Source organism: Nicotiana tabacum, chromosome 5 (assembly GCF_000715075.1).
Source record: "Nicotiana tabacum cultivar K326 chromosome 5, ASM71507v2, whole genome shotgun sequence".
In the NCBI taxonomy this organism is placed as follows: domain Eukaryota; kingdom Viridiplantae; phylum Streptophyta; class Magnoliopsida; order Solanales; family Solanaceae; genus Nicotiana; species Nicotiana tabacum.
This window is the reverse complement of record NC_134084.1, coordinates 18,562,651-18,623,598: the sequence shown is the minus strand read 5'-3', so window position 1 is coordinate 18,623,598 and position 60,948 is coordinate 18,562,651. Positions and strand designations below refer to the sequence as shown.

Genomic DNA, 60,948 nt, shown 5'->3' with positions numbered 1-60,948 from the left:
TTGTGAAATTATTTATTTCGGTTTGCATGTTGACCGGTTTCTATAATAGGAAGGAATTTGGAAAAATAAAATTGAGGTATGAGAGAATTGATTACCCGTCTTTTAAAAAAAACTGGTGTCCAAAATAGGCCGAAACTCTGCCGAAATTTTGAAAAAAAAAGAGAAAAAGAATTTGGTTTCAAAAGTTTCATGTCTTTTCTCTATTTTATTATGTCAAATCTGACTGAACTACGCAAGTTTGATTCTCACCGGATGTGGGATACGTAGGCAACCCTCACCGGGTCCAACTCCATTTTTGCAAAAATAACCCAAAAAATGAAATGTTGTTATTCTGTCTTAAATAAAATTAAGTAATGTCGTTCTTGTCTAAATAGCCCAAAATATCCCCAAAAGGACGTCAAAAGGCTGTTTCTGGAAGAATAACCACTTACGGACCGTTCTCAAATTTTTGGCTACCTAGCAAGCACAACCCTAAAATCTTCCTTTTCAAAGTGCTGAAGGGCCGTATTTGCAAAAGTAGCCATGTTATTTAAGTGTTTGCAAAACTGACCTCTTTTGTAAAATTCACTTTAAACCAATCACCTTAATTTAAATGTGCAGAATGAGCACGAGTCAAAACTTGCCAATGAAGGTCATGACCAAGATTCCTTTGGAACTGTATATGTGGTTGGAAGATTTGGGTGAATCAGGACAAGATGTGGTCAACCTTTACTTGGGGGGTCTCACCGGGTTATTGAAGATCAGGCCTAGAGGAGACATAATAAAGGCACTGGTTACGTTTTGGGATCCAGCTCACAACGTGTTTCATTTCTCGGATTTTGAACTCACACCCACTTTGGAAGAGATAGCTGGGTATATTGGGATCATTGAAGCTCTGAGAGACAAGTATTTGGTCTCTCCAAGAGATGTCACTCCACACAAGTTTCTAGATTTGCTAAAGATAAAGCGGGGGGAGGGGGAGGGGGGGTCCAATACCCAGATTTGGCAGCTGGTTTTTCCACTCCACAGGTCATATACCAGCGATATGGACACATAGGGGGGTTCAACAATCCAGAAAGGAAAATTTGCAACAAAGAAAATCGACTAAAATGGGAAGAACACAAGTGTTTCGCTTTTACGGTGGTATTTTTGGGTCTTCTAGTGTTTCCCAGGAAAGATGGGAACATCAATGTGTGGATAGCTGGGGTCGTCAACACTTAGCTTACTCAGGCCAAAAGCACCCTCGCACCCATGATAGTGTCTGAAATATTCTGAGCTCTCACTACTTGTAAAGCAGGAGGAAACTTTTTTGAAGGGTGCAACTTGTTACTACAAATGTGGATGATTGAGCATCTATGTCATCGTCCTCAGTACATGAACTATGGGTCGACAGGAGAAAGCTACATAGGGGAGTTTTATACTATGGTCGACGGGTTCAACATGCCAGAAGGGGTTGCAGAATGGACATCTTGCCTCCGCTCTGTCACTGCAAATCAAATAGAATGGACGTTGGGTTGGCTTCCTATTGATGAAATCATATACATGCCAGCTATCGGTCCTCACTTCCTCCTGATGGGTCTTAGAAGTATCCAGCCTTATGCGCCATACCGGGTTTTGAGACAGCTAGGGAGATGTCAAATAATGCCCAAGGATGAAGACCTCAGCCTTCATGTGGTTAAGATCCGTTCTGATGGCTAGTTTCATGACATAGTGGTTCGTCAGATTTGGAGTGAGTGTCAATATCTGATAGCAAATACCCGAGTGCGTGATCTATCCAGAGGTGAAGTCTCACCCGGTTACCTCGCCTGGTACAAAAGGAAAGTTGAGTTTGGGAGGCCATCTAAAAGACCCTACCCTCCAAGAGTTTGTCGAAGCATCACAAGAACAATGGGAGTGATTGCCAAAAGAAACTGAATATCGGGCCACCATAAGCAGGTTAGATAGACAAATCAGAGGCCTTAAGTTTGATAGTGATGTGCAAGCCGTTGTAGATGAGGGTGAGAAGAAAAAATTAGCCCAAAAAAATGAAATCCTCTCGGCCCAGATCCAAAGGATGAAGATAGCTGCTGAGATTCCAGACAGAAGAAGAGCAGATGAAAAACTCATTCATGGCCTTAGGGAGAAAATATGTGATTACGGGGATGATCTAGAAAAATCTAAAGGCAATTTGGCAAGAGCTATGGCACAGTTGGCAAAGAACACCGAGGGGCAGGTAGAGTTTGTTCAACAACTAAAAAGGAAATATGATGGAGAAGTCACAAACTTGAAGAAAAAGCTAAGCACCCTCGAGAATGAGATGGACAAACAAGCCAAGAGCTTCAAAGCCGAGAGAGAACATTGTTACGCTTTGATGGCACAGCTAGAGGGAGACCTACAACATTTTCAAGAACAGAATCATACTTCCACTCAGGTCTTGGAGGCTAGATCTAAGTAGATTGGACGGTTGTTGCAAGAAAAGGGCATCATCAGGGAAAGGGTTAGAAGGATCGCCGACTATAATATGATGAAATGCAACGAGTGTAAGGACGTGACCACGTCCATGTTCTTCGCCACAGTGATGATCTTTGTCCGCTAGATAATGGAGGATATCTATAGCCTCCAGGATGACATGGCACGTAGGCCCACAACAAGACCAGATGGTGTTCCTAGGACAGGATTGGAGGCACTGATGTACTCCTGATTATGTTTTCTTTTTCGAGTCTTTTTTAAGTTTTTAATTCTCAAGTATGTAGGGTCGAGTCTTTGTAATAGAGAAAATTACAAATCTTATTTTAATGAAAAGTTTGAAAAACCAAAAATGTTTTATTTATGTTCCATTTATTCCTTGAACTATGTGATGATCTGATTCACGAGGCATCATGATACGTAGGCAATCCTCATCAGATCCGATCATGATTTTTATAAATAACTCAAATAAAAGAGAAAATGTGAAAAAGAGAAAACCAAAACCGAAAAGAAAAAAGAGAAAACAAGGAAAGAGAATAAGAACAAGAGAGAAAATGAGAGCGCAAAAGAGAGCAAGAGAAAAGATTGGGGAGATAAATTAAAGCCGGGATGAGACATGCAATCGTTGCAAAACATGTAGAAACACTTTTAACTGCATAGGTGCATCACACCCCCAACGTGCGATTTCCTATGTTTTAATTTCTTCAAACTAACCGGTTTGTTGTCTACTATTGAGTATAGGTTCTGTTTTTAAGGTGGTTGGTTTGTGGTAACCTGGCTTCACACTCGTACTTCACAAGATCAAAGGGTAGTGTAGAAATATCGTCAGAAGATCATCCATCAACGATTCCCATCTCAGAGGATAGCCCGCTATCGGTTATCCCAACTTTAGAGTCAGCGACAGCTGAAGAGAACAGGGCATTGTGCCTCCGCATGCTAGAAATGTGGGACGCCTAGTCCAATGGTAGAGAGCTGCCGAGTGCCATACCCGGTTTCCCCGAGTTACTTCCCAGAGCAAGTGGAAATTCCAATGTCCCTATAAATTACCCGAATACCCCACTTGGATACCCCACCATCTCAGCTCACTTCACCAGAACACCTTCTGAGGTTTACCCCAAGTAGTTTCGGGAGTAGCATCCAACATATTTACCGCACCACTAAACTCTGCTACGGTGCAATCCACTTTGCCCAGGCCAAGCTTTGATCCATCATCTTTCACCTTCCGAGTACCATCTTTTCTACCAGAGCCTGCAGTTCACCACCAGTTCTTACCCTCAACAACCCCGATACGAGTTTACCGTGGGACAGGAGAAGGCTACAAAGAATCCCGAGCAAGAGGAAATTACCCGAAAAATGAGGAGCACGGAACAGAGCCTTAAGAATATACAAGGTTTAAGCAGACAAAATAGCGTATCCTACGCTAATCTGTGTATGTTCCCACATGTGCATTTGCCACTGGGTTTCAAGACCCCAAAGTTCGAAAAGTATGATGGGCACGGGGATCCCATAGCCCATCTCAAGAAGTACTGCAATCAATTATGAGGGGCAGGCGGAAAAGAAGAGCTCCTAATGGCTTATTTTGGAGAGAGTCTAGTTGGCATTGCATCTGAGTGGTACATGGACCAGGACATATCTCGTTGGCATATTTGGGATGATCTGGCTAGAGATTTTGTCAGGCAGTTCAGTATAACATAGACATAGCTCCCGAGAGAAATTCTTTGTTGAATCTCAAAAAGAAGTCATCGGAAAGTTTCCGAGAATATGCTGTTAAATGGCGCGAACAAGCGGCCAGGGTCAAGCCTCCGATGGATGAAACATAAATGGTGAGTGTCTTTCTATAAGCCCAAGAGGCTGACTAATTTCAGAATATGATGTCTGCAATAGGGAAACCGTTTGCTGAGGCCATCAAGATTGGTGAGATGGTCGAGAATGGTCTGAAAACAGGGCACATACTAAGCCAATCTACCATAAGAGCTACATCCCAAGCAATTTGAGGTGGGTCCGGAGGTGTAGCAAACATAAAGAAGAAAGAAGAGGTGGCAATGGCAGCCTCAAGTCTGAGAAACCCCCGTCCACCTAGAGGTTACTTCCCTCCAAGTGCAACCCTCGTCCACCCAGAGGTTACTTCCCTCCAAGCGCCCCACAACATTATTATCCTCATCAGAATGTGGCCTATACTATGGCTCCTCAGCCGTACGTAGTAATGAATGCCCAGCCATACGCTTGGCCACAACAATAGTTCAACCAAAACCGAGCTCAACCTTCTAGAAATAACTCTCCTCACCAAGCTTAGTATAATCCCCGACCTCCACAAAACAATTTCCCCTACAATGCCCGTGCTCAAGAGCCACCTAGGAGAACAAACTTTACATCTATTGGTGAAACATACTCTAGCATGTTCCCTAAACTGGTCCAAATGGATTTACTACAACCCATACCCCCGAATAGACAAAACCCCGAGTCACCATCCTACCGGTCCGGTACCCGATGTGCCTATCATTCTGGGGTAGAAGGGCATGACACTAAAGACTTTTGGACTCTAAAAAGGGCTATAGAAAACCTCATAGAGCAAAAACAGATAGTGCTGAAGGATGAAGAAATTCCTAATGTGACCAACAACCCATTATCGGCTCACAACAACGGGCCTGTTATTGGGATGATTTGCAAAGATAAAGAGTTTGATCCTTCCTTGAAAGCCATCATTGCAATCGCTGATGTCGAGAAAAAGCCAAAGGCTGATGTAAAGCAAGAGAAAAGGTAGAATAAGAGTAAACCCACCCCTCAAAATACAGAAAAGACAGTGGAAACCAAAATTGAGGCAGTATCCCTAGAAGATGCCATTCTTTATGATCCCCGGGGTCACAAAAAAGAACAAATAACATGGAGTCCTCCATGAAGGTTCGAGCTGAACAAGGGATCTAAGATGTACGTGCCTAAATGGACCTATGTGGTACGGGGGCCAGTAATTTTACCAAGGCTGAATGAGCCCGTGGTTATTGGTTGCGCACCGCAGAGGCCCATGACAGACCCATTGTCGTCCCGTGGAATTATAACAAGGCAGTAGTAACCTACAAAGGAAAAGAGGTCATGGGAGAAGCAAATGAAACTAACCAAGCTGAGAAATACCTTAATGTGGGAGAATTGAACAATGCCAAGCAGAAACGCTTCCCGATCAAAAGGCCAGTTAGTGCCGAAGAAGCAGAAGAGTTCTTCCAAAAAATGAAAACTGCGGACTATGAGGTAATAGACCAACTTTGGAAGTTTCCTTCACAGGTTTCACTCTGTCTCTACTGGTGAGCTCAACCGAGCATCGGAAAGTGTTGATAAAAATCCTCAACGAAGCTTATGTTCCAATTGAAACCACTGTTGAACAACTGGAGAGGATGGCGAAAAGATTCTTCGCAATTAATCAGATGTCCTTTAGCAAGAATGATTTTCCCACGGAAGGGGCCTCCCATAACAAAGCCCTCCATCTGACAATTAAATGTGAGGAGTACTATGTGAAGAGAGTCATGCTGGATGGCGGATCCGGAGTTGATATCTGCCCTCTCTCAACTTTGCAAAGAATGAAGATTGGGACTGATAGAATCAGGCCTAACAATGTCTGTGTGCGTGCCTTTGATGGCATCAAGAGAGATACCATAGGTGAGATCGATTTGATTTTGACTATTGGTCCTATGGATTTCGAGGTGACCTTTCAGGTCCAAGACATGGACACTTCCTATAATTTCTTTTTGGGAAGACCTTGAATTCACGCGGCAGGGGTTGTACCTTCCACTCTCCACCATATGGTGAAATTTGAATATGAAGATCAGGAGATTGTAGTCCATGGAGAGGACGAGCAGTCAATTTACCGGGACCCTTCAGTCCCATGTCTCAAAGCTAAGGAAGGTAGTGAACATATAGTCTATCAAGCTTTCAAGGTTGTGGTTGCAGACCAATGCAAGGAGGGAAGCCCATGCCCTCAACCTTTTCTGTCGAATGCGTCCATCATGGTCGCTACTGAAATGATCAAGCATGGTTATAATCCTGGGAAGGGACTCAGGGCATCATTGCAAGTTATCACAGAACCGATCACTTTACCTACCAGCGAGAAGTTTTTCGGTATGGGTTTTCATACCACAAAAGCTGATGTGTCATGGGAAGATGAACGAAAGAGCAATTGTTGGGTTTTACCTCAGCCGGTTTCACATCTCTACAAAATATTCGTCGGGCCCAAGTACAACGAAGAAGAAGAAGATGAGGCCTTCACGGCCGAGGAAATTGAAGAAATATATGGGGCTGTAAGGCAGATGTTGTATGAAACCCATATAGTCCAGCCGGGAGAAGGCTTGAGCACCGCTGAGGTGCTGTTTATGGGGCCCAATGCCAAGTTGCAAAACTGGAAGGCTACTCCATTCCCAATCAGGCGGGAATCCTGGTAGTCCAGTCTTGCCACCTTTTCTACATCACGAGTTATTTCAGGGTGTAACTCGGATGTTTCTTTTAGTTTATTGTCTTTAAATTCCAATGTAAACCTTGTTAACTTCAAAATTCAATGAAATGAAATCAATATTTCACCGTTCATCTCTCTTTATTCTTTCTGATTTTTGTTACTTTTTCTTATTTCTTCTTTCAGTTCTAATAATGCGTCTTTAAATAACATGACATGCTTGCGGACTTCACGCCCAGATCCAAACACGCTGTCTAATTGTGAAATAATGAACCAAGAACTGGAATATGATGAAGAAGAGGCTTTTAGGAAAATAAACCGAGAATTGGAACAATTCGAGAATAAACCTAAGCCAAACTTAAATGAAACTGAGCCGGTTAATTTGGGTAGTTCTGAAGAAGTCCAAGAAACTATGATAAGCATTCACACGAATGAAAGAACCAGGGATGCATTGATCCAACTTTTGTTCGAATTCAAAGATGTGTTTGCTTGGTCCTACGATGACATACCAGGATTAAGTGTCGATTTGGTGGTCCATAAGTTGCCGACTTACCCCGATTATCCCCCTGTCTAGCAAAAGTAGAGGAAATTTAAAACTGATATCAATGACAAGATCAAAGAAGAGGTCACAAAAACAGTTGAAGGCGGGAGTGAATCTGAGTGGTCTGATACACCACATGGCTAGCTAATGTGGTTCCCGTGCCAAAGAAAGACGGAAAAACTCGAGTGTGTATTGACTATCGAGATCTGAACAAAGCAAGTCCCAAAGACAACTTCCCTTTGCCAAACATCCACATCCTTGTTGATAACTGTGCCAAACATGAGATACAATCTTTCGTAGATTGTTATGCAGGATATCATCAGGTGTTGATGGGGCACCTATTGCTACAGAGTCATGCCTTTTGGTTTGAAGAATGTAGGGGCAACTTATATGAGGGGATGACTACTATATTTCATGATATGATGCATCAAGAAATCGAGGTGTATGTGGATGACGTGATCATCAAATCCAGAACACAGGACGACCATGTTCAGGGCCTGAGAAAGTTCTTTGAGCGGCTGCATAAGTATGATTTGAAGCTAAATCTGGCTAAATGTGCATTTGGGGTTCCGTCTGGCAAACTTTTGGGATTTATAGTCAGTCGGAGGGGTATCGAGCTAGACCCAATAAAGATAAAGTCTATTTGGGATATACCTCCTCCGAGAACCAATAAAGAGATTATGAGTCTGCTGGGAAGGTTAAACTACATCAGCCGGTTCATTGCTCAGTTGACATCCACATGTGAGCCCATATTCAAGTTGTTTAAGAAAGATGCGACAATTAAATGGACAGATAATGTCAATAAGCCTTTGACAAAATCCAAGAATATTTGTCGAACCCGCCAGTCTTGGTCCCACCCGAACCAGGGAGGCCTTTGTTTTTGTATCTGACAGTCTTGGAGAATTCCTTCGGCTGTGTCATCGGGCAACACGATGTGACCGGGAGGAAAGGCAGGCAATCTACTATTTGAGTAAAAAGTTCACAAGTTATGAAGCCAAATACTTCTTGTTGGAAAGAACTGTTGCGCCTTAACTTGGGTCGCTCAGAAGCTTAGGCATTACCTGTTAGCCTATACCACTTACCTCATTACCAGGCAGGATCCGTTAAAGTACATATTCCAGAAGCTGATAGGGAGGTTAGCGAAATGGCAGATCTTGCTCACTGAATTTGACATAGAGGGTGTTTGACTAAGCTTATAATCTGGTCAAACTGGCTTATAAGCACTTTTTGACTTATCTACGCGTTTGGTAAAATTAAAAGTGCTTATAAGTAAAGTGCTTATAAGCCAAAAATAAGCCAAAACCCATAAGTTAGTCTCCCCCAACTTATTAAATTTCAGCTTATAAGCTCTTTAAGTTTGACCAAAATATTTACTATTTTATCCCTAAAATACTTCTTTTTAAAACAAAACTCTATGTATAGTACTCTATCCTAGTTCTTCATAAAACCTAAACATACGTTGCCTCTCCAGCCATGCCATTGCTTCTTTTGTTACGCGCTTCTTTTGTTCTTCTCTGTAACTATCAGATAAATTGCAGGTAATTTGTCCCTTTCATCCCGTCTGTTTTAAACTTTACTGAGTATTTGTTGTTTGTCAAATTTACGTTTCTCGAGCAGTGTTTATCTGCATGTATAACAGGCCATCCTTTCGCTTTTATGCATGAGTTTTTTTGTCTTCTTACTTTTGTGCACATAGAGATATTATGAAGCTCAAAATGAGAAATTTAGGAATTCTGGAAGAATCCAAGAAACATTTACCAGAAAGAGCAAAGCAAAAATAAGATGGAATTAAGCAAAGAAGGGTAGAACTTAGGTGGAAAGAAAGAAGAGGACCGGTGTTTCTCGATTGTACATTAGAGGAATAGCAAAGTGGAGTACACACGCTGGTTTAATAGAAACAGATTTTATAATTAAAATGGCCCAAGTTTGTTGCGGAAGCCAAATGTATATAGTGTGAATAAGTCACAACTACTATACCAAAAATTATGACAGCCACCAAATAATAAATAAGACAATAAAACAACAATAAAGGAAACACTAGAATTTACGAGGTTCGGCTAATTTTGCCTACTCCTCGGACACAACCAATATTTTATTCCACTCCAAAAATACAAGTGAAATAATACTAAAGAGAGAAGATACAAATGCCTTAAACAGATGAGAAGGAAAATGAGAGGTGTGTCTCAATCCTAAACATTAGGCCTTCTTTTATAGGGGAAAAATCCCCTCCAAACTTAACTCCCAACCAATGTGGGACTTTGGCATTTTGCCAAACTTCAACAAATCTCCACCTTGGCAAAATTCCACATTTTCAATTCTCTCTCAATAACAAATTTTGGTTGTGTCTTCATCTTCAATCTTCAGTGTTCAACAATGTTGATCAAATCCAAACAATGTTGAAACTTGACCGCAGTCACCACCTTTGTCAGCATATCAGCAGGATTCTCTGTAGTATGAATTTTTTTCACCGTGACTCCACCTTCTTCTATGATTTCTCGTACGAAATGATACCGAACATCAATGTGCTTCGTCCTTGCATGATAAACTTGGTTCTTCGCTAATTGAATAGCACTTTGACTATCACAAAAAATTGTGATACCTTTTTGTTCAACACCAAGCTCCTTTAGCAATCCTTGAAGCCAAATTGCCTCTTTCACAGCATCTGTAATAGCCATGTACTCTGCCTCTGTTGTAGACAAAGCAACTGTTGACTGCAAAGTAGACTTCCAACTAACTGGTGCCTTTGCAAAAGTAAACACATAACCAGTAGTTGATCTTCGTTTGTCCATATCACCCGCAAAATCTGAGTCACAATATCCAACTACAGACTGATTGTCTTCCTGCTCAAAAACTAACCCGACATCTACAGTATTATGAATATACCGTAGAATCCACTTCACAGCTTGCCAATGCTCCTTCCCTGGATTGTGCATATATCTGCTAATAACTCCAACAGCTTGTGAAATGTCAGGCCTTGTGCAAACCATTGCATACATCAAGCTACCAACAACATTTGCGTATGGTACCTTTGACATATACTCTCGTTCAGCTTCATCCATTGGCGACATAGTAGTACTTAGCTTAAAATGGGAAGCAAGTGGAGTACTAACTGGCTTAGTCTTGTCATCTATGCCAAAACGTTGAAGTACTCTCTTCAAATATTCCTTTTGAGATAAACAGAGTTTCTTTGAACGTCTATCTCTAATTATCTCCATGCCAAGAATTTTCTTTGCCTCACCCAAATCCTTCATCTCGAACTCCTTCTTCAGTTGAATCTTCAACTTATCAATTTCTTCCAAATTCTTGGAAGCTATCAACATATCATCAACATATAGGAGAAGATATACAAAGGAACCATCTTTAAGCTTGTGCAAATACACACAATGATCGTATTTGCTTCTCTTGTACCCTTGCTGCAACATAAACTCGTCAAATCGCTTGTACCATTGTCTAGAAGATTGTTTCAATCCGTACAACGATTTTTCAAGTTTGCACACCATATTTTCTTTTCCAGCAACTTTGAATCCTTCTGGCTGAGTCATGTAGATTTCCTCCTCCAAGTTTCCATGTAAAAACGCAGTTTTTACATCCATCTGAACTAGTTCCAAATCCAATTGTGCTACCAAAGCCAACATAATTCTAATGGAGGAATGTTTTACAACTGGAGAAAACACTTCATTGTAATCAATTCCCTCCTTTTGAGCATATCCTTTGGCCACCAATCTTGCTTTGTAGCGAACATCTAATTGGTTAGGAAATCCTTCTTTCTTTGCAAATACCCATTTGCACCCAATTGCTTTCTTTCCCTTCGGGAGATTGGCCAATCTCCATGTATGATTCTGATGAAGGGACTGTATTTCATCATTCATGGCAATCCTCCACTTATCTTCTTCTGAACTTTGGACAACGTCTTTATAAGTAGTAGGAACATCATCAGCTACAATTGAGGTTGCACAAGCAACCGTCTCTATGAGACGAACAGGTTTCGTTATTGTTCTTTTTGGCCTGCTGGTTGCTATTGATTCAAGTTGTTGTTGAGATTCCTGAGTTGGAATCTCCTCTACTGGCTCTCCTTCCAGAGGGTAATCTTCATTTGTTTCCTCCTCTGCTTCTTGTGTAGGAAAAATAAATTTTCCCTCAAACTCCACCTGCTTAGAAGCACCTTCATTTTGTTTGGTATCTTCTGTTACCTTATTTACCATAGAAAATTCATCAAAGGTAACATCTCTGCTGAATATTACTTTCTTTGTCATAGGACACCATAAGCGATATCCTTTGACTCCAGAAGTAATTCCCATAAAAATAGCCTTCTTTGCCCTTGGATCCAATTTTGACTCCGTCACATGATAATATGCAGTTGAGCCAAACACGTGCAAAGAGTTATAATCTACAGCAGGTTTTCCGTACCATTTTTCAAATGGTGTTTTGCCATCAATAGCAGCAGATGGTAGACGATTAATGAGGTGGCATGCATATGTAATTGCCTCAGCCCAAAATTCTTTGCCCAAGCCAGCATTGGACAACATACACCGTACCTTCTCCAGCAAGGTCCGGTTCATACGTTCTGCCACTCCATTCTGTTGTGGTGTATGTCTAACAGTGAAGTGTCGGATGATTCCATCATTTTCACAGACCTTATTGAAATGATCATTTTTGTATTCACCTCCATTGTCTGTGCGAATACACTTGATTCTCCTGCCTGTCTGATTCTCCACCATCGTCTTCCATTTGAGAAAAATTCCCAACACTTCATCTTTGCTCTTCATTGTATACACCCATACTCTTCGGGAAAAATCATCAACAAAGGTTACAAAATAGTGCTTCCCACCCAATGAAGGTGTTTTGGAAGGACCCCAAACATCAGAGTGTACATAATCCAAAATGCCTTTAGTATTATGGATCGCTGTACCAAATTTAACCCTTGTCTGTTTCCCTTTAACACAATGCTCACAAAACTCCAAGTTGCAAGCCTTTACTCCTTTTAACAATCCTTGATCTGATAGAGTTTTCAAGGATTTTCCTCCAGCATGTCCCAAGCGCATGTGCCATAGCTTGGTTGCTTCTGCCTCTTTGTCGTCACTGGATGTTACTGTCGCTGTCCCAATAACTGTACTGCCACGATAGCGATACATATTATTATTCTTCCGATTAGCCTTCATTACCACTAGTGCACCGGAGCATACTCTCATCACTCCATTTTCTGCAATGATTTTGAACCCTTTTGATTCTAGGGCTCCCACAGAGATGAGATTCTTCTTCAAATCCGGTACATATCGAACATCTATCAATGTTCTGATCATTCCATCATGGTTCCTTAATCTTATTGAACCAATGCCATATGAGGTAAGAGGGTTGTTATCCGCTGTGTGGATGACTCCATATTCTCCTTCTTGAAATTCCACGAACCAGTCCCTGTTGGGACACATATGATAGCTACAAGCCGAGTCCATCAACCATATGTCTGATGATGTTGATGACTCTGTTGTAACTAATGAGAAGTCTGAATCATCACAATCAGTTACATTTGAATCCATAATAGCCTTTCCATTGTTATGTTTGGCCTTATTCTTCAACTTCGGACAGTCTTTCTTCCAGTGCCCTTTTTCTCGACAAAAGGCACATTCATCTTTGCTGGGTCTGGATCTTGACTTGGATCTTCCCTTCTTTGTCCTCGTTTGATTTTGAGGACGACCCCTCACAAACAGTGCTTCTCCTTCTCCACCCTTCTGTTTTTCTCGCTTTCTTTGTTCATAGCTGTACAAAGCTGAACAAACTTCTCTGAGAGAAATTTCGTCATTTCCATGGAGTAGAGTAGTTTCAAGGTGCTCGTACTCATCAGGAAGTGACGCCAACAACATTAAGGCCAAGTCACCATCATCATAAGTTGTATCCATATTTTGCAAATCTGTGACCAACTTATTGAAACTGGTGATATGTTCATTCATCGTGGTACCAGAAACATAGGTGAAGTGAAACAGTCTCTTCTTCATGTACAATTTATTTTGACTGTTTTTCTTCAAAAATTTATCCTCCAGTGCTTTCCATAATTTATTTGCAGAAGTTTCCTTTGTGTATGGATATTTCTGCTCTCTAGCAAGGTAGGATCGAATGGTACCGCAAGCAACACGATTGATAATTCTCCAATCTTCTTCTCCAATAACATCTGGTTTCTTTTCTTCAATGGCCAGATCTAGCCCTTGTTGAAAAAAGGACATCTAGAACCTCGCCTTGCCACATCCCAAAATGTTCGGACCCGTCAAAAATTTCTACCGCAAATTTCGCATTTGACACAATTCTTGTCATAAGCGAAGATGCCAATGATGACGTATTGTTGACACTTGATGTAGATTCTTCTTGTTTATTGTCCCCCATATTTGACACAAATATTATTTAATAGCTGACGACACAAATCAAGATTATTTCCTTTCTGATGTAGAAGATCAGACTAAGTTGCAACTACAGAGCATACTCAGACAGAACCTTGACTCAGTTACCAAGATAAATCTTTTCTGATGTGGAAGATCAGACTATGCTGCAACCACAGAGCATACTTAGACAGTACCTTGGCTCTGATACCAATTGTTGCGGAAGCCAAATGTATATAGTGTGAATAAGTCACAACTACTATACCAAAAATTATGACAGCCACCAAATAATAAATAAGACAATAAAACAACAATAAAGGAAACACTAGAATTTACGAGGTTCGGCTAATTTTGCCTACTCCTCGGACACAACCAATATTTTATTTCACTCCAAAAATACAAGTGAAATAATACTAAAGAGAGAAGATACAAATGCCTTAAACAGATGAGAAGGCAAATGAGAGGTGTGTCTCAATCCTAAACATTAGGCCTTCTTTTATAGGGGAAAAATCCCCTCCAAACTTAACTCCCAACCAATGTGGGACTTTGGCATTTTGCCAAACTTCAACAAAGTTAATATACAATTCACTTTAAATCTAGTCTAGTATAACAAAGCATAGCTGTGTTCGTCCTTAGGTCGAATTCTAACTCCCGTTTCTATAATATAATTTGTTTATTTCTATCAAGATACGTTTTCATTCTCCTATGTGCTTCTAAACTAAGTTATGCATGGTATTGATGTAGGATATATAACTCAATATTCTATCTTTTTAATAGCATCAGTATCCTCCTAAAAAGAACTTGGCAATGGCTTGATTAGTAGTAGTAATTAATATCAGTCAAATCTATTTACTTTTTTTGTGGATAAGATTATTTTATTTATGGTAACTTAAGTTAATCACTAGTAGTACTGTTTATTCATTAATAATCCTTCAGTGGAGGGAAATAATGGATAAAATTGTAAATACAAGTGAGTTTCTTTCTTTCTTTGTTTGTTAGTCTGCTTTGCATAATGGATGAGTTATTAATTCTTTCAGTTGGGCCATGGTGTTTTGCTGATTTGCTTTCTCATAGCTTCTATTTGGGGTAGTTTAATTTGTAATTTCTGTATATAAAAGTTCCGATATGTTCCATATTCCTATTTAAACAAGCTTGTGTTGTTATATGTGTACGTTTATAGCTAAATCTTGTAATCTCTTCAGATTGTTGACATTCAATTATGGGAGAATGACATAATGCTAAGTGGGACGAATATGCGCATATTAAATTCATTGAATTTTGTGAGTAAGAAGTTAGAAAAGGAAATAGGCCAAATACTTACTTGTCTAAAGATGAATGGAAAAATATGGTAAATGAGTTCAATAATAAGACGGGACTAGAATATACTAGAAAACAAATAAAAAATCACTGGGATCACATGAAAGCAGAGTGGACTCTTTTTAAACAGTTGATGAGAGGTGAGACAGGTTTAGGATGGGACCTCACAAGTAAAACAATTATTCCAGACGATGATTGGTGGGAGCAAAAAATTAAGGTACGTTGTTCGCCCTTTTCTATTAATTATTTCATAACTCTATTAATTGTTAGTTTCATTTGTTTGCTTAGAGTAATTTTAAATTCATTTTTACAGAAGAATTCTAAATACAAAAAATTTAGGAACAAAGACCTTTCGCTGATATGGTTTCGTACGATGCTTTATTTACTGATATCATTGCCACTGGAGAGAGAGCACGTGTAGCAAATAAAGAACAAGAGTCGGAAGTTGGGTTAGATCAAGATGATGATGGAACAAATGATGTTTATGATAACGACATAGAACAATGGAATGATGAAAGAAGCGATGAAAGTCACGATTTGCAGAATATGGATTCAATTACGTTTCCTGAGCCATCGCTTAGAAAGCGAAAGTCAATAGATGGCAGTGGCAGTAGCAGTCAAGTGAAAAAGCGCAAGACAAAAAATAATTCATTATCTCTAAAAGAGGAGATACACTCCTTAGTTGAGTTCATATCTGGCAACAACTACACATCTAAATCTTTAGAGCCCACCATTGAGAAGTGTATGAACATTTTAGAAAATATTCATGGTATTTTTGGAGGGAATGATATTTTTAATTGTGATGTGAACTTGTTGACACAGAAAGAGATGCGACATGCATTTTTGAAGTTGTCTACTGATGAAGCTAGGAAATCTTGGTTGGAGTACAACCACCGACGATCCTTCGTGCCGAATAATCCATCTAATCCAATCTGAGAAGTTGTTGATGATATCTTACCCACATTACATTAGCATTAGACATTTTAATTTTTCTTAATATTTTGTTTCCTGTTTAGACATAATGGTGGTTTAATCATTTCTTGTTTAGACATTACGTATTTTATTTTAGTAGATGACTATACTATCAACTTTGAAGTTAGAATTTGTCATTTTTAATACGTAATAGTTTGCATGTCTGTTTTATTTCAGTTTAATGGAATGCTGGAATAATGACTTGTTAAATATAATGACGAAAATGAAGAAGAGGAAACTCAAGAAAATAAGGTACGGATGACACTATGTCGAATAACATGTAAGAGTATATTGATATATTATGAGAAATACATTGGCAAGGAACCATGTCGTACATCTAAACGCACTGGGAATATATTTATCCAAGAGATATTACATGGAAATGAGACTCAGTGTTATGAATTTAGATTGAGAAAGTCAGTGTTTCTTGATTTAAGCAAAGATCTAACTGATAAATATGGTCTTAAGCTCACGCGTGTGATGTCTGTCTATGAGGAGTTAGGGATGTTCTTGATGATTTGTGCACATGGTGCCGGAAATCGATTGGTACAAGAGATTTTTCAACATTCATGAGAAATAATTCATAGGATTTTCATAGTGTTCTAAAGGCCATTGGTAAGCTTGCAAGAGACATAATTCAACTACATCCAAGTTATAATAATGGTGCAGGAGATCACAAGTCATGTAATCAATGATATCTCCCTTTCTTTAAAGTAAGTGACATACTTAATAATTACATTATTATATTTTTACATTTTAACTAAAAAATTATCTAGTGTAAACTTATATTTAGTTTATGCATGTATATATTTTTAGGATTGTATTGGAGCACTTGATGGCACACATGTGAAGCAAGATTGCCTCAAGGTCAAGATTTATCATATATTGAGCGTAAAGGTTATCCTACTCAAAATATTCTTGTTGTTGTCAACTTTAATATATGTTTTACATTTGCATGGGCTGGAAGGGAAGGAGCAGCTCATGATAACCGTATATTTGGTGAGGCACTTCGTAAACCCGAACTAAATTTTCCACATCCTTCAGGGGACAAATATTATCTTGTTGATGCAGTATATTCACACATAAAGGGATATATGGCTCCATATAAAGGGGATAATGTGAGATACCACCTTGCAGAATTTCGTCGAGGTGCGACACGACAATTGCGAGCACCAAATGGACAAAAAGAAATGTTCAATTATTTGCATTCTTCTTGCAGAAACATTGTAGAGCGAACATTTGGGGTATGGAAAGCAAGGTGGTCTATTTTGCGAGATATGCCTTTTTATCATATTGACACTCAAAGAGATATCGTATTGGCTACAATGGCGATTCACAATTACATTAGAAAGAAATGTAAGGTGGACAATGCATTCCAAGAAGCTGAGAATGAGAGATATGTGCCACGTGTTGATCCTGATATTGGAAGATCCACAAGAGTCAACGTTACAGATGAAGAAAATATAGAAAATCAAGGAGATAATAATATTTGGATGGTAATTCGTGATCTGATTGCTCAAGATATTTATGATAGTTGAATGTTTATTCTTATTTATTACAAACAATGCATATTAAGTGCTTGTTTCTTCTTTACAAACACTGTGTGCATTATTTAAGGTTTTCTTCTTAACTTTTGTTAATTTATACTCCACCCCTTCTAATTTATGATTGTATACTTATCATAACATAAATTATATTTATGAAAAAGATATTATCTAATCATTTTTATAATTAAAATAACATAATAAATAGGTGAAATTTATGTAGAATCTAAAATTTTGGAAAAAATAACGTTTTTAGTAGTGTAAATTATTTTTTTTGGTAATTAAGAAACTTTATATTACCACTTACAATAGTTACATGTATAATCAGAAGCAAAACTCTAAGTTTGTACATACTGCCCCAAACTTAGTACATTATTTCTAAACATCTATCTTCGACTAAGCTATGAATAAAAAAATTTATGCTATAGCTTTTTCTTTAATTTGCTATGTATACTTCCTCGACAATTGATTTCACATATAATCTGTCTTGTGATATCCCCACTGCCTCTCTTTACTTGTTGAAAAATTCTGCAATTCCTTTCAATCCATACATGATATACTGCACCAGTCATGCTCAACCTGTATAGTTCTGCTTTAGCTCCCTTCCCAATTACATTTCTTGTAGCCCATTCAACTTCAGGTTCCCAGCTATACATTTGTCTTGTTATTCCCAGCCATGTCAGTATCTTGTTCCATATCTCTGTCGAGTTCTTGCAGGAGAAGAAGAGATGTTGATGACTCTCCATCTCTTGCTCACACAATGGACAAGTTTGCTCTACTTGTATCCCCCATTTGCTCATTCTGTCTTTGGTAGATAGTCTCTCCTGTAGTGCTAGATACATAATAAAGATCCATTTTGGGCACCCTTTATTGTTACAAATCAATCTTTTCCAGCTTTTATTTTTAAAGTCTCCTCGTAATTGATTATACATGCTGCTAATAGAATATGTTTCAGCCATCAGAATCTTCTCTATCTCTAATCCTGCTTCAATTATATACTTTGCTGCATGTAAAATCTTCTTCATTATCCACGATGTTTGCTTTGCTTCCACTTTCCAAGGCTCTCTCCCTTTGGTATAGTACACATGAACCCATTTGACCCACAATTTGTCCTTCTTGCATATATTCCATAAGTGCTTCAGCAAAGCAGCCTTGTTCCATGTAGTCATGTCAATGATATTTAGGCCCTCTTTTGATTTTGGTTTGCATAGCTTGTCCCATGCCACCAAAGCTTTTTTACTTGCATTTGCATCACCTGTCCACAAAAACTTTCTGCATATAGTCTCCACTGCTCAAATGATCTTCTTTGACAGAGGAAAGATTTGAGACCAAAAGGATTGTATGGCAATCAACACACTTCTAACCAACTGCAATCTTCCTGCATAGCTTTTTTCCCAACATTTTATCCAAAAGAGGTTGATATTGGTTTATTGATAGTCTCTTGGAGCTCAATGGCACTCCCAGATATCTAAACGGGAGTTCTCCTGCTGTGACTCCAATTTTCTGCAGTATCTCCTGTTTTCCAACTTCTGTTACTCCCCCAAAGTATACACAACTTTTACTTTGGTTTGCAATTAAACCTTATTCTTTGGAAAACCTTTGAAAGCATTCATATAGCATCTGCACAGAAACCACATCTCCTCTACAAAATAAAAGCAAATCATCTGCAAAACTGAGTTGGATAATCTGTAACTTTTCACATCTAGGATGAAAATTAAAATTTGGCTGCTCCCTCAAGTTTTTCAGTAACCTTGTTAGATATTCCATACTTCATGATCAATCATTCTGCCTTTTGGATCCCTTATCTTGATCACATTTGGCAGCTACTTTGTTACATCTATCTCAATGAGGATTCGTGCATATGAAATTCTATTTGCATTTGTTGTACATGCATCAACATAGATAAGTTGTCTCAGCCCACTCCTAATCTTGCTTAATGCATTTGCACTCCAGCATACCAACGGTAGATTTGGCAACTTGACCCAAATTGGGATTGTTTTCAAATCTTCAATATCAAAATCAAAATTCATTGTCCATACTTTAATTATCACTGGCCTATTGTTCAACATATTGGGCCTTGAGTACATCACTTGATTCCTTTCTTCCATACTTGAGATATTGATTACAAAATACCCAGCATTATGATAAAATACCTTTGTCTTTGTTGAGTATTCTCCTTGAGCTGCTACAAACCTCTCCATAGCTCCAATTGTAGGAGATCCCCCAATAGCATATGCTATTGCTACGTACTTCCATTTCTCAATCTCATTATCCATGTCTTCATGTTCTAGTTCTACAACCACCTCTCCCTCAACAATTGTTGGTGGTATAAATGTCAAATCCATACCTCTTGGTGCCATTTTGTTCTCCTCAAATAACATCACCCATGCTTTTCCTCCTGTTTTTCCTGATTCCAATTGCAATTTCCATTGTGCTCCCCCATTTTGAGTTATTATTTCATTAGTCTTATCACCTTGAACTTGTTTCTGTTGCAGATATGTGCCTTGAATCTGCATCTGTCCCATATCCGTTGAGCTTTGTACCACTTGTATGTGCATCAGATCTGTCCTTGTAGGCACTGGTGTTTTAGGGCCTTCACTACGAACAGGGAGATTTGGCCAAATTTCTGGGCTATTTATTGCATGTTCCTTCCCTTTGGTTTCTGCTACTTCCTCAGTCATTCTCCTTCCATTAACGCTGAAATTGCTCCCACTTGTCCCTATTTTTGCCGATAAAACAGTGTTAGCAACTGTCATTTCTGTATTTTTTTGGTGTTACAATATGAAGACCTTCTTCTTTCCTTTCCTCTGCGAGCTTGCTTTATTCTTCTATCACTTGCTTTGTTGCCTTCGATGGCTGACCTCTAGCCCTCTCTATTTCCGGCGAGCGCAGTTTAACAATTCACGCTTAACTTGCGCCGAGAGAGAAAAGAGACATTACCAAAAATTAGTATAAATTGTTATAAGGCCATTTAAGTCATTTTAACATAAAAAGAGCATATCAACACTTTTAATCAATCAATTTCAGTTGCTTATTATTAATTTCAGCACTTTTATCCAAACACGTAACTGCTTATTATTTAAATCAACTTCAGCACTTAAAAGTGCTTTTCAGCACCTAATGCTTATCAGCTACTCTAAATCAGCTAAGCCAAATGGGCTCATAGTCTATGTCACCCGCACGACAATGAAAGCCTAGGCTTTAGCAGATCACCTAGCTGAAAACCTTGTTGATGACGAATATCAGTCTTTGAGTACTTACTTCCCGGACGAGGAGGTGAATTCAGTTGAGGTAACATCAGAAGACATGAATGCTTGGAAAATGTTCTTCGATGGAGGTGTGAACATAAAAGGCGTCAGATTTGGGGCAATCTTGATCTCACCCGTTGGTCAGCACTATCCAGCCATAGCCCGGCTTCGGTTTTTCTGCACAAACAACACAGCCGAATATGAAGCCTGTATTATGAGCATGAATATGGCAATTGACCAAGATGTGGAAGAGTTGATAATCATGGGAGATTCAGATCTGATTATCCGACAAGCTCAGGGAGAATGGAAAACTCGAGATATCAAGTTTATTCCCTACAAACAACATGTGGAAGATATTAGCAAGCGGTTTAAATCAATCGAGTTCAGGTACGTTCCTCATCTTCACAATGAGTTAGTTGATGCACTCGCTACTTTGGCCTCGATGTTGCCATATCCAGGCAATCTCCATATCAACCCCCCGGAAATCCAAATCTGAGAAAGGCACGATTACTACAATACGGTTTAGGCGGAACCGGATATTCAGCATGGTATCATGATATCAAGAGATTTCAGAAAACAAAAAAATATCCTGAGCAAGCCAATGGAGAGAGAAAGAGAACCATTAGAAGGCTCGCTAGCGGTTTCTTTTTGAGCGGCGAGGTTTTGTACAAATGGACTCCAGATCTCAACTTGTTAAGGTGTGTTGACGCCGAAGAAGCCGGAAGAATTATATATGAAGTGCACACAGGAGTGTGTGGACCCCACATGAATGGGTACATATTGGCCAAGAAAATCCTTCGAGCAGGCTATTACTGGATGACTATGGAAAAAGATTGTTTCAGTTTTGTCAGGTAATGTCATCAGTGTCAGGTGCACGGTGACCTGATCCATGCACCACCTATAGAACTGCATCCTATGTCAGCACCATGGCCATTCATTGCCTGGGGTATGGATGTCATTGGTCCAATCGAGCCAAAAGCTTCAAATGGGCATAGATTCATATTGGTTTCCATTGATTACTTCACAAAGTGGGTTGAAGCAATTACTCTCAAAGCTATCACTAAGAAAGCAGTGGTAGACTTCGTGCACTCCAATATCATCTGTCGTTTTGGTATTCCTGCAACTATCATTACGGACAATGCTGCGAACTTGAATAGTCATTTGATGAGGGAGATATGTGAGCAGTTTAACATCACGCATCGAAATTCTACTCCTTATCGACCCAAATCTAATGGCGTTGTCGAAGCAGCAAACAAGAACATCAAGAAGATTCTGAGAAAGATGATCCAAAGTTCCAGGCAATGGCATGAAAAGTTATTGTTTGCATTGCTGAGGTATCGCACAACTGTACGCACATCAGTCGGAGCGACCCCATATCTTTTGGTTTATGGTACTGAGGTCGTGATACTTGCAGAAGTTGAAATCCCTTCTCTTCGGATCATTGTGGAAGCTGAGATCGAGGACAATGAGTGGGTCAGAACCCGTCTGGAACAGTTAACCTTGATTGATGAAAAGCGAATGGCCGCAGTCTGCCACGGGCAGTTGTATCAACAAAGAATGGCATGTGCCTATAACAAGAAAGTACAACATAGGAACTTTGAAGTAGGGCAACTCGTTTTGAGGCATATTCTCCCTTATCACCAGGAAGCAAAAGGAAAGTTCGCTCCCAATTGGAAAGACCCGTACATTATAAGAAAGTTGTTGCCAAAAGGGGCCTTGTACTTGGGCGACATTGAAGGAAATGATCCCGAAATAGCAGTAAATGTAGACACGGTCAAAAGGTACTACGTTTAACCCATTTGTGGTACCATATTTTCTCTGATTGGGATGACGAAGGCTTTCATTCACGCTACCCCAAACACTCCAATCCTTTGCTAACCCTTTGAGCCGGTTATCTTTCTTTCAGTACCCTCTTTGGAACCTAAAAACGTTTGTAAAAAAATCAAAACAAAAACAGCAAAAACAAAAGTTTCCCTGAACTTCGTTCGACTTGATTCCGAAAGGATACGTAGGCAGCCTCTCTCTGGGGTTCAGTCATTCCAAAACAAAATTCAATTTCCCCCAAAAAGTGAAACTGAGGCTGATGTTGCAATGGTTCGGCGATGATCCCGCCTAAATGATTCCAAAGTTATAATTCGGTTCAAATTCCGTTTACCCCAAAACCCTGCTCAAGTCCTTTTGACCAATCAGTGAGAATGTTCAAGAATCAGAGAACGCATCTATTTGGATCCGATGCAATAAAAATGAGAGAAATAAAATGAGAGAGTCTTATTGGTGAAAACCCACAAGGGCACCGTAAGGCGATGGAAAGCAGAAAAATTGAAAAATGAGAGAGTCTTGTTAGTGAAAATTCGTAAAGAGCACTATAAAGCGACAGTGAGAAGAGAAATGAGAGAGGTCAATTGGCGAAAACCCGAAAAGGGCGCCGTTGATCGAGAAGAAGGAATCCCTTACAACCGTTAGCACTGAAAGAGTCCTGGCAAGGTTTTCCGATTTTGAAACGCAGGTCATAATGAGTTTATGAGAAGTTGGATAGTTGCGCAGATCGGGTATCCAGTCCAAGAAGCATGTCATGTCTATTGAAGTCTACATGCACTCCAGATAAGTCCTTCTTTCCTCCCCCAAAAGGGACACTTCTCTTTAAATTCATTTTCATGTCCTTTCTTTACTTTTCTTTGAATCCCTTTCGGTTTAATCCTCCTCTGAAACTAATACAAAAAAAGATAGCAAGATTGGTTTTACAGGGTTCTACTTAGCAAAAGCAAAATTCAGGAAAAAGAGATTCAGCCTCAGCAGGTGCATCGAGTTGGCCTCGACTGTCCATGATGCCTGATGCTCCCGAGTCGAAAATTCTTGAAAAGGAAAGAATTCAAAGTCAAGTGTCCGTAAAGGCGAAATGAAATGAAAAAACTAAGCCCTACGGGTTAACCATCATGTGAAATTTTGGAAAAAGTCAAGATACTCGGTTTTAGAAGAGAAATCAGTCTCCAAAAGCCAGCAAGCAGTAAAGGATTTCAGCAAAAGAGTTGGGTCGAGATCAAGCGATCAAAACAATCAAGGCCACAAAACCAACTACCTTTTCAAAGTGACAAATTGTTCTTTGATTTGAAAACAGGTGCGATCTAAGATAACCCCACAAGAAGCAGGTGTAATAAAAGCAAGGTGCGCAGAGACCAGAATGGTCCTACAGTAGAAGCTAACCCAAAAGGGAAGTCCTTTTCCAAACTCTTCATGCATTCTCTTGAATAAAGTATTGAAAGTGAAATGAAAACAAGATCCCAAAATTATGGTAGCCTAGGGTCCCCAATCTCTAGCTACGTTCTCCCAACATAGGGTCCCACTCCCTAGTCACTCCAAGCATAACCTGGTAGTCTTTTCCGTTATAGGGTTCCACTCCTTAGTTAATCCCTGGCATAACCCCGAGGACCTTTTCTTTTCCTGCATAACCCGATGATTTTCCCGGCATAACACATGGACCTCCCCGGCATAACCCAAGGACCTTTTCTTTTCAGGCATAACCTGATGACTATCCCGGCATAACCTGTGGACCTCCCGACATAACCCGGGGACCTTTTCTTTTCCGGCATAACCCGATGACTTTCCCAGAATAACCCATGGACCTCTCCGGCATAACCTGAGGACCTTTTCTTTTCCGGTATAACTCGAGGACTTTTCCGGCAAAACCTGTGGACCTCCCCGGCATAACCCAAGGACCTTTTCTTTTCTGGCATAATCCGTGGACCTCTCCGGCATAACCCGATGACCTTTTCTTTTCTGGAATAACCCGATGACTATCCCGGCATAACCTGTGGACCTCCCCGGCATAACCTGAGGACCTTTTCTTTTCCTGCATAACCCGATGACTTTCCCGGCATAACCCGTAGACCTCTCTTGCATAAACCAAGGACCTTTTCTTTTCTGGCATAACCCGATGACTTTCTCGGTATAACCCGTGGACCTCCCCGGCATAACCCGAGGACCTTTCCTTTTCCGGCATAACCCGATGACTTTCCCGGCATAACACGTGTACCTCCCCGGCATAACCCGAGGACCTTTCCTTTTCCGGCATAACCCGATGACTTTCCCGGCATAACCCGTGTACCTCCCCGGTATAACTCGAGGACCTTTTTTCTTTTCCAGCAAGGTTGATGATACCTTTCTCTCTTTTGGCATAACCCGATGACCTTTCCCGGCATAACCTGAGGACCTTTTCTCTAATCCAGCATAACCCGATGACCTTTCCCAGCATAACCCGTGGACCTCCCCGGCATAACCCAAGGACCTTTTCTCTTTTCCAGCATAATCCGATGACCTTTTCTGGCATAACCCATGGATCTCCCCAGCATAACCCGAGGACCTTTTCTCTTTTCCGGCATAACCCGATGATTTTCCCGGCATAACTTGTGGACCTCCCCGGCATAACCCGAGGACCTTTTCTCTTTTTCGGCATAACCTGATGACTTTCCCGGCATAACTCGTGGACCTCCCCGGCATAACCCGAGGACCTTTTCTTTTTCAGCATAAGTTGATGACTTTCCCGACATAACCTATGGACCTCCCCGACATAACCCGAGGACCTATTCTCTTTTTCGACATAACCCGGTCATCTTCCCAGCATAACCTGGCAATCTTTCCAATTTAGGGCCCTAATCCCTAGTTGATTTCATTATAGATATAAGGCTCTACTCCATAATCTCCTTTTTCAAGGATACACAATCCTGATTTAACTGCTTGCAGTAAAAAAATTTAGATTTTGTTACAATAACTCACGAAATTTTCCTAGTGAAAACTGGGGCAAAAAAATTTAGTTCGTTTGTTTGCTTTTGTGCCTAAACAAGTTTTCACCGTGAGGCACAAGGTTTGATATGACCAAAAGAAGAAGTCTCATCCCAAAAAAAAAAGATAAGAAACAAGAAAAGAAGTTGAACTCTAAGTGTAGAAGCAGATAAAAGATGCGGACTACCCAAGATAAAATCTGCATTGTCCCGCCTTGATCCGAAAAGCTGAAGAAGAGTGAACTAGCGGTTGCAGCTAATGAGCATCAAGATTCAAATCAGAGTCTGCAGGAAGAACCAGCCAAGACTTAAGATCAAACTTTGGAAGGTTATAGATAGTTATCTTGTAACTCGTAGTTGATAGACTTAGCTAGTTTAGCTTTTCATCTTCCATTTTGGTGTAATAAGGAGCTCAGCAAGTAGAAACAACAGTAACATCAGTGAAATCACAGCGTCCCGGTAGTCCCAGCTACCAAAACTTCCAGAACTACACTGACCTAATTCCTTTATAGTCAAGGATATGTAGGCAACCTCTGAAGCAAGGTTCGGTCAAGCTTTTTCAAAAGTTGCTTCCCATGGAGTTTCGAACGGGCAAAAATCCCTCATAAATGCTCATTTTGGTCTTTGCCCGAAAACCCTTCGTGTTTCCGAGCAGAGAGGGGCAGTTGTGAGCATGTGATTTTTGCTCCATACGAAATACTCCTATAAAATCCCAAGAAAATAGTTTTTTGTTAATTATTTGCTATTTTAGGAATTTTTGTAGAAATTTCTTAATTATATGCATTTTTTGTGCATGTTTAATTTACTTAAATCGTGAAAAATACCAAAAATATCATGCATTTACATTTAGGATTTGTTTCTACATTTTTAGAATTAATCAATAATTATTTATTTTATAGAAATTTGAAAATCACAAAATAAATATCTCATTTTTACATTTTTGTTTTAAATTTTTAGTTATTGACTTTTTTCCTTTTAATTTAGATTTAATTGATGTGTATAATTTTTATAATTAAGTTAATTAGTTAATTTCACACTTTTAGATAATTTAAGATTTTTAATTTTTTTAGGATTTTTATTAAAAGAAAAAGAAAAAAAGATTTATTAGAAAATAAAGGAAAGAATGGAAAAGGGGTTTATCTTATGAAAATTAGGCCAATTCTCACCCAGCCCATATCTGATCCCTTGACCCAAGCCCAAACCCTGCAAACCCGGTCCGACCTCCCTTCACCCAAAATGATGTAGTTGCACTTCAAAACTACGTCATTTCACTTATCCCTCCCCCCTTTAAACGACCAAACACACCCCTGTCTTCATTAATTCCTTTATCCCCCTTAATGTCAAACCTAATTTCTTTTCTCTGAAATCACCACCGGCTTCCGCCATAGCTCCGCCGCCCAGAAATCGCTTCACGGCGGCGGAGCACCACCAAATCCCTCCAAATTTTAACCAGTCAATCCACATCGTCCCTTCGTTCACGTCTTGCCATTGATTTCCCCAAAAGACCACCCAATCTTTCCGAATTGTAGATCCAAAAAATAAAAATCCAAACTTTCCTCTTTTTGCCCAAATTTTTCGGATTAAACCCTCGATTCATAGCAAAGCCCCGTAAATTCCCCAGTTTCTTCAACAAAAGGACTCTGTTTGATGTCAAGACCACACCATCTCTTGGTTTTGGATAGATTTCGGACAAAAGGTTTTAAACAATTCAAGTCCTTCAACCATCTATCTCGTTTTGTCTAAGGCATGTGGTAAAAATTGCTGCATGAGTCATTAGCCATGGACGAAAGTCTGGTTAATATTCGTGTTGCAATTCTCACTATTTAGAAGAGGTTTTTGTTCGCCAGAGTTCGAGTTTGAGTCGTCACTGTTCTCGAATATTCTAAGGCTTAATTGGATTCAATTGGTATACCCTTTTCTCCTTTTCCGTAAGTTCAATTAGAGGTTTGGCGTTTATTAATTAATCAGTAATTTAGTTTTAATTTGAATTTTTTTCTTTTAATGTGTTCCATTCCAAAAATATATATACTGTCCCATCCCTCCTCTTCACATTCCTTCACAGGCACTTTTTTTTATTTTTCTTTTCTGTCCAAAAAGAAATTAGAATTATTTTAGGGCATAATTGATTCATCAGTGTTAATAACTCTTTAATTAGATTAATTACAGTTTCTTAATTTTATTTTCGAGTACTTTGTTTTAGAAATTTCGTTTTCCTGTTTTAGTCCAAGCCTGCTTGTTTAAACCTTTTTGGAATTGATTCCGTTTGGGCTTGGATTTGGGTCTTTGATGCCATGCCCAGGTAAAATTGGACTGGTGGTTTTAAGTGACCCAAAGGTCCAGTACCACTGGGTCTAAACCAATAGAATAGTAAAAAGGGGGTAAAAAGGGGGCTGCTGGGGTGTGAAATTAGATAAGGTTTAAAGAAGCTTCTAGAAAGCTGACAATGATTCTATTAGAAGGGGAATATTCTTTGGGGCAGGGGTGTAGCTGTTTTAAATCAAACATTAATGGGTGAATTTGAATAAAAATAAAATAAGCCTTTTGCCCTAAATATCCTCTATAAAAGGATCTTCTTCCAATCATTAGGACACAGGAAAAAAGAGTAAAAAGAGCAAACGGCTGCCTGCAGAACTTCGAAAAGTTTTCCTAAAGAAAATTTTGATTTTTCTTCAATTCTAGAGTCATCTTGCTGGTTTTTAGAAGCTGAAACAAAAGTTTGGGGACATATTCACTGCTGTTATTGCTGAGCTCGAGCTAAGAGTTGCAGATTTCCTTGTATTTCTTTTGGCTGTTGTTTCCATTTGCTAGGTATTTTTGCTGATCCTTTTGTATGCTTTTGCTGAGTTTTCCTTGAATTAAATCTTGTTTTCTTTAAACATTCGAGCCTAACCTAATGAATCTGATATCTCAACTATGCAAATCACTTGGATTTCTTTCTCTGAAGTCCATTTCATGTGTATGATAACTGAGTTAAAGATCCCATTTGTTGTCATTCATATAGTTGGTCCATTATTGCAAGTTTCATTTTGTTTAGGTGATGATTCTATATCAGAAATGCTGCTGAAAAAATGATAAATTTTGTCTCCCTATTGTCTTTGAATGTTGTTATAAGCTTTAGTTGTTAGAAGTTCATCAATTTTATATCTTTGTTAAATACAAATTAAGGTTGTACTCACAGAAGTTTTGTATATGAAATATGTAGCTTGGTTTTAATTTGAGGGGTTGAAATGTGTTTGCTACTGCTACCTGGCTATAGTTTGCAAATCTAACCATAATTGGCCATGTTTGTAAACATGGAGTCCCTAAAAAATAGTGTCCAGAAGCATCCTCGGAGATTCAAAAGCTAAATGGCCTCATATAGGATATGTATTCACTAGGCTCTAATTAGGATTCATTTATTTTATTTAATAGTATATTGTAATGCTATTGTAATTATTTTCTTTCACTTGATATACAGATTATGAGTCCTATGTAGGACTACTGATTTTTATGAAGCAGGATGTCATTATTTACAATGTGAATCTCAATAGGCCAAATTAAGTTTATGTATCATGTTTGTTTCACATTCATATATGCTAAGCAATGAAGTTAGAGCAATGTTTCATTATCAATTTAGTTCGCATACTTAGGTTCAAAGTAAATAATATTCAGTTTCTTTGAGTTCTACTCAATTAATTTGAGTATGACCATTTGTGATGCTTCTCTTAATGTTAAAAAAAAGCGTCCCCCACTGTTAATCTCATTATTAATCTCACGATTTGGACCCTCGCATATAATCTTGAATTGTAGGCTAATATTCGAATTTTCGTGAGCATGAATAGTCTGCCTTTAGGCGTGAATTTGTTGAGTGTTTTATTTTACCAATGATTTATTAAGTAATTGAGTACAATTTTTTAAAATGAATTGAGGTGAGACATTTGCAATCAAATCCCATAATTCATGGCCCTCATACTAACGCAAACTAGTATAGAAAATACTTTGAATAATCGTAGTTTGCTTTTAGGCACGCAATTAAATTATTATGACCACAGGTACGGTTCCCGTGACGTGGTTGTGATAATTAGTTTTAAATTAGATTAAAATAGGAGCACATTAGATTGCCTTTAAAATGCATAACCCTTTTTCCTTAAAATAATTTGAGGTGTACCATGCTTTAAACTTATAATACATGGCCCTCACAAATTTGACTCCATATTTGCATGGGACTAAGCCTTGTCCCGCATCTTGCATGAGGCTAAGCCATGCCTTCCATTTTCATGGGACTAAGCCCTATCCCGAGTCTTGCATGAGGTTAAGCTCTACCTCCATGTTTGCATAAGGCTAAGCATTGTCTTCTCCTTGCATGGGACTAAGCCATGTCTCCAATCTTGCATAAGTCTAATCCCGGACTCCATATTTGCATAAGGCTAAGCACTGCCTTCTCTCTGCATGAGTCTAAGCCCTGACTCCATATTGCATGAGGTTGATCCTTGCCTCAATACCTGCATAAGTCTAAGACCTAACTCCATATTTGCATGAGGCTAATCCTTGCATCCTCATTTATATGAGGCTAATCCTTGCCTCCATGTTTGCATAAGGACTAATCCCTGCCTCCCCACTTGCACGGGACTAAACATTGTCCCTCTTTGCACCAATATTGCTCTATTTTCTACTACTATCTACTTGCTTTTCAATCAGGCTAAGCTCTGCCCTCTACTTCGCAAGACTAAACCTTGTCTTGTTACATCATATTATTGCATATCATGGGCTGAAACACCGCCAATCTATCCAAAGGCATCATAGTCTAAAGGCACCATTCTCATAGCCAGAAGACACCATGTCATGACCTGAGGATCTCTCAAATTTGCATATCATTATTCAAAGGCATCATGGTTCGGAGGCACCATTTTCATGGACCAAGAACATTATTTCATGGCCTGCAAGTCCCTCATTAAACAATTCATGGCCCAGGACATCATGGTCCAAGGACGTCATCTTTAACCATCCGAAGACAACCTTCATGGTCCAAAGGGTATTTGCATCATGTTTAAATTGTTGCAAATACGTTTGTAGCATCTTTTACCTGCAGGTAACCAATATCCTAGCAGGAGCGATCTTGCTCCAGTTCCCTCTGACCGTCTCGATCATAGCCGCTTCCACATCTCGTATCCGTTCTTACAATATTTTCATCGGCATACTCCGCAGGTGAATCCAAAACTACACATGGCCTGATTCCTGTAAAACCAGGGATATGTAGGCAGCTCGGAAATCGGAGTTCAGCCTTTATCTTTCAAAACATCCCATCCGGTCAAAATTGGCCATCATTTCTTTACCCCGAAACTCTTTCATCCTTCCCGGGTAAAGAGGGGCAGTTGTTGATACCCAATTTTTCCCTATATATTTTAAATATGCAAAATAACTTCAAGATAGCGTATATATGCATATATAAGCATTTAAATATGCATAAATACCTTCAAAATAGCATATATATGCATATATAAGCATGCACAAGGCTTTTATTATTTTTTCCATAATTTTAAGGGTTTAAATTGATTTATTTTCTCCCCTTTTATCCATAAAATCCCCAATAATTATTCTTAATAATTATTGTTATGATAATTCATTTATTTAACATTTATAATTATGCCAAATATGTATAATATAATTTTTATGCATTTTTATAATTACATTTAGTATTTTTTAAGCTAAATTGCATATAATTGCAATGTTAGCCCATTTTAAGATATAATTATATTTTATATGCATAAAATTGGTCCCTATATTTTTAAAATATTAATTATGTATTTAAATCATTTTTTCACCTTAAATTATTTTCCAGAAATTACCGATTATTTTTATAAGTTAAAATAGGGAAAAACTGGCTATTTAAATAATAGCCAGATTTGGCTTTCAATTGTAGCCCAAATTGGACCAATCCCCAACCCAATTTTCTATTAAATAACCTAACCTAGACCCTATAAACCCCTACCCAAACCCGAAACCCACCTACCCGGTTGAATCCTGACCGTTGATCTCCCAGATCAACGGTCCAAACAAGCCCCTTCCTTTTCTCTAATCAACCCCCCCAACCCTAATCACTTTTCCAATACGCTGCCTTCAGATGCTCTCATCTCCCTCTTCTCTCTCAACCTAACCCTAATCATTTTTCAACCGTCGTCTCCTTCCCCGGTCATCTCCGGCGACTACCTCTCAACCCCAAGCCTCCAATGGTCACCGCCTTGCTCATCATCTCTAAGGGCCTCAAAGGTCCTGGGCCTTACCGATTTGGATCTAGGGTTTCTTTTTCTATTACTTATGGCTTCTCCGGTGTGATTTTGGGCAAAATCACACCTTATATGTCACGATCGGTGAAGTTTACAATAGGTTCTTTCGTTTTATTTGGGTTTCCCTTTGAAACCCTAACTCTCGTTTGAATCCCTTTAGATCTATGTTATTTTAAATGCTTTAAGTCTATTTCTTCTTATGATTTGCACTATTCTCGAACTACTTCTGCAAGATCCTCAACTTTAAACCATTTTTTACTTTCTTTAAAAATTAGGGTTTTCTCGGAGTTCTTTCTACACTTGTTTTAACTGATTTTCTTTATGGTTTAAACCTCTTTCCTTGCTTATTTTGATCAATCTTATGTTCTTACCACTTTTTTAATTCTCCTATGTCAAAAGCCCTAATTTCTAAGATTTTCTTTGCTTGGTTCTGTGTGTTAGCCTGTTTACTTGATTCTTGTTAATCTTCCATGGTTACCATGCTTCGAATGTGTTTACTGAATCCTTAGCCTACTAATGTCACTTATGTATGACTTTCCTCATTTTGTTGGTTCATCTCTTGTTTCTTTTTGTCGATATGGCTAACACCTTTGTCCTATGTCTGTTCGTTCTTCTCTACTTATATGTTGCAATATAGAATCATGACCCTCTCTTGATTTGATTCTGATTTCCTTAATTGATGGCTTGATTGCAAGATTTTCTTTCAAAACCCTAAAATTCTACTCGTCTGTTTAAATTGACTAATTTCATTACCTTATTTGCTATGGTACTTTGTTTTTACTAAGTCTTTCCTTAATTGGGTTTTTCTGAACCTAGTCCTAATTGACTACTCTATGCTACTGAATCTTGACTCCTTCTTTATTTAATCATGCACTGATTTTTCTTCTTGCCTTATATGATATTGAATCTCCCCGTTTGATTTGATTCCCTTAACTTAAGGGAGTACTCCCTTTATTCTCTAAATGATTGATTCTGAGTTCTTCAATTATTATACTACTATGATTCTTACCTTATGTCACTCCCTACTTTCAACTATAAATACTCTAAGTCTTTCACAAACACAGGACACGAACACTTGGTTTTCAAAAACTCCTCTCTTACTAAAATCTTTGTTCTCCCCTCTCTCTTGTACTATTTGCTGCTATTAACCGGCTACAAGCCAAGGCTAATCATTTGTGCTCTTTTGTTCTTTCATTCTGCTTACTTCTATCTTCACTGGTATGTCCTAGTTTTAATTTAAAGGCTCAACAACAACATGTTTCTCTTATTGCTTCAGTTTCTCTTATTTCCAGCTTGCTTCTACTTGTGGTTTTGTTATGAAACTTGTTGAGTTACATTACTAGCATGCTATTATGTCTCCCTTTCCCTTTAGATTAATGTATTCCCTTATGTGTGTTTCAAAGCATGCCTTGTCAATTGTCTTTTATTTACCATCTTATGAATCCCAAATCCCTATCCCTCTCTATGTGTTTGTGATCCTTCCTGACTGGTTCGTGATTATGCAGTGTCAACTATTTATGAGCATGTCCAAACCAGTCCTAACCTTTGCCGGGGTTATATGTTTGCAGTCAAATGTCTGTGTATCCTCAAACCCTTTGACCCCTGTGTGACTACTGAATATATTTGGATTCTGTGTGTGACCCTATCATGAAGTGCCTGACTTTGTTTACCACCCCAACCTCTTTTCAAACAACCTTTGTTGCTTTACTAATTGCATTCAAAACAGACTTTTAAATCTAGTCTTTAATAAACTTCTTTCAACTTATGTCCTGCACTTTCACTTCACTCTTAGTTAATAAGTTCTGCCCCTCTAGTATGTGTACTGCCTTGGGATCCTCTTGAGAGCCCTATAAACTCTGGCATACTGAGGATGGCCTTTCCACATTGCACTAGTTCAATGCTTGGCTATTAAGTCTAGGTGTAAGCATTTCCCGGGGTCCTTGAGACCCTTAGGAAACTTTGATGTACCTACACACTGGTTTGTCTATGGAAACAAGGATTTAAAGGCCATTGGAGCCTTTGGGTAACTATGGCCTGATTGCAAGCTCTCTATAGAATAGCTTCTTAATTTTTATTTTTTAATATGTAATTCATTCATTGGCCTGTAATAATTTGTAAACAGATATTTGGGGTATTTAGTAAAAGGGTGGGTAGATGTATACTTTGTGGGGTAATATAGGTAGAAATCCTGCTCTTAGGATTTTACTTTTCAAATCTGCCTGCTTTACTCAATAGAAAACATGCTCATAGGGTTTTACTCTTGTGAATTTGACTGCTTTTGCCTAAATAGAAATCATGCCTATAAGATCTCATTTCTAATTTCCTTGCATCAGGTATAAATCATGCTCATGTTCTGCATTCTGTCATATTAGAAACCATGTTTCTAGGTTCCGAACAATCATGTCTTAAATAAGTAGATGTCATGCCTATAGGACTCAATTCCGATTTAGTTCTAATAAGTCTTTCTGTATGTTACTGCAAATCGACTAAAACCAGTAATACGCCTAGATACCATGCCTATAGGGATCTCTATTCGCAATTATGTCTGATAATCTATTTAGACTAATAAATCAATTTCATTTCGCCTAGTTTACTTCTTAAAACTGGTCCTATCAAGTGTCAATATTTCCTGAAACAAGTTCTTTCAAAATTGCCTCAATCGCATTAGATATCATGCCTATAGGTATTAAAGGATTCTATTTCGGAAAACCTGTTCGTTTCTGCAATAACATAAATACCAGTATTCTGCATATAGGCAAGCCTTAGGGCGTTTTCAAAAACTGTATTTCTCTTAAACTATTTCTGTCGTTTAACGTTTCTGATAAGCTTTTAAAGGAGTCCCTAGGCAACGACTAGGTTATAACTTCTGGGTATAAAAAGGTTTGTCTATTTCTACATAATCACTTAGAGATCCTGCTTTAGGCCTTATTAAATAAAGACCTTAATTGTGCTTGAGACGTGCTGCTTGTATGTTGTTTGATGAGGAAACTATGAGCCTCTTAATTGCTCCCATTATGTGAAAGTCCTAAATGTTTTGACTGTCGCCTTAGAGTTTTTGCCTTTCTAAACCTTAGGGGGTATGCCTAGAATTACCTATAAGTAGAGGTCCTAACTCCCTCCGGGACCGTTAAAAAGGGACGGGTAGCAGCACGCAATAGGAATCAGTGACCAAACACTCGCTTTGTATGACCAATAAGAGTATGGGAAGGGTAGACATGGGATATGATGACTACGCGTTAATGTCACGTGTAGCCCCTCATCGAGGAGTGTTTACCGGACATTTCATGGGGTGATCCTATAGGACAAACAACCTAGGATACCTCTTTACCAAATCCTTTCTCTATTCAAAACTTTTTTGTCTTTTACAACTTGTTCCAACCTTTATCTTACTACTTGAACTATCCAACGTGTTTTACTTGCAACTTATTTGATTCACCTGTTTATATGGACTAATTTGTAAATATAAGTTCGGCCGGGATCCACAGTTGTGGACCAAGAGGGGTGCCTAACACCTTCCCCTTGAGGTTACTTCGAGCCCTTACCCTAATCTCTGGTAATGCAAACCAACTTAAGAGTTAATCACTCTAGGTGCCCTAACGCACCATAATCCGTTAGGTGGCGACTCTTCAAATACCCAATTCCCAAAAGGAAATGAGTCATTACACCCGATGAATGTTGAAACTCGGACTTTCTCCGCGGAGGAAAAAAGGGAGCACGACACTGGTTGTCTATCAGAGTCTGAAGAACGATCTGAAGATGTTGGCTCATGTTCCTCTCGGTTGCGGGAGTAAATCAAGATATCATCAATAAACACAATCACAAAATAATCCAAGTACGTTTTGAACACCCGGTTCATCAAATCCATAAATGCCACTGGAGCATTTGTCAGTCCAAATGACATCACTGGAAACTCATAATTCCTGTACCGAGTCTGAAAAGCCATCTTAGGGACAGCGTGTCACGACCCCAAACCCGGACCCGATCGTGATGGCGCCTCTCATGAAGACAAGGCCAGATGACACATTTCCATTCCAATTTTAAGCAATTAAACAATAAGAATTTAGTCTTAAACATGATATAAATCCAAAAATAAACAGTGACAGTACAAAACAATTCGCGGAATACAACCTAACACAGCCCGATACTGTGGTGTCACTAGTCATGAGCATCTGAAAATCCGGAATAAGACAAGAAAGTCTATAGAGTTCAATACAAATCTAAAACAAAGAGAAATAAGATAAGGGAAGAAGCTATGGGCTGCGAACGCTGGTAGCTACCTAGAGAATCTTCGGATCCGCCTGAGCTGGAAAGATCAGCACTCGGTAGCGGGATCAGATGCGCCTGAATCTGTACATAGGGTGCAGCGAGTAAAGTGAGTACTCCAACTCAGTGAGTAATAATCATAAATAAATGAGTGGGAGATATGAAAACACGTAAGGCACATTACATGCTATAATGAAGCAGTAAAACCAGTAAAGATATGTAAAATCATTTAAGTTCAGTTTAAACTTCAGGAAAATACCTTTTCAACAATTAAACAGGTAAATGACAGACAAATAAGAAAGATAAACATATAATGGTTCGCCTCTCGGGCACAATATCAACAACTTCGCTCCTCGGGCAATATCTCATAACAATACCAGCCCCTCGGGCTATATCTCACATCACAATGGGTACCCGCGCTCACTAGGGGTATGCAGACTCCTGGAGGGGCCCCTTACGGCCCAAGCACAATATCAAGCCATCTCGTAGCATAATCACATAAGCTCTCGGGCTTATATCAACAAGTCACCTCATGGCGTACATATCTCAGGCCTTCGGCCTCATAATTAAAATCAGTGTTTCCTCACAACATAGGCCCTCGGCCTTACTCAGTCAGAATCTCACAGCCACTCGGGCAACAGTAAAACATAGTGCTCAGCCCAACATATCATTTAAAACATCATTTAAGTATTAAAGCAGAGTAAACATGGCTGAGTTATGAAAAACAATAGAATATAGCATGATTGAGTTCAAGTATAAAGTCAAAACAGATAGTAAATATCAATAAAAATTCCCTAAGGGTTCAAATAGTTGGCACGAAGCCCAAATATGGCATTCGGCCCAAAACATGATGATAGCAAATAAATTTCAGTCAAATACGCGGTAAAATAGTCATTCGAGACAAACTAAGTCACAATCCCTAGCAGCGCACGACCCCACTCTCGTCATCAAGCATGTGTGTCACCTCAATATAGCACCACGATATGCAATCCGGGGTTTCATACCCTCGGGACATCATTTACAATCATTACTCACCTCGATCCGGTCCAAACTCTAGACCGCAATGCCTTTGCCCTCAAGAATCAACCTCCGGATGCTCCAAATCTAGCCACAATCAGTACATAACCATTAAAATATGCGAAGGGAACAAATCCCATTCGAAAATATCCAATCTATATCAAAAATCCCGAAATTGCTCTAACTCGACCCCCGGGCCCACGTCTCAGAATCCGACAAAAATAACATCAATAGAATCCTCGTCTTCCCACGAGTCTATACATATCAAACATCAAAATCAGACCTCAAATGGCCCCTCAAATCTCCACTCAAAGATCTCTTAATCTCAAACCCTAATACCTCAATTTTCTTCCCTAATTTCCACTAATACCATGATTAAACAAATGGAAAAATGATTATAAACATGAGTAATGAAGCTCAGGGAACTTACCCAACTGATTCTCTTCGATTTTCCCTTGAATTCACTGCCCTAGCTCGCTTCCCGACTTCAAAAATGGAGAACTTAGCAAAAATTCGCAGAGGAACATTATATACTTTCTGACCTAGGCATTTTCGCACCTGTGATCCATTTCCCGCTTCTGTGGTATCGCTTCTGCGACCAAATCCACCGCATTTGCGGTTTTCATTAAGTTGCCAATTTCCGCATCTGCGGTTAAAAACTCGCACCTACGCCCACGACATCGCTTCTGCAGTTCCTGAAGGACTCCAACTTGGATGCATCTGCGGCTGCCTTACGCTTCTACGATCATCGCACTTGCGGCCTCCCAACTGCAGGTGTGGTTATGACAGAAGCCAAATGTTTCAGCTACAAGAACTCAATTCCAATTCTTCCATCACCCATCCAAAATCACCCCGAGGCCCCTGGGACCTCAACCAAAAGCAAAAACAAGTCACATACCACCATTCAAACTTGTACCCATCTTCAAAATACCTCAAACAACATCGAATCACCCAAAATACATCTGATTCAAGCCGAAGCTTCCAAAATCTTTCGAATTACGCTTTTGATCAAAAGGTATACCAAACCACATCTGAATGACCTGAAATTTTGCACACACATCCCAAATTCCACAAGGGAACTACTGCAACTTCCGGAATTCCATTCCGAACCCTATATCAAAATCTCACCTATCAACCGGAAAATGCCAAAATCTCAATTTTGCCAATTCAAGCCTAAACCTTCACGGACCTCCAAAATGTATTTCGATCACGCTCCTAAGTCCCAAATCACCTAATGGAGCTAACCAAATCATAAAAATTTCGATCCGAGGTCATATACCAACAAGTCAAATCTTGGTCAAACCTTTCAAATTTCAAGCTTCAAACTGAGAAATGTTCTTCCAAATTCATTCCGATTACCCTGAAAACCAAAACCGACGATTTACATAAGTCATAATATATCACGACGCAAGTCATGCCCGGGAACTGGCGAGCAAGGTGCAAAAGCTCAAAACGACCGGACGAGTCGTTACACATCGGATGCCCTAATCCTCAACTGATGATAGTCAGACCTCAAATCGATCTTTAAAAATACCTTGGCACCCTAAAGCTGATCAAATAAGTCATCAATCCTTGGCAATGGATACTTGTTCAATTGCCGAGAATCTATGCACATCCTCATCGATCCATCATTCTTCTTCACAAACAACACGGGCGCACCCCAGGGCGAGACTCTCGGTCTAATAAAGCCCTTATCAAGCAAATCTTGTAACTGCTCCTTCAATTCTTTTAACTCCGGCAGGGCCATACGGTATGGCGGAATAGAAATGGACTGAGTGCCCAGAGCCAAATCAATACAAAAGTCAATGTCTCTATCAGATGGCATCCCCGGCAGATCTGCAGGAAACTCACAAACAAAGGGCACAGAATCCATAGAAGGAACCTCCGCACTAGAATCATGGACATAAGACAAATAAGCTAGACACCCCTTCTCGACAATATGCCGAGCTTTCACATAAGAGATAACCCTGCTGGTAGAATGGCCAGGAGTCCCTATCCACTCTAATCGAGGCAATCCCGGCAAGGCTAAGGTCACCGTCTTGGCGTGACATCCAATATAGCATGATAAGGTGACATCCAATCCACACCCAAATTGATATCAAAGTCGACCATATCGAGAAGTAGGAGATCTACACGAGTCTCAAGACTCCCAATGGTAACCACACACGAACGATAAACACGATCTACGATAATAGCATCACCCACGGGTGTAGACACATACACAGGAGCACTCAAAGAATCACGAGGCACAACCAAATATGAAGTAAAATAGGATGACACGTGTAGAACCCGGATCAAATAGAACTGAGACATCTCTACTGCAAACTGAAACCATACCTGTAATAACCGCGTCAGATGACTCAATCTCCGACTTGGCTGGAAAAGCATATCATCGAGGCGTGGCCTCACCACTCTCAACTACATCTCGAGGACGGGCCCTACCTGGCAGGCTTCTACCTCTAGCGGCCTGACCTCCACCTCTAATGCCTCGACCTCCATCTCTAGTTGTCTGACCCTTACCTCTAGTTGGTTGGGCGGGCGGTGAAACACATGGTGCCGGAACCATGGCACGAGAACCCTGATGTTGGGAACTGCTCGATGCTCGAGGGCAAAATCTAGCAATGTGCCTTGGATCGCCACAACTATAACAAGACCTCGGTTGCTGAGACTGCTTACCCTAAAACTGACCCTCCTGAATAACCACCCTGAAAACTCTGAAGCGGAGGTGCACTAATAGGAGCTGGTGGTGCACTGTAGGCTAGCTGATTGGAATAATGCATATGAGGGCCACGACCACCTGCACCGTGAGAAGCCTGGAGTGCTAAATGAAACGGCCTGGGAGGATGGCCTCTACCAAAAATACCCCTACCCTCAGATGAGGCACCACTGAACCCACCAGAATGACGAGGTCTCTTGTCAGAACCCTGACCACTCCCCTGAGCTAAAACCATCTCGACTCGCTTGGCAATATTGGTAGCCATCTGAAAAGAAATCTCACTCCCAGTCTCCTTAGCCATGTACAACTTGATAGGCTGAGAAATTGGGGGTTTTTGGGTAGAAACTAAGGATTTCGAAATTTGGAATTTAGATCTCAAATTGAGGTCGGATTCCAAAACCAATTATATATCCGGGCTCAGGGGTGAATGGGTAATCGGATTTTGGTCCGAATTTCGGGTTTGGACCAAGTGGGCTCGGGTGTTGACTTTTGTTGACTTTTAAAAAAAGGCCTAAATTGAATTCTTTGCATATGGATTTCTTTTGTTAGACTCCTCTAGAATCAACTCACGAAGTTCATCCACATTAGGCACACAAACACGACCCTGCATCCTCAAAACGCCATCATCTCCAACTATAACCTGCTTGGCATCACCGTGTCGCACCGTGTCCATAAAGACAAGCAAATGAAATAGATTCAATACTAAAATTCTTAAAAGATGAATTCATAAAGTTTAAATTTTGGATTAGCCTTCGTTCCTAAGATTCAAACTTGAAATCTTTTATTATAGATGAAAAGATCTCATTTATCCTACCATCCCTCGATATTGAGTTGACCTATGATAGTGCATGCGCATTGAGTTATTTCTTTTTTAAGTAGTATGAATAAGGGTATGCACTATGAATAAAATATCCACTTGATCCTTACCTTGACTAAGAAGAGTAACTTCAGCTTAGTCACGTCTGAGATTGATGGTGTTTGTTTTTAGTTAACCAAAATAGAGACATCTTCTAAACTACTGTGATTTTGTTATTTTTGTTCCCCTTATAAGAGTTGACTTTTGACCAATTCCATGATTCTAGTCAGGTGCAGTGTTTAGAGTATAATTTACGAATTCGGCTAAACCTAGTAGGTATTTATTTTTAAAAAAATATTAAATATTTATAAATTACTATCAATTTAAAATTCAATAACTTAAAAAGACTAGAACCTCAAACATATAAACTCCAAATTCTAGATAGTTTCCGGTCTTTACGTAAACCGAATTCAAAGTACTCAACTTGTTAACTTGGAGAAATTAAAAGCCGTATATATGTTGAGTAACTCTAATAAACACTGCCAAATAATTCAAATTTCGTCTCAATTCATTAAAAAAAAGGTTATAATTTGAACTCGAAATTAAAACTTTATTCTATTTCAGTTTTATAATGATTTCTGGATACTATTTTTATTTTCTTTTACAGTGAAAACCGAGTAGGATTTATAGAGCTTTAGTATAAAAGGTAATTCCTTATTATCCTGCAGCTGTGATTCGATCTCCTTATCAAAATATTAACTTGATCGTTAAGTCTAAACCTCAAATGAAAATGAATAAACTAATACAAAATACAATGTACATGAGTCATTCATGCAAAGCACAGAAGTCACTATAACGTGGGACTTCTTTTGTTTACTTCTTTTCTTTCTTTATTTTTAAATAAAGATCTTTCACTTGATTTTTTTCAGGATGAATTGAGAATTGACTTTGAAATATTCAGAAGTCGTTCCTAACTGCAAAGGAAAATATTATAATTATATAAGTACTATCTGTTTATTTATTCAGAATTATTATTTTTTAATCTGTTAGTTAAAGCCTAGGTGATTATTTTGTAACTTGGATTCTCCCATCAAGAATTAATCAACACTACTTGATTGATGACTAGCTCTTTAAAAATAAATAAATAAATAAATAAAATATATTGAAAGATTGCATTCAACTACTCAAGTCACAGCCTACTAGAGTGAAAGAAAAATTGATATCCAAGAGGACCAAGACTTTAACTTTATGGATTCAATCCTTAAAAAATTTAGCACAAAATTCATTACACATTTAAAATTATAATTGAGGATTTAGTTTTTGTTGACTTGTTGATTTTCATACACAAAATAGCACTAACGCTATTTAAAATTATTTGGGTAATGTTCTGAACGTTCTAATGGAAGCTAAGTTCATCGGAAATTAATCTCTAAAATATTTTGGATTTTTTAACCCTTGTTTCCTCAAAATTAATCACCATAACTAAACAACAACAACAATAAGCTCAATATAATACTGCAGGTAGGGTCTGGAGAGAATAGCGTGTATGCAAACCTTACTCCTGTGTTATAAAGATAGGAAGGATGTTTCTGATAGACCATCGGCTTAAAGACATAAGAAAAGAAGTTGTAACAAATAAGCATTAAAAATATAAAATAAGATGATAAGATAAAAACTAACTAGCATTAAAAATATTATTTGAAGTATTACAAGTTGGAAAACATAATGACAAGATACTGTCAAGGATCTCTTTCACAGAAATCATAAAGTAATAATTTGTTTAGGCCACAAACAAATAAAAAATTGCCTGGGACAAATATGAAGTTACTTGAGTTGTAGAAAACTCAGAGCTTATAACTTCGCCAGTTTGTATGGAAGACACATTCGATTATTTCCTTATTTATTTGATAAACCGTAAAGTAGCATTCATTGATGGGCATCAAAGGATATTGATAGTTAAAAAACAACAGAAGGACTTAGCTCGCTCTCTATCTATTTACATTTAAATATCAGATTTTTATCTACAACAAAGTTCAAATCCTTAATGTGTGCCTAACCCACACATTACGTGCTACGCACCACTAGACCTAAGTCCTGGGGTCATCGGTATCCTTGAATATTGTAAGGCATTACCTAGCAAACTCCAAAAAGGCATAAAATTACAGCAAATGCACCTTGCAATAATGGAGTTAGCAATGTTCTTTTACGATAGATTTGTACATCTCTGGCTTACGGAACCCTTTTTTTGGGGAGATTCAGTGGCAGAGCTAAAAATTCAAACAAGAGGATTCAAAAAGAATACTCTTATGCCAATGCAATTCAATAACTCATATATAAGCAAAAATATAGATTTTTACCCATTTATATAGTAGAATTTTCTGACGGATTTGAACCCCCTTGCACCCCTCTACCTCCCGCCTCTGGGGAGACTAGTCGGGCCGTTAATTCCATTGGCCCCTTCAAGGCTAATCGATAGGAGGCCAATCGATAGGTACGGTCTACGACTTCACCCCAATCAAAGATCTCACCTTGGTATGAGCTAATAAGGCTCGCATATGTTAGGTAAGAGGTCACCGGAAATTTGTGTCGTCGCTCTCATTGATATGTTGCAGTTTCTTTTTTCTTTTTCTCCAAACATCTCTTGCAAATAGGCCGTGGAGGAGAGGTGGCAAATATCGTCAGAATTTTGCAAGAGCATCTATTATCTGCTAACAAAAAAATAAGCACAAGGTATTTAAGAGTTTATTTCTCAAGTCTCTACTTCAACTAGCATCCTCTCCTTTTGCCAAGCTTCTATAAGTAACTTCATCACACTTATTTTTAATTTGTGAAGCTAACTTTCACATAGATAAGTCATTTCCCCCTTTCTATCCAAGAGTTAAGTCATGCAGAGAGATAATTGAAACAAAATATTATCACGTGTAAAAATGGCCTCGTAATTTTTTTTGTAGCATCATTAGTATAGCTTTTTTTTCTAGAGAATAAGGCAAGGTAATTACATGGCCAAGTAAGATCCCAGTGACCAGCTTCTGGCTTCTGTAGTAAAGTATAGCTGCTTTTAACAGAGAAGCTTCCCTCTTTAGTTGCTGTCCAAATTAGGGAGTCCAATTTATTAGCATCAATAGTAATATGATCTAATAAATGTAACAAAATCGACTGATATCATCCCAGAATTTGTATAACACTCTCCCACTGTATATTTTTGCTTATTGGCAGAAATGTTGTAGATCACGGGTTCAAGCCGTGGAATCAGCCATTGATGCTTGCATCCGGGTTGGATGCCTACATCACGCCCCCATGGGGTGAGGCCCTTCCCTGCACCCTACGTGAACGCGAGATGCTTTGTGCACCGGGCTGTCCTTGCGGTATAAAATGAGAAACTTGTTGATCTTCTAGCCACAAGTCAAACCAAAATCTAACTTTACACCCATTTCCAACTTTCAGTTTAGTAAGAGCATGAAACTCAAACCATAGTTTAGCAATTTGTTTCCAGACACCACTTATAGTTGGTCTAAAAACGAAAAATCCTTCCTGGTATCCAGAAATCTTCTTTACCATATTCTGAGATAATGATCTCCTTCCAGATTTCATCTCCATTTTCATTGAATAGCACTAATATAGTTTGTATATACACAAAGTTAATCACACTCCCCTTTTACACATGTAGGGTAGCACATTCCTTAGCCCATTCTCTATTTCTTCTGCGAAATAAACTTTGGAAGGAATGAAGTAGATTTTTACTTTTGTGCACTGACAACGTATAGTTATTTTAGACTATCAGGTTATATTACCTGCAACCATGGGTAGTGTAAAAAATTCTTAAAATCTAAGTCTGATATGGTAAAAAGTTTAGAATCTGATACTGTAATCTTACACCGTCAGTGTCTATAAGTTAAAATCCAATGAAGTATTAATACATCATGCCAATGACTTATTTCATATGATGACCAGCTTAGTACATATTAATGTTACATAATCTGTGAATGGAGACATAATATCTCATATTTGCAATTTTGAAATGCAGTAAAGATATGACACACATAAAAATTCCCCAAAAGGAAAATACAAATGGTTATTTCCATCTGCCAATTCAAATAAATTGATAAGGAATATGTAATATGTCAAGAGAACATCTGTTGAAGCTTTTCTTTGCTCTATTACTCCTTATGATTGGGCTCTATTTTTTAAGGGAAATGAGCATCAGTTTAACGTTTCATGATAGAGCTCTCACCTCAATGGTAAAATCATCTGAAACATAGCCTTCGAAGATTAATACTTTGTGCGCTGATGCTGCTGAAGTTTGCAAGACATGCACCTCCCTTGGTCTGAACTTCTTGCTTCCGATTTCATTATTCCTAAAGAAGAACTAGGAAATTACTATCATTTGGAAGATCAAGCTGCTCAAGCAAAATATAATCAACTACTGCTGAAATGAAGAAATATACTCCAACAGAAAAGGACAAGAAGTGTTCACAAATAAAAAAAAATTCGCTTGTCCAAAGGAAAGATAAACCGCAAGAAAAACACTTACCTTCAGCCACTTCCAGATAAAAATGCGCCATTTTGATTTTGGAAATGTCGTACAGACCTGCCTTTACAGTTTATTTGAATTTTTTAAGCATTGCATCTTTTAAATTCTGGGATTGAACTTTATCAGTGTATGTAAACGAAAAAATCATCAAACTTTTCTCTGTCACAGACTAAGTGAAGAAAAGATCTACTACTCATCGAAACATCCAACTGATATATTTTAAGCACCACTGCACAACAAAAGAACATGAATGAGAAAAAAATGATAATTCAGGATCTCAACTTTGGAAAGATCAAGGATGTCATTTATTAGTTGAACTGTAAACCACATGATATTCGCTGGTTGACGTTGTCCCTTGCCGGTTTTGTGGTAGAAGAATCTAAGACATGCCGAAACACCAAACAGAGTAAACCTTATTTTATGAGACATGTAGCAAGCACTGTTTACCTGCATCACAGCTGAATCCACATAAATTTCTGAACTCGTGATGACTAATAAATGAACCTGGTATGTAGATGCTTTTGTCAACTTCTGAATCCTTTGTTTTCTGTACATCTATCTCTTCCCGTAGCTTTGTTGTCTATTCTCTTTTCCTTAGCAGAGATTTGATCCTGTGACTGAGTTTCTATGGAATTATTCACAAAAAACACATTTGATAATAAAGTGTAGTAAATCAGGAAGAGTGGCAAAGGTGATGCAAAGAGTACTGGTTACTGATCCAAATACTGAAAGAGAACCTGGAAGACTATTGTCTTGGGACACACCAATCAGAAACCAATATTACTCTTGACATTTTAACCATAAAAACAAGGTAATTAGCTTTGTCATGTGGAATACCAAAGCAGCAGTCAAATTTCACACGCATAAACTGCACAGCTCAGCTCTTAAGTTGTATTTGTTGAATTACGTAGAAATGCAACAAACACATCATTCAGAAAGTTACAGCCAAAGATCAGGAAGATAAACGGCTACAGAAACATCTTTTGGGGGGAATAAGAATAACTCGTGGAGCCACAGATAGGGGTATGTAATTTAAGGTGTAAAGATATGCAGCAGATGTACTGGACGCGTAAAAATACAACTACTTTTCAAATGGTAAGACATTTGAAATTGTATGTAAATTGCACAAAAGTGTATCAATAGTAACTGAAAGTAGGAATTGGAGAGAACCATTCAGCCTTTACCACAATCAGGGAAGACCACTTGAAGAATTCTCTGCTAAAAGTAAGAGGGAGCCCTTTACTAGAGTTAACAAAATCAAAGATAAACTTGCCATACTTCAAAAATAATATTGTTACATCAGAAATTGAAAGGGAAAAAATAAATCATGCCTTTGAACTCCATCTATGCTAACAAAAACATCTGTAGCTCATAATGACAACAGTATTAAACAAATAACTATGCATCATGGTAGTGATGCAACTTGTACAGTAACACTTTTCCTTCAGCATTTCCCATAGCCATGAATCCTCCATGAGGACTAAAATCCAAACAGCGAGGATAGTGCACGGCTCGATTTGGAGAAGGCCAGTTTGAAAAAACTGTAAATGATGGAATGTGAATTAGCTTTGAGCTGTTTTTCTTCATGCTAGAACTGATGGCTAATATTTGAGCATCATGATTAAATTTCATAAAATCCACTTTCGTGGTGAGATTCTCAATCGCCTTGATTGGTTTTCTCTTTCCCCCCAAAAACTCTTCTCTGTTATAAATATTTACTATCCCACTGTCTGAACCAGCAGCAAACAAACCACCATTTGGTGAAGTGCAAAGAGCCGTACCATTTATGGACCCTTCATCAACACCTTTATGAATGCATGTTCTTGTTCTCAAATCCCAATGGTAAATCTGCCCGTCTTCACCAGAGCTCAATAATTGTTGTCCATCATTGGTGAAAGCCACTGAGCGAACAGTTCCATTCATTTTCAGTGTCCCAATTAGCTCCTTTGTTTTGGAGGAAACTAGCAAAATGTATCCTTCATTACCAAGAAAAGCAATTGTATCTGAATCAGGAGATACCTCAAAACTTTCCAGGCTCTTTTCTTCCCTGCCAACTAGAGGACCTATTTTATCTACACTTGCTTTGACCAAGTCTAAGACATGGAAGAATTTTCTTCTTCCTGATATAATAACTTGAGATCCATTGGGTAAGAAAGATGCCTTTCTAATAGGAAAATCCTCAAGAAAGATGCTCTGTATCTTTGTATTTCGTTTCCCGTCAATCTGAAAAAATCTGAGTTTTTTATCCAATCCACCAACAAGGAGCAACTGAGAATTCCTGTGGAACTGAACAGAATTTACTGGTGCATTTGAAGGATCAGCTGCATTTGCATCAACCAGTCTCGAATATTCAAGAAGCCCAGGTAACAACTTGGTGCGACTTTTGACAACAAGATCTTCATTTGATTGAAGAATATCACCGACCAACTTGACATTCTTTGAACCGTAGCCCTCAGTATGTTTACTTTCCTCGTCAGAATCTTCATCATCAGAACGGTAGCTTCTGCCTTGAGAATCAATTTGGGCCCATTCAGTGCCTGGATTAAGTTTAGCGTGTTGGGCCCTTAGTCTCGCCACGTACGTGGAACCAGATATGACATCCTCTCCCTCTTCTTTCCTCAGCTTCCTCAATCTGTTCACACTTGCTATTTTGATACTAGTCTTCTCTTCTTCGTCATCTATCCACACAGGTTTCCGCTCCTCCTTTCCCACAACGTGGATACCTTCTTGCACTAACTGTTCATCCCCCTCATAAACAGACAATGCACTATCCGCTAACCGGTCCACAAAGAACATAGCAGAACTGTTTTCGCCATCATCTCTCTTTTCTTCTTCATCGTCCTTCCCGAACCCAACGGGGTTGTACAAGGAGCCAAACAACAAGTTCTCAAGCTTCTTCATTTCCCTCTCCTGCTCGACTTCTAATTCATTATCCTCTTCATTCTGCTCTTTCTTTCTCTTCCCATTACTTTCTTTCTCACTTACTTCCTTCTTAGCCTTCCTTTTAGACTTTTCAACCCCGACTGTACGAGAAGCATTCTGTGATATCAAGCTCGCCATTTCCCAAGATTGATATCACTGCAAATACAGGTAGACTCCAAATTATTACAATCAATTTTTAAAAATCATTAAACATCACAAAATCAATGCAACTGCTTGGCAGCAGTTCATTCGAACCCACTATAATAAATTTAACTTATATGCATTGAAAGTGCAATGAATTTTTACACCATCAGTTGAACTGATACTGTAAAAATTCTTTACACAATCAGTGTACAAATCAAATTAGCTGCAATTACCTTTTAAGTGACCTAACTGTGTAAATACCACTAGTGTGTGCTAGTGGTGCTCTTCACCCACAACTTATTTATTCAGATTTTCAGTCAATTGCTTAATGAATTCTTACTTTCTTACTTATAGAGCTGTTATTACATGGCAAAGCAAATAAGGCGGAAGATTAAGGGATAAAAATCACAAACAATAACAAGAAAAACAGAAGCAAACATGGTACTTTTTTCGATTAAAATACACTACAATCCAATCTAACCAAAACTTGAAAAATAGAAGCAACCCCAATTTTTAAAATCTGTTCATACAATTTAAAAAATAAAGGTAGAAACTTACATAGGCGGCGAGGAGCAAGTGCACAAGGAGAGGATTTTGAAAGAGCTGTTCGAATTAGGGCTTAGGTTCAAGTTGTTTTTCTAGGTAAAGCGGGGGATATGGCCATCTCTTTATTATGATGATATTCAAAAATTATTGAAGTCGAGTATGTTTATAAGCCCTTTAAATGTGGTTTTTGATTTATTATTTATGGGAACTGAATAATGAATTAGGATGTAAATAGCTCTCGACCAAATGATATAGCAAATTGGTTGAAATTCTATTTAATACGCAATTAATTTTGAATACCAATTGATTATCTATACTATATTAAAAGCACGAAGGCCCTTAGCGAAATGTTGTTTGTCTTTTTTATCCTTTTAAAATAGAGCTCACACTAGACAAAATAGTCATTTAATTATTATCTTAATATTTAGGACTTTAAAGGAAACTAAAATTTGATTATTAGATTTTTCCTTATTGAATTAAATAAGAAACCCCAATATTAAGGACTTTAAAATAGATATTATTTAAGAGAATTAATTAAGAGTATTACGTTTCTATGATTTTCATAGAAATATGTTTACATTGATTCCTCTTATTAGGGAACCTATAATTCTAACATTACCTAATTAAATATTTGTTCTAATTATTAAATGTAGTTTTCAATATTACATAAAATCGATAAAGAGAATAATATTATGCTCGAGCAGGAGAATAGTTTGAAAATAATTTGTATCTTCTATACTATCAAAAAAGCATAAAATCTCAACAAATAATTAAGTCTTTGAATTAATAAAGCAAAGGAAAAGTCAATTCAATTTTGTTTTAAAATTATTATATAAGTAAACTTATTTGTCAAGTTGATAAAACTCTTAAGGTACACAAATTATTTTACACAATAAGAGCAATTGCCGTGAAAGAAATAAGAAAATAGAGAAAAATTTATTATAATATAGTATTAAAAGTTAAATTGCTAAAATGTTAAGTTGAAGCAATAAGGATATAACCCAAGACAAAAAAAATCACAAAAATTACCCTTATCATTTTTCTTTCTTTTTATATTTATTTTAATAAATGTAGCTCCCTATATTTTTCATATCGTATTACATCATTTTTTATAATTCAATATTAGTTATTTCATACTTTATATTGTTATTTATCTATGGGTTTCTAGGAGCTATAGTTCTATCTCTACGCTCACAAATTTCTAAAAGACCCAAAGATTCAAATTCTTCAATTTATTTTATTATCTTTGAATAATTATTTTAAAGTATTTTTTTGTTATTTGTTTATAGTATTTGGTAATAAAGATAACAATAATTTTCATAAGATATATATTATCTCATAAATCATAATAAGATATATAAAGACTTATGTGTCGTAGCATTTCTTTGTTTAATGAGCTAGCTTAGTGAGATTAACATTCATTATATTAGAAACTTACATTTTCTTTCTTTGATATTTTTTCAATAACTAAAACACATTATTGGATAATATATATATAATTTTTAAAAATTATATATTTATTGATATAAGGCGCGTACCCTAATACTAGTAAGTTAAAAAAAAATGCAAATTACTTTTAAGCAGTACTAAGAGATACAGGAGCATATTTGTCCTTCTAGAGCTCATGCTAGAACGTCAAAAAGTACAAGGACATTGGATTGATTTTATAAAAGCTTTGAATTTTGATTTATTATAACTAATAAGATTTCCTATTTATATTGGCATAAAAAATTTGGATTTTATAACAAAGAGAATTGCTAAAAAAATAAAACTCTTTGTATTAAGGGAGTTTTTTAACATTTAAAGTCTTCTTATTCATGTATTTATCTATCAATCTATACTATATTAAAAGCACGAAACCCTTAGTGAAATGTCGTTCGCCTTTTTTACCCTTTAAAAATTGATTTCATGTTGGACAAAATTGTAATTTTAATTATTTTCCAGATATTTAGAACCTTAAAATCAAATTAAAAAATTATTAAATTTTTCCTTATTTGAACTAGGTAGAAATTCTTATTGTTTAGGACTTCAAAGTTCATTATCAAAGCATTATTTTAAAGAAATGACTCTAGATTTCGGTTATATTTCCTTGTTGGAATCAAATTGTATATGTTATCCCTTCAAAAGAACAAGTAAATGAGTCCGAGTCAAGATCTAACATTGTAATTTCTTTAGTCAAAAATGAATATTCCTACAAATCTTCAGTATGTTTACAAATTCTTAAATTAGAAATAACGCACCAATTACATAATTAGGTCGCCCTCTTTGCCAATTCAACTTCTCTTATTCGCCGTCAATTTTAATAATTTATATTTATATTTATCTATACTCTATACTATATTAAATGCACGAAAACCCTTAGTTAAATGTCGTTTATCTTTTTTATCCTTTAAAAATAGATTTCATACTAGACAAAATAGTCATTTTAATTTATTTTCTCATATTGAAGAATAATTATTTAATAGAAAATAACAATTCTAACGGTTACAAAATAAAAAATAAACAAGTACTAACAAGGAAGCAATATTCTCAAAATTTAGAGTTACGTGTAAATTAAATGTCATTCATTTAAAAAGTAAATAATTTATGGAAAGCAAATTTTACTTGAATTTAAAGTCCTAAATATTAGGACTTTTTATAAAGTTCAAATAAGAAAAGATTTACTACTAATAATAAAGTTATAGGATATTTTATAATTTTAAATATTAGGCGAATAATTAAATGGCTTTTTTGTTTAGTGTGAACTCTATTTCTAAAAGGTAAAAAAGATATTCAATTTGTTCGTCAGTTTCATTGATCAAAGAGTTGATGGCAAGGATTGGTTTCGGTGTGAATACCATAGAGTCTTCATGCTATCGAAGAAATTTTAAAACGAGGCTCTGATTTTACAAAAAAATTATACTTTATTGAGATGGGGTACACGCGCAACGCGCGTACCAAAAAACTAGTATTATTATAAAAGTACAAATTTTAAAATTGAACGACTAAAATATTCTTAAAATATTGATAGTCTTTTATACCCTTTAATAGCTAAATTAGTTTAGAAAAATACTGTTCCTAAAGGACGAAATTGTAATATTACTAATCATGTCATACTAACTTTACTTGGACAATAACATTGGCAAAGAATTTGCTCGTCCTTCGAAGTCCGACTAATTCGAAGAAAACGCACATTAAAAAATACGAACCTAATCAGTCACGCACATTAAAAAATACAAACCTAATCAGTCACCAAACAATGACATGCGTTAACTATTTCATTATGTTCATTAGTACTCCAATTTTATTTATTCTTTATTACATATACCAAAGACGTTAAAATTAATTTCATTATTCACAAAAGAGCACAAGAAGTAAATCAACATTTATGACAAAAATATTATGTAGTGCAGAAATAACAATTTTTTTGAGGAATATAAACAGAATAATCTAGTCGTATTGAATTAAATAAATAAAAGAAATTTGGTCATTCTTAGGAAGAAGATTGCTTACTAAGGAAAATACTTTTATCGTTAAATGAAAATACAAGTTATGAAATACATGACAGAATGAGCTATTTAAGCGGATAAAGATGAATATATCAAAAAATGAAGGAGAGTCGATTATGCATAACTCATGATGAGCCAATATGTTTTTAGGTACGCGCTTTTCGAATTCAACTTCTACCTTCAGAAACGACGGGATGCTTTTATATCCTTCCAAATACATTTTTAGTATGCTTTGCAATGTTTAAAAGAAAGGCTCAACAATTCCTAATATTTGACTATATTTTTTTCGCAAACTATTTTCTCACATGGAATAATATTTTGTGCTTTCAAGAGGGATATCAATATCGACTACAGGAGTTCTGGTCATTAAAGAGCAACTAGAGCGACGCAAAAGAACCTACACTAATGACTGAACTAAATTAATTATTTTCATGGATTCAACTGGTATCCTATCATTTTGAATTCAAGTACTACGTTAATGAAATAACATTAATTTTCAGCACTTAAAAAGTTATTGCATTTTATCCATGTAAGTTGCTTTAAATCAGTTCTTTATTATTGTATATAATCTTTTGATAAATTTAATTTATTGGTTTATTGTATAAATGATTGACTAAAAATTTACGTGCAACGCACGTACATGAAAACTAGTATTATTATAAAAGCATGAATACAATATCGGTTTACAAAAATAACCTTATAATATTAAGCATATTAACTCATAATAAAAGGATATAATCGGAATTTTAGATATTAACCTTTATAATCCTATTAGTTTTAGGACATTCACATTAGGCCATTTTTAGGACATACACATTCGGCACTATTTAATACTATTAGTTTAATCCTATTAATAATTGGACAAGAATAACGAGCAGTATACATATTATTATAAATGAGTTGATCCCCTTTTCCCCTTCTATTCTAAATATAATATATATATGCCATATTTTAATCCAACCAACTAAAGGTTTAGTTAATATTTCAAATATGTTTATTTAAAAACTATAACATAACCGTAGTTCATTTTATATTATCTTAGAACTATATATATGAACAGTATATTTTTCATATAATATTTGAGTTGATTTCTTACTCAAAATACTATTCATCAAATTTTTTGTGTAATATTTAAAATTACAATCAATAATTTAAACAAATAACTAAAAAATATTAAGAATATAAATGTGTGTGTCTGAGAGAGATGGTTGGTAAGGTTCAATACCATTAATATTTCTACCTCATAAAGATCCAAAAGTAGAATTTCAAATTGGTATTTAGTAGCTAAAATTATAATTACGATTAAATATTCAAAATATGAGATGAGCTAATATTAAGATCAAATAATTAAGTCTTTCAATTAACTATTTAGCAAGCATCCAATTCCGTTCTTTTTTAAATTTATCAAAATGTAAAAATAATTTTCAAGCTTATAAAACTCTTAGGGTACATAAATTTATTATATCAGAAGATCAAGGTGAAATTAAAAATAAAAAAAAAAATCAATTAGGATAGTATTAAGGGTCAAAAGCCATACAACTGCTTGAGAATTTTTTTAATACACAATCAAAACTAAATCCTAAACACGAGCAAGATTTAAAGATTATATTGCAAGAGATGACTATTGTAAAACGGGATTATCCTTTGTAGAAAGTCCCGGACGAATCGAAACAAATATTCATATATCGTGCATTACTTGCAAATATTTGATGAAGAACTATTAGCAATAGCAAAAAGTAGTGTAGTAGCAAGTAGCAACAATTTTATCAGGAGGTCATACAACTCACTTATATTCCACATATCTCTTCAAACTACCAAAACAACCTTCACAAATATATCAAAGCAGAATGATGGTATTAAATTTATAAGGAAAACATGGTTAATAATATGGGATATATGAAGCGCCAGACAACTAAAATAATTGATATGAGCTTCAGATATATGAATATCAAAAAAACTGTTTGGTCAAAAAGTAATAATTTTAGGAGGTAATTTAAATCAAGTAGTACAGTATTTTCAAAATCGATAAGAGCAAAAACTATAATTACTATCTTGAAAAATTCATACTTATACCCTTAAATGGAAAAAAATCAGCCACCAAGAAATATAAGAGTAGGAACATCCATTATTCAGTAACTTTTCGCTTTATTTTGTCGTGAAGATCGCTTAATAAGGGAAATAGTTTTATAATTAGGTAATTTGTACAAATTATACGATAGACTGTGACGACCTGAAGGGTCATCACCGTAGTTCTTCCTTGTTCCGCGCTTTCGAGGCCTTGAAAACCTCGCTTTTAGTTGCCTCGATTGGCGTGCACAGTTCGGGCGCATAGCCGGAAAGTTTTTATGTTAGAATATGTGAATTATGTGAAACATTTGATGAATTTTGGTATTAATATGCATAACATTGACTTCGGTCAATATTTTGGGTAAACGGACCCGGACCTGTGATTCGACGGTCCCGGAGGGTCCATAGAAAAATATGGGACTTGGGCCTGTGCCCGGAATCAAATTCTGAGGTCCCAAGCCCGAGAAATGAATTTTTGAAAGAAATTATTTTTCTGAAATTTGCTATGAAAATTTGAAATGAAAAAGGGGTTAGAAAATATAGGTATCCGGCTCGTATTTTGGTTCCGACGCCCGGTACAAGTCTTAAATATGTGTTAAGCACTATCTGTAAAGTTTGGCTAAAAACGGACGTCATATGACGCGTTTCTGACTTAAAATGGAGAATTTGAGTTATGAAAGTTGAAGAAAGAAAATCATGTATTTGAGGCTTGATCCTATGTATATGATGTTATTTTGGCGATTTGATCGCACGAGTAAGTCCGTAAGATGTTTTTAAGGTTGTGTGCATGTTGGTTTGGAGCCCCGAGGGCTCGGGTGAGTTTTGAATGGGGCCCGGGAGGTCTTGGACTTAAGAAGATGCAGGTTCAGGTGTTGCAGACACCAGCGCGACCGCGGTCATTTCCGTGCGGTTCGCGCTGGAGCCGCGCGGCCGCGATGCATTTTTGTGCAGTCCGCGTGGCTGAGTCTGAGGGCTAGGGTTTCAGGTTAACCAGCGCGGCCGCGTACCAAAACAGTGCGGTCCGCGCTGGAAGGGTTCAGAGAAGCCCCAATTTTTCTCCCACTCGGCGCGGCCGCAACACATTTTTGTGCGGTCCGCGCCAGGTCCTCAGAAAGGTATACAAGTTTGGAAAATCTCAGTCATTTTTCACTTTTCAAAAACCCAAAACCTAAGAGGCGATTTTCCCAACAACTTTTCTTCCCCAAAACGATTGGTAAGTGATTTCTAACTTAATTTCTTTATTCCTTAACATCTTTTAACATAATTTCAACTTCAAATCAAAGATTTTCATGGGGAAAATTGGGTGGTTTGGGTAGAACCTAGGTTTTCTACAAATTGAGAAGTTAGACCTCAATGTGGGGTCCGATTTAAAAATAAATCATATATTTGGATTCATGGGGGAATGAGTAACCGAGTTTTGGTCTGAACCTCGAGTTTCGACCACGTGGGTCCGGGGTATTTTTGACCTTTTTGGGAAAAATCTTGAAAAATCTATTTTCATGCATTGGGGATGATTCATTTAGTAATTATTAATGTGATTAAGTAACTTATGACTAGATTCGAGCGGATTGGTGGTGGAATCAAGAGGTAAAACTATACTAGAAGCGTGAGTTGAGTTTAGAGCATTCGAGGTAAGTGTTTGTTCTAACTTTGGCTTGAGGGAATAGGATTAGGATGATATTTGCTACATGCTAATGTGGAGTACGGTGTATAGGCATGGTGACGGTTATCTATGCACCGGAGTCTAGCATGACCGTGAGTCTTGATTGCTTTTAATTCGAATAATGTGACACAAGCTCCTTGTTTATTTGGAAGTTTCATATAATGTGAACGGTTGAGGAAGAATGATTTAAAAGGAGAATGTGTTGTGAATACTCCCTTGCCGGGATGTGTAGACTGATATATATATATTCTCCCTGGTCGGGATATTTTGGGCTGTTAGCTGTACCCTTGCCGGGTTTAAAGGTATTGAGTTGTTATTCTCCCCTAAAGGGGTCTACTATATGAAGTCAGATATTACGATCTATATTATGGGATCGTTTGGCACACCGTCCACTTATATATGATATTATGGGATCGTGTATATCTGTACAGGTTAATTGTGGTAGGTACTGTCTAGCCTCGTCACTACTTCGTCGGGGTTAGGCCAGGCACTTACCAGCACATGGGGTCGGTTGTGCTGATGCTACACTCTGTGCATTTTTGGTGCACAGATCAGGGAGCAGCTTACGGACCGCAGCAGTAGGACTTCTGGGAGCTATCTTCAGTCCAGGGACTCTCGAGGTAGCCTAGCTGGCGTTCGCAGGCCGAAGTCCCTTTCCATGTTTTTTGTTTATTTATCTTGTATCAGACAAACATGATGTATTTTCCCTTCAGACATTGATTGTAGTATTCTATAGTAGTCCGTGAGCTAGTGACACCAGACTCTGGGTAGCATTTTGGTTCAAACTTCCGCACTTTTGGTTTTCAGTTGCTTTAGATTTAAAGTCTTCCGCTTAGATTTTGTCTCGTTTATTATATTGTTTGAAAGAAAGCAGGAAAGGTGTTTTAAATATTTGGCTTGCCTAGCTCCGATAGTAGGCGCCATCACGACACCCGATGGTGGGAAATCCGGGTCGTGACAAGTTGGTATCAGAGCACTAGATTACTTAGGTCTCACAACTCACGGACAAGCTCAGTAGAGTCTGAAGGATCGGTACGGAGACGTCTGTATTTATCCCGCAGAGGCTACTGAGTTAGGAAAACTTCACCTTGTTCATTCTTGTCGTGCGATTCCGTTTCTCAAGTACTAATTGTCTTTCCACTCTGTTCTTTCGCAGATGGCGAGGACACGTGCTTCCTCTTCTACCGCGCAACAGCCTGAACCCCCAGCAGCAGCCCTTATTAGGGGCAGAGGGCGAGGTCGAGGCCGTGCCAGAGGCCGAGGCCGGGGCAGAGCTCAACCCCGAGCAGCATTTCCAGCGACGGAGCCTCAGGTCGATTTTGAGGAGGAGGTTCCGGCCCCAGCTGTTCCAGTGGGCCCAGCTCAGGTCCCAGAGGGTTTCATAGCCACTCCTGTGCTTCAGGACGCTTTGGTCCGACTGGTAGGCTTTATGGAGGGCATTTCTAGAGCGGGTTTGCTTCCCGTAGATCCAGCCACATCTTAGGCTTGGGGAGGAGTTCAGACTCCCGATACTCGTACTCCAGAGCCGGTACCTCCCCAGGCTCAGGTTCCAGCAGTTCAGCCAGCTGTGGCAGCCCAGCCAGGTATTGCGGCTCAGTCCAGCGATGGTGCGGCTATGTCCGCGGATGCTTTGTGGAGGCTTGATCGTTTCACCAAGCTCTTCACAACTACATATAGTGGCACCCCCTCAGAGGATGCTCAGGATTTCATATTCAACTGTCATGAGGTTCTACGGACTATGGGCATTGTAGAGACCAATGGGGTCGACTTCGCCACTTTTTGCCTGGCAGGATCCGCCAAGACTTGGTGGAGGGATTTCTGTTTAGCCAGGCCAGCAGGGTCACCATCATTGACCTGGGATTAGTTTTCAAAGTTATTTCTGGGGAAGTTTCTTCCAGTTACTCAGTGAGATGCTCTTCGCAGGCAGTTTAAGCGTCTCCAGCAGGGTCCTATGACGGTCACCCAGTATGAGACCCGGTTCATTGATCTTGCTCATCATGCCATTGTGATACTCCCCACCGATAGAGAGAGGGTGCGGAGGTTTATTAATGGGTTGGCCCAGCCGATCCGTGTTCAGATGGCCATGAGTGCCGGTAGTGAGATTTCATTTCAGGAGGCGGTAGATGGTGCCCGCCGGATAGAGATGGCACTTGCTCAGGGAGGTGGTCATGGGTCTGATAAGAGGCCCCGTCATTCTGGTAGATTCAATGGTACCTCGTCTGGAGGTAGGGATTCTTATGGTAGAGGCCATCCTTCGAGGCCCTTTTAGTCAGCTCTCCAGGCTTCTCATGGTACACCAGGTGGTCGTGGTTCTCAGCCGCAGTATTCTGACCAGCAGCTCTTCAGTTCACCATCAGCACCTATCAGTGCACCACCACTTCGTTTTTCTCAGCAGCCGAGGGCTTGTTATACTTGCGGCGATGTGAGTCACATTGCTAGATATTGCCCTCGAGCTTCTAGCAGCTCGCAGCAGCAGGGTTCTCGCCCGATGATCCAGGCACCAGTTGCCCCACAGCCTGCCCAGCCAGCTAGAGGCGAGGGTAGAGGACATAGAGGTGGAGGTAGAGGTCTTAGAGGTGGAGCTCAGACCGCTAGAGGTAGGGGTCAGCCAGCAGCAGATTGTCCTAGGGATATGATTCAAGGAGGTGGGGCCCAACCCCATTGTTATGCCTTGCCAGCCAGGCCAGAGGCTGAGTCATCAGATGTTGTGATTACAGGTACTATTCTGGTCTGTGATAGGGATGCTTCTGTGTTATTTGATCCCGGATCTACGTATTCATATGTGTCGTCCTATTTTGCACCCTATTTGGTTATGCCTAGTGAGGCCTTGAGTATTCCTGTATATGTGTCTACGCCAGTGGGGAATTCTATAGTGGTGGACCGGGTTCATCATTCATGTGTTGTGGTATTCAGGGGTCTTGAGACCCGTGTTGACTTGTTGCTCTTGGATATGGTGGATTTCGACGTCATATTAGGGATGGATTGGTTGTCCCCGTATCATGCGATCTTGGATTGTCATGCCAAGACCGTGACCTTAGCCTTACCGGGTTTACCCCGCTTAGAGTGGAGAGGGACTTCTGGTCATTGTACCCACAGTGTTATCTCGTATGTGAAAGCTCGGCGTATGGTCGAGAAGGGATGTTTGGCCTATTTGGCGTATGTTCCCGATTCTAACGCGGAGGCCCCTTCTATTGATTTTGTGTCCATTGTTCGGGAGTTTCCTGAGGTTTTCCCTTCAGACCTGCCGGGTATGCCGCCCGACAGGGATATCGACTTTTGTATTGATTTGGCTCCGGGCACTCAACCCATTTCTATCCCGCCATATCGTATGGCTCCGCCGGAGTTGAAAAAGTTAAAGGAACAGCTGCAGGATTTGCTTGAGAAAGGTTTCATTAGACCCAGTGTTTCGCCTTGGGGTGCGCCGGTGTTGTTTGTTAAGAAAAAGGATGGTTCGATGAGAATGTGCATCGATTACCGGCAATTGAACAAGGTTACAATTAAGAATAAGTACCTACTGCCGAGGATCGACGATTTATTCGACCAGCTTCAGGGTGCAAGGGTGTTTTCAAAGATAGATTTGAGATCTGGCTACCACCAGCTGAGGATTAGGGCGTCTGATGTCCCTAAGACAGCATTTCGCACTCGGTATGGGCACTATGAGTTTTTGGTCAAGTCATTTGGATTGACTAATGCCCCAACAGCGTTCATGGAGTTGATAAACCGAGTGTTCAGACCTTATCTGGACTTGTTCGTGATAGTCTTCATTGACGATATTCTTATATACTCCCGCAGTCAGGAGGAGCATGAGCGGCACCTCAGAGTGGTCCTTCAGACCCTAAAGGATAGTCAGTTGTATGCTAAGTTCTCAAAGTGCGAGTTTTGGTTGAGTTCGGTCGCATTCCTGGGTTATGTCGTATCAGTAGCAGGTATTCAGGTAGACCCGAAGAAGATAGAGGCAGTCAAGAACTGGCCTCGACCAGCTTCAGCTACGGATATTCGGAGTTTCCTGGGGTTAGCAGGTTACTACTGTCGGTTCGTAGAGGGGTTTTCATCCATTACAGCCCCTATGACCAGATTGACCCAGAAGGGTGTCCAGTTCAGGTGGTCGGACGAGTGTGAGGCGAGCTTTCAGAAGCTCAAGACGGCTCTGACTACAGCACCAGTATTGGTTTTGCCCACAGGTTCAGGGCCATATACGGTCTATTGTGATGCGTCTCGTATTGGGCTTGGAGCAGTGTTGATGCAGGAAGGCAAAGTCATTGCTTATGCTTCGAGGCAGTTGAAGATCCACGATAAGAATTATCCGGTTCATGATCTCGAGTTGGCAGCCATTGTTCATGCCCTGAAGATCTGGAGGCATTACTTATATGGCGTGACGTGTGAGGTTTACACTGATCACAAGAGTCTTCAGTATCTGTTCAAGCAGAAAGAGTTGAATTTGAGGCAGAGGAGGTGGTTAGAGTTGCTAAAGGATTATGATGTTACTATCTTATACCACCCGGGGAATGCCAATGTGGTGGCCGATGTATTGAGTAAGAAGTCCGCCAGCATGGGTAGTTTTGCTTATATTCCAGTCAGCCAGAGATCGCTTGCTTTGGATGTTCAGGCCTTGGCCAATCGTCTTGTGAGGTTGGATATTTCTGACCCTAGCAGAGTGTTAGCTTGCACGGTTGCTCGTTCCTCACTATTAGAGCGTATCCGCAAGCGGCAGTTTGAGGATCCCCATTTGTGTGTCTTAAGAGACACAGTGCAGCGTGGAGGTGCCAAGAAAGTAACCTTAGATGATGATGGTGTATTGAGATTGTAGGGGCGAGTTTGTGTGCCCAATGTTGATGGGATTCGAGAGTTGATCTTAGCGGAGGCCCACAGTTCTCGGTATTCTATTCACCCGGGCGCCGCGAAGATGTACCAGGA

General features: G+C 38.5%; 2 protein-coding genes across 2 annotated transcripts; one reads left to right on the top strand and one right to left on the bottom strand.

Moving 5' to 3' along the window:
- Positions 1-20,901: 20,901 nt before the first annotated feature.
- On the top strand, positions 20,902-21,339 carry LOC142180709 (uncharacterized). Its single transcript, XM_075252768.1, has one exon. It carries the CDS (start codon positions 20,902-20,904, stop codon positions 21,337-21,339), a length of 438 nt encoding a protein of 145 aa, XP_075108869.1.
- A 25,081-nt stretch (positions 21,340-46,420) lies between these two features.
- LOC107799409 (U3 small nucleolar RNA-associated protein 18 homolog) lies at positions 46,421-48,963 on the bottom strand. Its single transcript, XM_016622518.2, has 2 exons — positions 48,829-48,963; positions 46,421-48,282 (listed from the first exon to the last, which is right to left on the bottom strand). Exon 2 carries the CDS (start codon positions 48,262-48,264, stop codon positions 46,603-46,605), a length of 1,662 nt encoding a protein of 553 aa, XP_016478004.2. The 5' UTR covers positions 48,265-48,282; positions 48,829-48,963; the 3' UTR covers positions 46,421-46,602.
- Positions 48,964-60,948: the final 11,985 nt, after the last annotated feature.

Excerpts from the sequence above, each read along its gene's own strand:
- LOC142180709 (XM_075252768.1), top strand. The coding sequence starts at position 20,902 with ATGAATGCTTGGAAAATGTTCTTCGATGGAGGTGTGAACATAAAAGGC.
- LOC107799409 (XM_016622518.2), bottom strand. The coding sequence starts at position 48,264 with ATGGCGAGCTTGATATCACAGAATGCTTCTCGTACAGTCGGGGTTGAA.